The 72089-nt window shown below is 38.8% G+C and overlaps 1 protein-coding gene across 1 annotated transcript; it reads right to left on the bottom strand.

Annotated features, from left to right (window-relative positions):
* Positions 1-16704: 16704 nt before the first annotated feature.
* On the bottom strand, positions 16705-70491 carry TES (testin LIM domain protein). Its single transcript, XM_028104863.2, has 7 exons — positions 70278-70491; positions 38942-39027; positions 26675-26927; positions 25441-25776; positions 23777-23992; positions 23199-23357; positions 16705-17920 (listed from the first exon to the last, which is right to left on the bottom strand). The coding sequence occupies exons 1-7, from the start codon at positions 70302-70304 to the stop codon at positions 17732-17734; spliced, it is 1266 nt and encodes a 421-aa protein (XP_027960664.1). The 5' UTR covers positions 70305-70491; the 3' UTR covers positions 16705-17731.
* Between the last annotated feature and the right edge of the window lie 1598 nt (positions 70492-72089).

The raw sequence follows: 72089 nt of genomic DNA, 5'->3' as shown, positions 1-72089 counted from the left end.
TTGAACATAAACCAAAAGATCCTGAAGAGGTGGTAGATGGTGGAGGAAACCCTTCTATATTTGGGTGTAGAATTATCCTAAATTCATGTGTTAGCCTGTTTGAACTTCATTTTTATTAACTCTCTGACACATTACTTTTTGAGGCATAACAAAAGTTTTGAGAAATTTTCTTCAGCCCACTTCACATCACAGTTTGCTCTTTGCAGTTCCTTTGTACTCGCCTTTGTCTCTGCCTCCCCTGCCCCCCTGCCATGTGCTTCTCCTCAGGTAATACTCCTCCTGCCTCTCCTAGCCACCTTTGTGCCAACATTTCTGAACTTTGTACTGGGATAAAGATATTCCCCCAAGGTGGCCAATTGTTCCAACTTATTGAAGACTATTATAAAGAAAACACCAAAGTAGACCGCTTGGTAATTTAAAATCTGTGATTGGTTAGCTTTTGGGGTTCCTGCATTGCAGTGATCATCTTGTAGATTCCACAGTTCTTGGTACAGAGCGGTAGAGAGGAAAAGAGATTCCCTTCTTCTAGGCCAGAACATGGGAATGTTAAACAAACACAAGCAGAGCACGAGGAGTGGCTTCCTGGGGTGACAGAAGTGACAGCTGTCTCAGCAGCTCAGAGGGCATTCGTTTCTAAAATTACTGTGGTATGGACATTGCTGGTGGAGTCCTCTCGTCCCATAGAATACTGCCTGAATTGTAGTTGAGAAGTACTGGGACTGACCCTTTGGACATAAGTAAGCATTCTTGTAGTTTCTTGATAATATGAAGGATAAGTCCCTGGAGGAAGCTAGAACGTTTATTCACCCTGGCGAGGGTGATTCATTTTAGTTTGGCTAACTGATAAGACACATAGTATGACCAACAGCTCTAAGTACTGTCAGTGTTCCATTTTACAGATAGAAAAACAAGGCACAAAGAGATTTAACAACTTCTCCAAGGTCACAGTTAATAAGGCACAGTCAGAATCAAACCCAGGCAGTCTGGCTAGACAGTCTGAGAAGATTTGATTAGCATTTAAGTCCAGGAAATAGAGTGGAAGGGTTACTCTACTGTTACTCAAATAATTGCTCCAAGAAATGGAAAGACATTGTGCATAAGGTATTTACTTGTTAGTGTGAGTTGGGGTCACAGCGTGATGGGAGGGTATTTCTGGCATCTCACAACAGGCAAAAGTCATACAAGAATATCTTGCATTTGGTACTGGAAAGGTTGAAACTGCCTTATGTACACAAGATTGAGATAATATTTATTTCAGCAAAATATCTTGAGCCTGTTCATTTTTGTACCCTGAGGTCTGGAAAACCAGACATTCTCTTGCCCAGCTAGCGTAATCTATTTTAGCATCAGTGTTCCCCATTTTCTAATAAAATTAGAGTTTTAGGTTAAAGAGAAGTATTTATTAAAGCAAATGTTGTTTTTACTGTAATGTTGTTTAATTTTATCAGGCTGGTATCCAAGTTGCCCCTGAAACACAAGCTCTATAGATGGTGAAGTTTAGGAAGGTTGAAACATGGCTAATGGGTGTTCTTGAGGAATCTTAAATCTCAGCTAATATGTTAAATTTTCAGTTTTTGAGAACATATACAAAATGCTCTTCATTGCCATTAATGTCTAGGAAGCCAGGTTGTGGCTATTGATCCCTAATATAAAATTGAGAATCAATTATTGAAAGATTTATTTATTTATTTATTTGGGGGGTGGGGAAACAGAGAGAGAGAGAGCATGTGAGCCGGGGAGAAGGGGCAGAGGGAGAGGGGAGAGAGAATCCTCAAGCAGACTCTCCACTGAGGCTGCAGCCTGATGCAGGGCTTGATCCCCGGACCCCAAGATCATGACCTGAGCTGTAATCAGGAGTGAGATGCTTAACCTACTGAGCCACCCAGGCACTCTGAGAATCAATTATTTAATATAATATACCTGAATTTTTCTTCAAAACTTAATTGTAAGTAAGTGATTTATGTCCATACCCTTTTGGGGAGAGTCTAGCTCATCAAAAAGGTGGTAAGATTTCATACATTGTATTTAGAGATTAAAGATTAAGTCCAAGCTAAAATTGAGTTTGCTCTGGGTCAGCCAAAGTTACTGGAAGAGAGAAGCTGCCATTTAATTAAAAGCACAAGCAGGTGGAGACAGTCTTATGTAAAGATGTTCTCAAAATCTCAGACTCCAGTGTCCCCTCTTTTCAGAACTTTAGGCACATCTTACCGGGCATATCCCCCTGGATATGACATTGACATTTTAAAGAAACGTACCCCAAACAAAACACCATATTTGTCAACCCAGAAACTCCCCAAACCCTGTCATTTTGGGATTTTTATGGAGGCCTCACTACCTAGGTATGATTGACTAAATCATTGGCCATTCATGAATGATCTTAAATTCTAGCCTCTCTCCCCTTCCAGAGGGCTGAAAGTTCCAACCTTCTATCCATGTGGTTGGTTCCTCTGGCAAACTCAGGTGTGATTGAAAGGGGTTTCTTATGAATAACTGAAGACCCTTTATCTCTTTCATCACTTAGGAAATCTCACGGGTTTTAAGAGCTCTGTGCCATGAACTGGATGAAGACGAAATATGTATTTCTTACCATAAATCACAGTATGACAATGTCCCACCACTTTTCCTTCTGGATCACTTACACTCCTGTTAATGACCCAGTTCCAGTGTTGCCTTCCCCCCTGAAATCTGCTCTGCTCTCATCTTGACTCCCTTCATGCATCCCCTCTATTGAGGGCTTAACACACTACATGATAATTACTTGTTCGCATGTCTGCCTCTCTCCCCATCTGGTGAGTACGAGCTCATTGGCTCCTTGTACACCTTGTAAACATCAGAGTCTTTTTGTAAATGCTGAGCGATTGATTATTGAATAAATGAATGAACACAAGTTTTGATGTTTTCTACATATTCACGAGACTGTTTTCTGGTGAATTTGCTGACATCAGCTCTACTTGGTGACCATATCAGATCATTGATAGTGAGAGGACTTTTGTATCAAGCCACAACTATAAATATCTAACATAGTTTATTATTAATTTTCCTTTTCTCACATCACTCACTTATATTTGGAAATAAATATTACAAGGTGTGTGAGCAAAATAGCTGTCATTTCTTTTAATATTAACCAAAATCACGGTATCAGACTTATTTCCATTTATAAGATTCATGAAGTAAGAAGGTATAATCATTTTATTGCCTTGTAACCAGAGAAAACTTTGGGGCATATGTACATTCTACATTTCTGAAACATGATTTATTCTCTATAGTTTGTGAGTTTGATACATTTAGCTTTTAGGGCAAATTTTAAGCTTATAGCCACAAATTTTCCAGTTTTCTAGTCATTCAAAATGCCTTCACCAGTCTTTTTTTTTTTTTCATTTAAGATTATTTGGGTATTTTATGAGATTAAGAAGAAAAAAAAAGATTTGGTTAGCATATCTAGTTTCTTTGAAGTGAAATGACACTTAGAATTTGATAGTTGGTCTTAATTCATGTTGCCAGATAAGTGTATGTTGCTGATAAGTAAGCCTATTTTCTTCAACTGAATGTAAACAAGTGAAGAAATATGGTGGAAAATAGTGTTCTCACATCTATTCTGACTTTTAAAAACACACCTCTCTTGTAATATTCTTTAGTCTTCTTCTTGCCTTTAAAGATGTGACCCATCAGACTTTACATTTGTTCAACAGAATTGATGGAAGTCTTTGAGGCAACTGTGTATCTCAACCACGTGTCTTTCCACTTTAGCTCACCAAAGGACGGACTACTTTTATTACCTGAACAGGAAAACTGAGTCATCTAAAAGGGCCAAAAACCAGATTCTTTCCTAATCAGAGACCTCGGAGCCCAAATGTGTGCAATTTGGGTCCTGGCCTTTTGGAGACAAACTTATGGGAATAAACTTTTCCATAGCAGAAGAGACATCATGATTTTTCCGTATTGCACACAATTTCTTGAGAATGTGCTTGAAGAAGGATGCTGAACTAAACTCTAGATTTCTGTCTTCTATTTCAGATACATTCCATGCAGATTATGGCACAGTGTAGGGTATACCACTCAGCCTCCCACACACAGTGATTCATACGGAAACCCCTTTTACTGGCTGCCAACAAATCAAGAGCTTGGGCTAGCAGGGTTTGAGAGGGCACGGATTCAGCCTCAACTGGGGCTGGGCAGGAACACAGTGTGCATTCCAGGTTGGAAGAAGTGCATGGTTTACAATTGCAAGGGAAGGCAGAGCTGCTGATGCTAAAAAACAGTCCAGGAGGCTAATAAATGGTAAATGAGTCCCCAAAAGCACACAATCTCTCTCTTCCTGTCTGTCTCTCCACCTTCCTTTTTTTTCTCCTCTCTCATTTCCCTAATATGTTATCAAAGCTGAGACGTTAACTGTAAAATTTCTGAAGTCCCTTATTCATTGTGTAATGGGCAAGCCACTGTGTTGTCCTTAGCTATGTCTGCAACTTCATACTGATCCACCCTGAAACTTGTAATGCCGGAGCGTGTGCTGGTTTGAATCGGCATTACCATACAAGGCAGCTTTGAATTCCTCGTGGTAACCTTTTATTACTCTTTCTAAGTTTCCCAAGTACTGCCAAACATCTTGAACTTTGTGGAATGATTATAAATTTTATAAACATAAACCTCTGATTTCACTTTGAAATTGTGAAAGAATGCCAAAATTATAGTCACAATGCACATTTCAAAATCAAAGACCTGGAACACCATTTTGATTACTTCAAGCCTAGAAAACATTTGTTGGTATCATCGGACAATTGATAAATGGGCCTTGCAGCAGCTATGCTGGTTTTCAGGAAGATTATACAACCCAGAAACAAAGACTGGGCTGCAAAGCTAGCCTTGGTGTCTGGGTTGTTTGTACATGCCTGAGATATTTAGAAAGCTGCCCCTTTAAAATCTCCAAAACATTTATTAGAAAACTTCATAATATAAGTATGTTTCCCTTGGCACCTCAGCAAGGCAGTTCTTGTTTTCGGCTCAAAATATGAGGGATTTGGTTCAGAAACAGAAAGGGTTTTGTCTTTAACAGGCTGACATGGGGCTGCTGCTGGTTGCGTGACCCAGAATTAATGCAATGCGGAGCAACTCTGTAACGAGAGAACTTTCTCTACAAAGATGGGCTAAAGCAAATGTGCATGGAAGAAATCTCTGGAAGGGCAAACAAGCAAAAGAAAACTATTTTTATGTGGTCCTGGTATAGTTTATATGAAAGGGAAAAGACATGGAGTGTGTATGCAATACGGGGAGGCTGGATTGACAAAGCTCAAATGCCAGTTCTTCCCCTTCCTAGTTTTGTGGCCTTGGTCAAATTACACAATCTCATTGTCCTCAGTTTCCTTATCTGTAAAATGTAAAACCTACCTCCGAGGGAGTGAGTGCATATGTATAAAGCATTTAGAACAGTGGCTAGCTCTGCTGTTCAAAAGAATGATAAGGCAACTTTAAAAAAGAGAGTGACCAAGAATGAACTTTGTTTAAAACAATGTTTTGGCCAAAATTTGCTCTCACATAATAATGCGTGCCCCAACACACACACACACCTAGAAAATGTCATTCTAAAGCTATTAACTCTTCCTTTGGTAAAATGCAGATTAAGTACTCTGAAAAAGCCTCTATGATCGTCCCCCCAAAAACCTCTTGGCTAGAGATAAGTAATAGAAATTCCTATGTTCGTTCTATAAGAAGCAAGAATTATCCTCAGCCTTCAGTAAGGATACTGAACCCTCTCTCCGGGATGCAACCCCTTGCAGCAGGGGCTTAGCTGGATGTGCTTGCTCTGTCTTACGCCACCATAGGGCAGAGGGAATCCTTAATAAATATTAAATGGTGATGATGATTTCACAATAGTGCTTTACAGTTACCTCGAAGATTTTGCAAAACTGTACAGGGAATTTCCCGATATTGAAAAATACTGGGTATAGTGCCATTTGGTAGAAAACGAGGTGGGGTGTGGAAAATCAATTCAGAATGAAAGTACTTTAAGTCACTGTGGTCCTATATGGTCCTCCAGCTTCTCTTCCCAGCCCCTATGTTAAGTTCATGAGCAGAACTTTGTTTGGAACAAGGAAAGAAAGAGAAAATGTGTGGGGGAAAAAAAATAATGTACTATATGCCTTTGTTAAGCAGGACTGCCAAAACTCTCACATACCCTGAGTCACTCTTTTTTTTTTTTCTTTTTATAATTTTATTTGTTTATTTGAGAGACAGAAATCACAAGCATTGAGGTGGGGGAGGGACAAAGGGAGAGGGAGAAGCAGACCCCACTGAGCAAGAAGCCTGACATGGGGCTCCATCCCAGGACCCTGGGATCATGACCTGAGCCGAAGGCAGACGCTTAAAACAGACTGAGCCAACCAGGCACCCCACAATTCAGTCTTATATATGCTTAATTACATTGAAGTTAAGATCCCTAAATTGTATATAAATTGCAATTCAAAGGAAGTAACTCATTTTTAAATGTGAGAAAAAATTGTAGGAAATTGGGTAAATAACTAATTATGACTCACATACCACTGTTCTTTTTCTTTTCTTTTTTTTGATGTAGTGTTTCATGATTCATTGTTTGCGTATAACACCCAGTGCTCCATTCAATATGTGCCCTCTTTAATACCCATCACCAGGCTAACCCATCCCCCCACCCCCCTCCCCTCTAGAACCCTCAGTTTGTTTCTCAGAGTCCATAGTCTCTCATGGTTCATCTCCCCCTCCGATTCCCCCCCCTTCATTTTTCCCTTTCTACTATCTTCTTCTTCTTTTTTTTAACATATAATGTATTATTTGTCAGAGGTACAGGTCTGTGATTCAACAATTCACATCGCTCACCCTAGCACATACCCTCCCCAGTGTCTATCACCCAGCAACCCCATCCCTCCCACCCCCACCACTCCAGCAACCCTCAGTTTGTTTCCTGAGATTAAGAATTCCTCATATCAGTGAGATCATATGATACATGTCTTTCTGATTGACTTATTTCACTCAGCATAACACCCTCCAGTTCTATCCACGTCGTTGCAAATGGCAAGATCTCATTCCTTTTGATGGCTGCATAATATTCCATTGTGTATATATATATATATATATATATATATATATATATATATACACACCACATCTTCTTTATCCATCTGTCGATGGACATCTTGGCTCTTTCCACAGTTTGTGAACATTGCTGCTATAAACATTGGGGTACACGTACCCCTTTGGGTCCCTACATTTGTATCTTTGGGGTAAATACCCAGTAGTGCAATTGCTGGGTCGTATGGTAGCTCTATTTTCAACTTTTTGAGGAACCTCCATACTGTTTTCCAGAGTGGCTGCACCAGCTTGCTTTCCCACTGTTCGTTGATAAACTATAAGTATTGACAAACTTCCAGGCTAATCTCCAGATTTTATCTCTACATTTATCACAATGGATTGAACACCTATCTCCTTTATAAGATATGAGATTATGAACTTCTTGAGGGCAAGGCTTATGTTGTACATGGTTTTACACCCATAGTACTTGGGACCTTGTGGACCCCTCTCAATCTTCCTTAAATGAATGATTTTTATTTCATAAAACTTGGAGAAAGAACAAGCCCTTGTGTTCTAAATTCTTTCCCACTGAATCCTTAGCAAGACTAAAGGTGTTTCTCATCTTGGCAACTGGAATGCTGAGGATTCCATTTATCCAGTATAGGAATTCAAGAACTTCCAGTAGGAATATAGGCCTTCCATTTTCTCCAGGCCTGTGATCCTAACCTCCAGAATGTGCTGTCTTGAAAACAGTACTCACCAGGTTTTCTGAGTCAGGATTATTATGAATGTTCCTTATGTTTATAAACTCTACAGATAGAGCTTATGGACTTATGTTTATTAAGACTGCACATTTGTATAAATCTTTGAGCCAAGGGAGAGGAAGGGCAGCTAGAAGGATTAGTTAATATCTTAAGTACGGTATTTGTATAAATAACATTTTGTAGTAAATTTACATGTTTTGCAGGATTTCTCCTTTATGAGTCAACTAATTCTGTTCAACAGGTCTTACAGATACCAGGGCTGCATAACGAACTACCCCCAAATTTTGTGGCACAAAACACCCATTCATTATGTTCATGGCATCTGTGGTTGGGAATATGGACAGGACACAGTGGGTTCAGCTTGTCTCTGCTGACATTGGGGGCTTTTGCTAGAAGACTTGAGGCTGGGGAATGGAATCATTTGAAGATTCATTCACTTGTGTCTGGAAGTTGATGCTGGCCTTGGGCAGGGAGCCTCACTTCCTCTCCATATGGACCTCCCCACATGGAATCTCCAAGTGGGCTACTTGGGGCCTCCTCACAGTATAATGACTGGGCCCCATCCCTTGAGATAGGCTAGAGAGGTCATACTTGTGAGCTAGCCTAGGAAGGCATGCTTGCTACATTCTGTTCATCCTGGTAGTCACAAAGTCCCCCTCAGGCTCAAGGGGAGGGAAGATAGATTCCAGATGGTGAGTGGCAAGGTCCTGGGAGAGCATGTGAGACCACAAATATTACTAGGGTTATTTTTGAAAATGTAATCTGCCACATAGGGATTGGTACTCTCATTTTATAGAGGAGATATTGAGACACAAACAGGTTAAGTGGTTGTTCAGAACTTTCAACGTCTATTGTACCAAACAAAAGTACCAAAACTACTAGTATAAATTTAATTCTTCAGTAAAGAGAAAATGTACTAAACTTGTCTTAATTTTACCCTGGAAAAATAGAAAGTAACATGAAAATCACTTCAAAAGTATCACTGACATATTGTCATGTTTCATAAGGAGACTAAGACTTTTGTTGTAAGTTAATATGAGATGCCAACATAACTTTTATTTATTGACTTCTTTATCTACATCTCTAGCTAGTTTTTCCTGAGATTCAGATTTCAGGTTCCAAACTATCCCCCTACACCTGTCTCAAACTCAATGTGTTCCAAAGGAGATTCATTTTTCTCTCAATTTAGCTCCTCCATAAGGAGATTTTTCCATTTCTGTCACTGCCATTCTTCCAATTGGCAGGAATGGGGTTTCGGGGTTGTCCTTGATTCCCCCTGTCCTTCAATCCCAATGCGACCAGGTATTTCACACTCTGTTTTTGCAATGCTTCTATTTATCTCTCCACTACTCTAGGAAAATAATGAAAATAACCTCTGTTATTGGAGAAGATATTTCAATATCTCAGTCACTTTAGGATCTCACTTTAGGATCATTTCTTTTGTCTCCTTTCAGGAACAGGTGGTCGTTACTTTAGTCTTCCGTTTACCTGTTTGTCTCCTCCATGAGACTATGAAGAATTGAGAGCACAAGTCTTACCTTATTCACCTCTAGTTTCCCAGTACCCCAGTATAACACCTGACCTAGTCAAGGTATGTTTGTAGAATTAGCAAACCATCTGCTTTATTTATCTGTACTAGTTAGGAAAGGCTAACTCCCATGAAAAATAACCCTAATCTCAGTGGCTTAAAACAATAAATCTTACTTCTTGCTCACATCGTGTTCCAGTGTGCAACAGTGTGGAGAAGAGAGCCTCCTTTATCTCCTGTATCTCTTGGCTCCTCCATCTTCTAAGGAAACTTGAGTTTTAATGGCCAAGCCTAGAAGGCTCTTGCTGGGAAGTATAGTCCCATTGGAGATAAGTTTGGTTATCATCTAGCCAATGTCACACTAGCCTTTCAACTATATACTTATTTATAATAGTCATCTTGTAGATCTGCTGGTCCTACCCACATTTATTTCCATTCTGTTCTCTGCCCCCCAAAACCTCACTTGGGGAGATATTTGACTTTTTTGTAGAGGTTGCATGACTCTGACCTCTAGGCATAAACTGGTTTGCCCCCGTGTGAAACAACTGGGGTTGGACTTTCTTTTTGGGGAATTTGGAATCAGAAACTGGTAGCACTGTTAGGGAGAAAAAAAGTTTACTTTACCCTTCTGTGTTCTTTGGCTAACAAATTGGTATAAGACAGATTAACAGGGGAAAAACAAACTTAATTACAGATATGCTGGAGCCCCATAAGAATATGAGACCCCACAGGCAGTTAAGCAGTTGAGGTTTATATACCATCCAGAACTAAGAGGGGGTAGGGAGTCTGAGACTCCAAAGAGAAGGAAGACAAATTACAGGAAGATGGGAAGAACAAATGTTTTCATAAACAAATGTTTGCCATACCATTCAGAGACAATGAGACACAGAGAGGAATTTAATCTCCAGACCATGCTGAGCTTAGCCCCAGTTTACCACACCTGGCCCATATTCTAAATTCTTTTAGGCAGATAAGGGGAAGGTAAAGCTTTTCCCAAGTCTTTGGGCCTTGATTAACTTCAGCTCAAAGTAATCCACATGCCAAAGTGGCATTTGAGGGGAGGCTTATTCTGAGCCCCTTCAGGACTAAGCTCTAATAGTAATTTCTTTGGCAGTGGGGTATAAATGATTCATGTGGGAGAGTTCACAGCCTTCCCTCAACCCACTCAGTCTATTGAAGAGGATCCCAATTTTCATATGTTATGATAAAGGCCAATGTTTAGAATCTTAGAACAATTAGAACCTCATTATAGCGATTATGCAGGCCCTTATCATCTAATATTTTTAATGGCTTTGACCTCTTGCTATTTGTTTATTCTCTGATCTTGAATCTTATTTTCCCCATTTGGCCACATTTAATTTTATGTGTTAGAATTCTTCTATTCTCTCTAGAACATAAAGCACCACGAGAGCAAGCATTTTGTCTTGTTCACTACTTCGTTCCCAGTGCCTGCAGCCATGCCAGGCAGAAAGCAGATGTTCAATAATTATTGATTGACTGTGAGTGAGTACATGAATGCATGAATGAAGCAATGGAGAGAAGTGGACATGACAGAGTGCAAGAGAAGAGAGATTGGTAAGACTGAGGCTTGGGGGTCTTGTGGAGAGAGAGCAGGTGGAGGTGTAAAGAAAGCAGGCAGAAGAGGAGAGGGAATTTTCGTAAGTATTGCTGAGGGCAGTGCTATGTACTATGATCCTTGTAACCACTTTTTAAAAATTTGAGTAAATTTTTTTCTTAACTTACTGAGCTATATTTCTTCTACTGATCCATTTTTTAAAAAATTGGCCAAAGGAATTCCATATCAACTAGTGAAACTCTTACCTGGTTTTCATGACTTATTCATATGTTACTTAATTCATTTTGTTATTCACCATTTTGGAGGCATGTATCATGTGTTAAGTGCTCTATTGGGTTCCAGGGAAAAAACATGAATATTATATTCCTGAACTCAATTAGGGCAATGATATAAGTAAACTAGTAGTATAGATCAAAACCTCTATGGGAGCACAGAGGATGGGTCACGAACTTAGTAGGGTGTGAAAGTGTCGTGGATCAGCTTCTTAGTGGTAGCTACCTTTGCAGTTATGGATGTATGAAAGAAGTTGCTTTTGGCTGTGGCTAGATAACAACGTATATGTATGGACAGTTAGAAAAAGAGGCTGGATTGCTGTTAGAGTTTTTAAGTAGGAGAATAGAAATTCCATCTTTGTATTACACTCTGGGAGAAGAATAGAGAATGAATCAGAACAATGTTTCTCAAAGTGTGGACCCAGATATCAGCATCAGCATCACCTGGGAACTTTTTAGGAATGCAGATAATCAGGCCCCACCCAAGACCTACTGTTTCAGAAAGTCTGGGGAGTGGGGTCCAGTAATCTATCGAACAAGTCTTCCAGGTGATTTTGCTGCATACTAAAGTTTGAGAACCACTGAGTGAGCATGAGGGTGAGAGGGTGAGACTATAGGCAGGAAGGCCTGATAGGAACTTACAATATCCCTGGCGAGAAACAGTGAGGTCATCAACTACAGTGTTGGTTATGGTATTAGAGAGGCAGGCATAGACAGATTCAAATAAATGTTTCAGATGGTCAGATAAGTCAGCATGGTAGGGGAACCAAGGAATAAGATATAAGGGAGAGAGAGAGAGAGAGCGAGAGTGAGAGAGACTTTGATAGAGGAGGTAACGATGACCTGTGACTTGAAATGGATCGGATAGATAGAATGAGATGGAGTGGGGAGAAAGCCAAGCAAAAATTTAGTAACCAGTCACTGCAAGAACTTCACAGTATCTCTTGCTGTAACTCCACATCATCTCTGGCCATTCTCTGGCATTCTGCCTAAGAAGGATACCCCAAATGATGCCCCTGTCTCATCTCACAAGCCAACAGAAACCCCAAACCTTCAGAACTAAATAGCTGCCCAGCAGCCCTATACCCTATAACTAAAGAATCTGAACTCTAATTATTCATCATAGTGGTCCATAGATTCTGAACTCTAAATAATTATTCACCATAGTGTTGAGTTGTTTGCCAGTTCAATAGCCATTACCCCTCTTCCTATTATCAGCAAATTAATTTTGTTCTGGGTGACCATGTGCCCAGCCCTTAGGGTATGAATTATGATGGGATAAGTCAACCATACCTATAGCTTTCCTTTTTCTCTGAGCAGGTGACCTAGTTCTAGCCAAGAAATGGAAGGGTAGGTAAGTCTGCTGGGGGCTCCTGGGAAAGATGTTTCTCTTTGTTAAGAGAGTAAAATACCCTTTTGTCCCACCTCTGCTTTACACTTTGGGTGCTGTTATGTGAAGGATTGGCACTTGAGCGAGAGGACAAACTTGAGAATGGAAGGCAATGAGTATGGGATGGCAGAGCAGAGATTAAAAAGAGCTTGTTCTGAGCCAAATTTGGACTAGCGTATGTCTTGTCTTTAAACCACTCCTGTTTTTAGTTACTTACAGCCAAACGCATTCCTAATTGATTACTCAATTCTTCTCTAGCAAACTACCGGAACTAACCTCAGTATGTCTCTCAGCTCTGTTTACTCCAGGCATCTAGATTTTTTGGCCTCATTTGGAAATCTGACATCCATTCTGCTTTGTAAATCCCTTAATCTGGCCCTATCCCTTCCCACACTCCCTAACTTTACGTCTGTGTCCTATGAATTCCAACTTCTGTGAACTGCAAACTCCCTGTACTCTCAACTGCTTCATCTCCTTGTTCCAACTGATAGTTATTCCTCAAGCTCTGTTTCTTCTGTAGTATTCTCTAGTAGAGGCCAGTTATTTTTGCTCTCATACGGGCATTCCAGAGTGCCTGTGGTGTCAGTGTCTTCCTTGTCCTCTGTTGGCATTTCCACTAATTCCTTTTTTTTCCCCTAACAAAATCACAGCTCTTTGAAGTATGTATAGTAGATGGGCTCAGACTTTACCACCTATTTCTACCCTTAGTTGTCATCTTGAATCAAATTCTAGGATACCCCTTCACATTTTTTGATAACTTTTGCCTCTGGCTCATTCTTCTCTCAACCATTTTCCCTAATGTTATTCTTGGTGACTTCAACAATTTCTAGATGTCTATCCTACACTTGGGCCCATTATTTCTTAGACTCCTCAAATCCAGTGATCTTGTCCCCCATCCTACTCAGCTATAACTGTAAGAAGAGAAACAATCAATGGGACTTGGCCAGAAGATCTCTAGATTCCTAAATCCAGCCCTCGTTTAAACTATATCATGATGCCTTCACAGTCAGTACTTATGGGGGCATCAACTCTAATGTCTCTGCATTCAATAATGGTAGACTCTAGTAAAGATAACTGGGTACAAGTTGTTTTGTTATTGTCTGAAGGTCAAGATATTCTGGGGTGAAGTATCATTGAAGAAAAATCAATAGCAGCCTTCATAAATGTCAGCATAAAATGCCATTCAAAACAAGTATAAAAGGCTAATGATATTTTGTTTTGAGTGTTTCAAAATACATTATCAGACTAAATAGAAGCTACAGTGACATGTTGTTCCCCATGAAGAGACAAAATAATTAGCTAAAGCTATTTAAATATCTGATAAATATATGAAAAAAAGATTCAATTAATGAAGAAAGCATGTTTTCCAGGTTATGTGCTCAAAGCACACCCATATACCCCAGCAGAGTAGGTCCTTTTCACATCTGTGAGTATTCAGTGCAATCATCAAAGTTGTCATTGAGCATTTAAATCAGGAGAGGTCAGGAAGGGGCAGAGCATATCTAGTAAGAATCTGTGGTAAAATGCTATTTTATGGAGACATTGACGGAGTCGTAAGTTTTCTGAGGAGTTAAGCGAATGCCCAGAAGACAAGTTCAGATATGCCAGGGCATCTTGAGACAAAGGCTTAATACTGATCTTGGGTTATGGTGTCTCTTTGGTAACCATGGTGAGGCTGGATGAGCTTAAACACTGCATGTTGGAAATTCCTTAAGAATAAGTCAATAATGAATCTCTTTCCGGTAAAATCGGGCTGAAATACTTCAAAATCAGATTTGGAAATCTATGCTTTAAGATTTCAGAGTTACAGAAGTTTCAGCTAGAGTTGATTAAAGAAAAAAACCTCACAGGCCTTCATTTCAGAAAAAAAAAAATTCTACAACAAATAGAAAGGCTAGTGTGTCTCTTAAGCAACTTGTATTTCTTAATGGGATCAAATAACTGAAATCCACTGATTTCTCAAAATTATTATTGTATCCAAAGGTTACAAGCAAAATTCTGCTTAGAGATGAACAGGATATGTCCAGTTTCTGTGAATGAGATCATGATTAATCATTCTAACATGTCACATTCTTCTAATAAGGATGATAAATGTATTACCTCACCTCAGTATTCTTCAACAACTGATGTGTCAAAATCTTTTGAACTTCCTGGGTCAGGAAAGAAACCTCTCTGTTCTCAAGTACCCACTGCAGAGTAGAGAATAAGAGAATCAGAAGTCCCCACGATACCTTTTAATATCCAAGATGGTGGCTTCTGCAGAAGGGAAAAAGACATCCCTTATGCTCTGTGGTGCCTTTATCATGGTTCATATTCTGCTATTCTCTTCCTCCAAGTCTAGTCCTTCCAGAGTAGCTCTCCACTGCTAACTGCACAGACTATGGTAGTTAATGACTTCTATATTGACTATAGAAAGGATAAGCTATATCTCTGAAAATTAGAACTTAAATGGGATTTGGATGATACAGATTTCTATTTATTACTTCCCTATCTTTTCTTATTTCAAGGAGAGGATTTAACTTTGGTCCCTGTACCAAGTAAACCATTATTTAGAACTGAGGACAATGAAGAATATAAAATGATAGTGGAGAGTGAGGGGGTGAGCATATCCTAAATGCTAGAGGAAAAATAAATCTTAGAGAATCTAGTAACTATCTTATTCTCTTGTTATAGGACAAAGTATTTAAAAGACATTTAAAAAAAAACCTGATTAACACTTAAAAATAGCACTCATTCTGTTCTATTACATACATTTCATTACAGTTCATTTTCTTGTATTTTAAGACCCAACTGAAGATAAGTCAGGGTAAAGGGTAAAACCCAGTGGCTGTGTATTTCCCAGGCAAAGTACTTTATTCTTTTAGGAAATGCCTAACATACATGCAATCAATATCTTTGGTAGTGAATGATGGATTTGGTCAGTTTTCTTAGGCGTCTAACATCCCCCAAACAGCTTGATTCTACCTCAGCCCCAGGAATGTAGGTTGTGCAGGGAGACATGTGACGAGTGGCCATGTTAATATAGAGGGAAATTGGTTCAATTTATTCCCACTTAGCCATGCCTGGGAAAGTTAACTTGTTCAACTTTGTGGAAAAAATGCTACAGAAAATATATTTGTTGCCATTTGAGATAAAGGTAAAAAGAACAAGCATAAAGTGGTATTTATAGACAATGATGGACATTTGTGATATAAGCATTTAAAACTGTATGCAGGATTAGATTACTTCTTTAGATAAAGTGACATGTTCAAGATACTTTCATGGCTGAGGAAGGCATAATGCAGAAGGAATAAATGTGTCTATCTGTATGTTAGTGATAGTATGTGAGTGGTGGGATGGGATATGGAATTTAGGAAAAGCACTATCAGCCAAACAATCATGAGCTGGGGAAAAAAAAAATCCAAAGCAAATTATTCTGAGTATGTGTCATAGAAAACCACTACACCCACTATGACAGGAATACTTCAGACTGAAAAAAAAAAAAAAGAAATCTCATGATCTGCTAAACTAGGAAGAATTAATCTACTACTATTCCACATTTGCTTCCTTTTTCACAATAAGTAGCCATGGAAAAAATTGTTAGAAAGCCAAAAAACAATTTAAGTAAAAGAGTATTTGTTAGATTCACCTCAAAAGGATATAGCTTACCCAAACTTCAGTTTAAATGACACTTTTCAAAAAAAAAAAAAAGAAAAAAAAAATAAATGACACTTTTCTGAAAGACAAAACTCCTGCATGAATTGAAAAACCAGCAACTTAAATTTGTTGTTTGCTTGATTTATTTAAAAGTGTCATAAAAGGGGCAACTGGATGGCTCAGTTAGTTAAGCATCTGACTCTTGATTTCAGCTCAGGTCATGATCTTAGGGTCTTGAGATAGAGCCCTACATGGGGCTCTGCATTGAGTGTGGAGCCTGCTTGAGATTCTCTCTCTCCCCTCTCTCTCTCCAAAAAAAAAAAAAAAGTTTCATAAAATGCATTCCTTCATCATAACAAAAAGCTGTCCTGTCAAAACAGCTTTTATTATTGTTTGAGGCTTTATCTGTGGAGACAACGCCCCCTGCTGTGACAAATGCTCAACTGCAGATGGATTTTTTTGTTCTCTAAGGGAAAGGCTATGAAGAATAAAGGTACAATTGCTGAGGTGAAAGAGACTTTATTTTGAATATACGTATCATTCATTCAGCTTCATTTTTATAGTGCATAGCTATATATGGAAGTATATAGGGAAAAATAAACATTAGAAATATCTAAGAATGGAAGTATACAGGCAAAGAAGACATTCGATATATACCCTTGAACAGGTTTAGAAGCACCATACGACAGTATCCATTAGAAAATAAGTTCATGCAAAAAAAAAAATCTATCCAAACCACAGTAGGCAAGTGCAATCAGTACAAGTTATAGTTTCTTGGGTACAAAAAGTATACATGTTCTTTGGATTGAAAACATAAATGAATGGCTTGACTTTTATGTCCAAGCCAGAAATCATCTACAGAAGTAAAAAGTAGATGCCACATCTGACAATAAAGTATTTAAGGCCACAGATAGAGGTCAACAGCTTACAAAGAGAATGCAGTGAGGTAGGGCAAGTTAAAAAAAAAAAAAAGAGAAATGCAATAAAGCTACCTGTGCCTAAATGAGAAAAGAGCAGAGGCATCAGAATGGTAACAGCTCTCTGCACTCTGCTGCACTCTGTCAGAAGAATTCACTGAGCATCACTACAAAGTTCAGTGAATAAGATAAGGCAATAAACGCAGAGCCTTGGCATTAGGGCAAGTTTAATTTCCTTTCATTTTACATAAGAGCAGAAAAAGAATACAGAACTAGCAATGTGCATCTTTCCATTTCGGCACACTAATTTTTAAGTGTTTATATATATACTTTTTGTTTGGCACAGGGGGATGGGCATATGAAGATTAAACCCAAGCTTCCACCTCCAAGATTTTACATGCAGAAAGCTAAGGAAAGCTTAAAGCAGGTTTTAAAAATTGAGATGAAAAAAATTGATAAGGAAAAACAGCAAAGAAAGATACTGAACAAAATCTCCTGGTTTCCTTTGCAGTTTCTTTTTTTCCTTTCCATTTATTTTTCCAAGTTGCATTTTACAGTAGAAATGCAGACCATTTAGGATAGCTATGGCTCAATATTGCTCGGTACTTTCCTCTTAAGACATCATCTTCTTACACTCCACTGAACAGAAAACCATCCCTTCTACTGGCATGAACTTCTGCCCAATGAGACACTTGCTGCAGCACGAACACAAAAAGCACTCTGTGGACGCATGCCAGCTGAAATTGTTGTAGGTCACCCGCTGCACTTCAGGGTCAATGGCATTGTGGCATCCTTGACATACCTGTTAAGTCGATTACATAAATAAGAGAAGAGGATGAGAGATCAAACTGTGATGGTAACATTTTCATGTTAGAACAAATAATACCTTTCTTTCAGATGGTAAATTAAACTGAGATGACCACCTCAAAAATATGTAACTGAGAGTGACCTTCTAGTTAATCCTTTTAGGCAACCACTGTCAATGGGCATCTATAAGCTGAGCACTATGAGAAATAACAGGTGAAGACTGAACAGGTGATTTGGTGCTTACAGGATATCCCCATGGTGTTTGAGGCAGAAAGTCTTGATGGCAAGTTTCAAAGCAGTTTCATTCCAGTGTATTCTATTTTAGTAATTATAAAGAAGTTCTATGATTTTTCCTATAATACCAAATGCTGGTGAAGATGTGGAACAATAGGAACTCTCTTTCATTATTGGTGGGAATGCCATATGTATAGCCACTTTGGGAGACCGTTTAGCAGTTTCTTAGAAAACTAAACATACTTTCATCATACAATCCAAATTTGTGCTCCTTGGTATTTACCTAAAGGAGCTGAAAACTTAATGCCCACAAAAACTTGCACATTGTTATTTAGAGAATCCTTATTCATAACTGCCAAAATTTGGAAGCAAACAAGATATGTCAGCTAGTAAAGGGATACATACACTGTGGTACATCCAGACAATGGAATATTAACCAATGCTAAAAAAACGATAGGAGCCTTCAAACCATGAAAAGACATGGAGGAACTTTAAATGCACATTGCTAAGAGAAAGAAGCCAATCTAAAAAAGCAACATACTGTATGATTCCAACTATATGACATTCTGGCAAAGGCAAAACTATGGAGAAAATAAAGATTAGTGGTTGCCAGTGGTGGGGTAGGGAGGTGGGAGAGAGGAATGGGTAGAGAACAGAGGACATTTAGGGCAGTGAAAATATTCTCTAAAATATTATAATGATGGGTATATGTCATTTGCCCATTCTATACCTTTGTCCAAACCCACAGAATGTACAACACCAAGAATGAACCCTGAGGTGAACTATGTACTTTGGGTGATTATGATATGTGGATGTAGATTAATCCTTGGTAAAAAATGTAGCATTCAGGTGAGTGATGTTACAGTGAGTGAGGTTATGTATGTGTAAGTGTAGGGGTTATATGGGAAATTGCTGTGTTTTCCTCTCAATTTTGTTGTAAACCTAATACTGCTCTTAAAAAAATAGTCTTAAAAAAAAGATTTTTCCTCACTCATTAAAGCTTTGAAGTAGTAATTTTACTAGTCTTACCTCTGACACATGAGATTATTAACATCACTAATTTCTAGACAGTATGAAATGAAAATCATGTTCAAAATAATTAAGGACTCAATTAAAAATACTGAAAGTGTTTGAGAATAATTAGTTTGCACTAAAAATATAACTTGTAGTTAATTGGCTTCTGTTCTAAGTCATAATTTATGTATAATCTAATATTATAAAACATTAATATTTATATTCTCTGTGGAATTCAGTGTATGTTATGTACAAATAAGCATATGGCACACACACACATCCACAAACACACATGATTTTCTTCTTTAGCTGAACAGGTATATAAAGAAAATAAATGAATAATCCTCAGTATTTTAGCAAAAAACAAAACTACCCTATCAAGACTTCTAAAACACTAGATAGTCCACAGGTCTTCTTGTTTGTGCATATTCTGAATGAATGTGACTATCTAAAGTTTTTAAGTATTTTATAACAAGTAGATAAAGCAACAAATTGACCTGGATAGGTCATTCAGCCTGAGCATCCTTACTTGAAAAGACCTTAAAACGTGGCTGCTATTCAGTGGGGAAACTGGTTTAGGATGTGAAGTGTGAAGTGAAGCCTTGTTACAAATATCTACTTCAAACGTGCAACATACTTTCCATGCTTTTTTTTTTTAAGATTTTATTTATGTTTGAGAGAGAGAGAGGGAGCGGGAGAGAGAGAGAGAAAATTGAGTAGGCTCCATGCCCAGCGCGGAGCAGAGGCCGAGGTGGGCTCAATCTCATGACCCTGAGATCATGACCTGAGCCGAAATCAAGAGTTGGACACTTAACCTACCGAGCCACCCAGGTACCCCAACTTTCCATACTTTTTAGAGCTACATGGCTTCTAATTACAGATTATTACTGTTTAATTCCCATTTTATGTCTACCTAGTGTTTCCCGGGAAGCAAGGGAGATATTCTCTTTCCATGATGAATACGCCGCTATTCCTGAATACAACAAAAAATGGGTGTTTTAATTACAAATGTGCTCTTAATTTGTAGCTGTATCATGCAAGCAGTTGCTTTTGCATATATTCATATTTTGTAGATTTATATTTAGAATGTTGTCCTTTGCAGTTTTGTTTCATATTAATTTTTCAATGTTTTAAACTTTTTTGTATAAAATAGAAGCATTTCACAATTTTTTTTAGAAAAAATTGCTTTTAGATCATGCTTTTCGACCATGACCTATCTTCTTTATCTTGGCCCTCTAACAATACTTGTGGATCTTTTTATATCTTTTGAAACTCATATTTTTGTGATTTTAAAAAAGAGATAATTACTATTCAATTATATGTAAAATTAAAGAAATTGCTTAGGTTAAAAAAAAGAAACTTATGAACACCCTGAATGGTATAAGAATTTAGGGTTTGTGGTTTCATATAATTTAGTTTTGCTAATAATTTGTCATTCATCCTAAAGTCTGACATATAGTCCCAGCTAAAATTTACTGCCCCTAATTCTTTATAAATCTGAAAGTTGCCTAGGCCTCATTGAGGGTCTGGAACATGATGTGCTTTACCACTTTCTGCCTGGCATTTGATTTTTTCTGGGTTCTTAAATTTCTAATATTTCAGTTCATTCTGATTTCCTTCAATTTCTCCTACTTCTTTTAGTTTATTTGTATACACAGTGTGAAAAAACTAACAACATTTATTGTAATGAGCTCTCTGGCAGGAGGTTCCTGTGAAGTCTTAGAGATGTGAACTCAGGAGGGTGGGCATTTGAGACCAGAATTCCAGAGACCATTCAGAGACAAACTAAGTGTATTTCCCACTATCCTCTTTCTAAGTTATTTTTTTCCCCCACAGACATTTCCTGTTTTGAGTTCTTGCCTTCAGGTCTACAAACAACTTTGAAGATTAAAAGATCTAAGCAGATTGATACCCTGAACTAGACAATCTTCAAAATTTTACATCATTTAGTATGTGGCATGGGTAGCTCTTTCTGCCATTAGCTGGTTTGTGCAGGCAATGGAGAGAGTTGTTCATTTTAATTTTATACAAAGGGCAACAGTACACCTTACTGGGAAAGTAAACTTTCTAAAAGAAATCATGCCACATTATAAAGCTAAATAATTTACAAATTTCTGTGTTTTAATAATATCTCTGGTTATTCCTCTCTATTGGTTAGTTACAATGTAATGAAGAGAAGCTTGTAACAGTTACCTAAAGCAGCTTCATCTGTTTTAAAGCTTTATTCAGTATTGAGTATCTCCTGTGCTGTTCTAGTGTTGGAAATAGAAAACAAAATAGACAAAATTTCCTGCCTGTGTGGAATCTGCATCCCAGTCCTTGAGACCAAGGTCACACAACCCTACGATAAAATACACATTATGATAACCATCTACCTTTAAAGAAACTGTAGCAATAATATTTAGAGAAGCGGTTTTTAGCTAAATTATGTTCTAGGTCACATGGTGATTCTTTATCCTTTTCCTAGGCATAAGGAGGCCCATGTTGATCCCCAAGCAAATGAGAAATATTAGAAGACAAAGAAGTCACTTGAACATTTCCTAAGGGCAGACATTGAGGGCATGGAAATAAAAAGGCAAGCTTTACCCACCAGCTGCTTATAGTCTAGGGGAGGAGACAGAGGGGTGGTATTAATTACACACAGATGTGCCCCATGGGAGCACAGAGAGGCATCCTAGCCAGAGAAAAAGGGGTGGAACTTGGGGAAAAAAAAAATCAAGAAAGATATTCTAAAAAAGCTTGCCTCCAACTGAGTCTGGGGGAACATACAGTCTGGGGGAACATACACGGTCAGGGGAAATGGGGAATGGGTGCATAACAAAGGAGTTAGTGTGAGTAGAAGACCAAGAATGGTGCGTAAACTAGAAAATGGGTAACCTGTTGAATGTGATTTGGGTTGGGTAACTGGTAGAACAGGCAAGAAGGGGCTGGATCTGTTAAGCAAAGGCTTAATGATTAGGTTTGCATTTCAGAAAGATTTATCTTCCATCATTATGGAAGGTGGCTTTGGACAAGATGAAGAATGGAAGTGGGGAGACCAAATTTGAGGGCACTACAATAATCCAAATGATAAAAAATAAAGGTCTGAGGTAGAGTATAGTTGTAACTGTGAGGATCTGCGATTTATGGATGAGGCAGAATTGAGAGAAAATGACGAATTATACTCAGGGAATGGATAAAGGTTGAAAACTGGCACTGGCATCAAAACTCGTTACCTTATTCGCGTAGTACCACACTCCTAGAACGATATAAACACGTCACTGTATTCCTTAGCCAGGAGCCTGCTTTATGTGATAGCTCTGGGGAACTTTAGTACATATTTTCCTGCTTATAAAGAAGTAAATGTCTATCATTTTAATATCCCTTGGATTAAGAACTTTACTATATATGGTTAACTTTCTTTATCTACCATTTATCTAAACTGCTTATCTCTTAGCCATTATGCAATAGCAGCTCTGTGTAAGCAGGGTAGAGCCAATAAAAAAATATACTCTCACATTAAATATTTGAATGTTTGGCTGATACAAATAAATCTAAATACACAGGTCAAATTTTGTTATAATCAATTCAATGAGGGTTTAAGAAACAGGCATTGTACAATCTCCAGGTTTTAAAAAAAAAAATGAAGCCACAGTGGGGGGCTCTAGGAACATCAACAGAAACCATAAACACTCAAACAGCTAAAGAATGCAAATAGCTCCCAAAAATTGTTAATGTAAATGGACCGTGATCTGTACGATGAGAACCAATCAATCTCATTCCCATTAAAGAACTTTTTTAGTGGGGATCTGATGACTAAGTAGCACTTCTAATCTATAGTGTAAACTGTACAGATAGAAATCTTGAGGTGGCTCACAGTCAATGCATGTTACTGTTTTTGAGTTACCTGGATTTTAACACCCTATGGCAGGAATCGCAGGTTTCCTACTTAAGGGTAGTCCTTTTTGTTTCTCATTGGCTTAAGTAAAGACAGAGTATCAAGTCCTGCAGCAGGTCAAGCAACCATACCCCAGGATGCTTCTTACCACAGCATGATTCTTCACATAGCAGGGCTTGCACACGGGCTTGTCATTGACCATCACGTATATTTCCCCAGCTAGGATGTTGTCACAGTCAAAGCAGCAGAAGTGTTTCAAATGCCAATTTTGGTTTTCTGCCTGGGTATACTCGTTGCTGAATATCAACTGAGAAGAGGGCAAAAATAAGAGGAATCATGTATTTTCCTTTTTGCTATAAATGACAAAGCCAGGTTCTGTAGACCAATAAGGGATTTAGATCCATAAGTAAAATCAACCCACTTTCCTGGGCTCAAAGTCTGAAAAGAGCCTAACGTTTAAACTCAGGTTATTATTTAGTTTAGTCCAAATCACTTTTCTGTGTTCCTGGACAGTCCTGCGTTGTCAACACAGTTAACACGGACACTCTCCGAATGACTGAAGTTAAAAGTTGTTTTCCCACTCAACTCCTCTATGTAAAGAAAGAGACTGATGCCTGGTGAATTCATGTGGGCTTTCTGCCAGGACGGCCTGGTGAGGATGGTCAGGGGATGGACTCTATGGGGACACCAGAAGGAGCCTGCCTGCAGGAGCCACAGACAACATACCTCATCGCAGCCAGCACATCGTGGTTTCTCACTGTCACAGTAATGTCTGCCACAGTACAGCTTCCCATTCTTCCAGAAATAAATCATGTCGACCAGGAGTTCGTGGCAGGTACTGCAGACGAAACAAGCTGGGTGCCACAGTTTATCATAGCCGGCCCTTTCAGCGTAGATGGCTGGGTCACCCTCTTTCATACTCTGTTTGCAGCAGTAGCAGGACTGAAAGGGAAGCCGACCAAAACAACGTCATCGTTAAGACTGGCATTTCTCATCATTAGTGTCGTAGGAATTCAGAGAAACAACTTTCAAAAGAAAGAATTCCTACTAAAATTAGTAATTCGTCCATGGAGACGATAAGATGTCAGTACCTCCGGGAAATGGAATTTCTAGGCTTTCTCCAGGCTCTTCAAACCTAATTTTTGTGCCCTGCTGGTAACGGAGCACTGTTTCCTGAATCAAGTCTCTTACAGAAAAAGGGCAACAATAATTTTCACCATAATTTTTAAGTGGTTCTCTCAAAATGATTACCTTAGAGCTTATTAGTACCTTTTCTCTCTTTTTTTAAACAGGACTAAGCCTTATTGGTTAACGTGCTAATTGTATCTACGAGAAATATATTACACTAAGTTTAGCTCTTATGTTTTGTTCATCTGTATCACAATTCTCTTTTACTTTCAAAAGACTTCAATTTCCCTCTCTAAGGGAGATTTTTTTAAAAATAAGATTGACTATATAGTTGACCCCTGAACAACAACACAGGGGTTAGGGGTGCTGACCCCACACGCAATCAAAAATCTACATATTAACTTTTGACCTTCTCAAAACTTAACTAATTGTCTACTATTGATCTGAAGCCTTACTAATAACAGTTGATTCACACATATTTTGTATGTTATATACTGAATTCTTAGAATAAAGTAAGCTAGAAAAAAGAAATTAAAATCATATGGGGGGGGCGCCTGGGTGGCTCAGTCGTTACGCATCTGCCTTCAGCTCAGGTCATGATCCCAGGGTCCTGGGATCGAGCCCCAGATCGGGCTCCCTGCTCAGCGGGAAGCCTGCTTCTCCCTCTCCCACTCCCCCTGCTTGTGTTCCTGCTCCACTATCTCTCTGTCAAATAAATAAAATCTTTAAAAAAAAATCATATGAAAGAGAGAATACATTTACAGTACTATACTGTATTGATAAAAAAAAAAATACCTGTGTATAAGTGGACCCGCACAGTTCAAACCCATGTTTTTCAGGGTCAACTGTATATCCACATAAATTTGAATTATGAATTTTAGGCATGTTCTCACAAGCAAAACTGAATTAACCTAAGCATATGTTATTCTTGTTTATGGGAAGAAATAAACAACACCAAAATTATGTTTAGAAGCAGATTCTAGAGGAGCATGTTGTATTCCAGCATGACACCCATGCTAACTACCATGTATACATAAAACTCACAATTATCCTTGGCAACAGATAATCAGAAAGCTCAGCTTTAGACAGAGGTCTCAAACATGATGATTCGCTAAAATAAACCTCGACTGAATTTTAATTTATTTCCTTTACTTACTCCTTTTGGAAACATAGGAATGCCCCCCCCCCAAAAATGTTCAAAGAACGGGAAAGAACCTGTAAAAATAGACCAACTGGGCCAATGCCAGGAGCTCTGTACTTACATACGGAGTTCTTCTGTGCTCGGCCAAATTGTCCTCTGTGGCCCCCACGGCTGCTGTGGTGCTTCTATCCCCACTAGGGCTGTACATCCGGTTGGGGCCTTGAGCATCTATCTCACGGGGAAGTCTGACATCTCCTACTCCCAGAGCTTCGCTCTTGTATTTCTTCACAAACTGTTCCATCTCCTTCACCTCCTTGGGGGACAACTCATGGCACTTGCAAGGGTCCTGGTCGTGTGCGGGGAGCTGCTTTGCCAACTGTTTCTTTCGGTACTGCGCCCCCTCCGAGCCTGCCACCGGCTGCTTCTCCGTGGGCAGCATCTGCATGTAACGCCTGGCCTGGGCCCCAGGGAGACCAGTGTTAACCGGGAGATGCCTTGGCCATCAGACAAGCAATATTTCATAACACACACTGGAAGCAAATTACTTAAGAAAGAAGGGGGTTTTATCCATTTGTAACAGTCTTTAAAATATATCTTCAGATGTTAACACAATCACAAAAGGTACTGTAAATAGATTTAGTTCAGTAAAAATAAATACATTTTTCTCCATGAAATTAAACCTTTGTTTTCAGTTTATAAGAAGATTTTGGTTACTAATGTTTACCTGTGCTATATACACAGATGTGTAATTGCAAGAGAACACAAATTTTTAGAAGGCATGTTTAAATGTTTAGAATGGCCTATGGATCAGCAGCATTTTTGTCATTATAAAAAAAAGATATTATCATAAGATTCACTTGAATGACTTAACTCATCTTCTTAAAAGACTTCCAAATGTCATATTTGGCTGTTATAACAGTAAAAGGAGTTTGACACAAAATTACTGGGTTTGTTTTTCTGTTTTTTGCCTTACACAGTAAAGTATACTGTTGAACATTTTTTGAGTTTTGAAAAAATGACAGAAATTCTATTCTTTCAGATATTCTTTGCTATCTTAGGAGATATCTTCTCAAGAGTAAGCTAGAAGTTACTAGATATATACAAAACATGTGTTTTTCATCTAAGTATTAAGAATCTCAGACCATTCCCTCAAAAAGATTAACATACCTGAGTAGTCAGGAAAATTCTATGAGGTATCTAATTTTACTTTCAAAAACGAATAGAAGTTAAAAGTCAGAGCAATAGGAACCCCAGAAAAATAATAAACTTGAGGTTGATTAGGTCACTGAAGGGACTGCCCTAAATAAGTAGCCCCGAACTTTAATAAAGAGACTGCCCTTCCCCTTATTATTTACCAATGCCTGATTCTGGACAGGAGGAGCCCATTCATAGGTAACTGTATTGATGGAGACATTCTTCTTGGCAGCAACTGGATTGGTCAGTATCATAACATTACGTTTATACATGGGAATTCCATCTGATTTTAGCTTTGCAATCAGGGTGGTATATTTGGTGTCTTCAAAAAGTTTTCCCACTTTTCGATCCTCTTCATTGCTCAAGAGGACATCATGCTCTTCTTGGCCACACTTGCAGTTACGACATATTTTTCTATAATTTTGGAAATAAGTTGGCAATAACTAATTATACCTATTAAATAAGTAAGCATACTCATACATTTATAGTTTATAAAATACTTTTATACACATTATTCCATATAATGGTATAGAAAGGCAAGCTATTGGGTGGGGGAATTCCAAGTAGCTATCCATAAATTTAAGCAAGGAAACATAAAAATGTACCTTCATATTATAAGACTTCAAAAGCTTAGGTCTTAATAAAAACTGTATGCTCAAGGGAGCATATCTGAGCAAAACCTCATCTGGTATTCCTCATTTTCTTAAATCAGTAAGTAAATAAAATCACCAAAATACTATTACAGCAAGAGGTTTCATATTTTATTGCATGGTAACATTTCATAGCCATTACCTAAGTTTTTTGTTTTTGGGTTTTTTCTAAGTGAGACAGAGGTTGATATTACTTTTCTGATCAAGGACTATAATCCTAGATGCAGCTTCAGCTTTCCTCATTTCCTTTCCTGTCCCGTTGCTAATTTCCTTTCCTTTCCTTTCTCATTTCCTGTTTCCTTTCTCTTCCTTTCCTTTCCCTTTATTTCTTCAAACACTTAGTGACCACTTACTATGTGCTTTCATATGTATAAAAAACCAGATAGATGAAAGTCTTTGGACTTTCAGAGCAATGAAACAAAAGATACCACTAAATGAAATGTCCCCCTTCCCCAATCTGGCCTAGCAGGTAATCATTCTTTCATGCAACATACACAAACGTCCATGTGTTTAGCAATGTACTTAGCTTATATATAGTACTTGGCTTAGCTTATAGCAATGTACTTAGACTGATACACCCTATAATTGCATTTGTGATAGGAAAGAAAAGTACAGGATATGTCATTTGACAGGGCCTAATTTTGACTTGGAACTGGTGAGGAAAGGACTCCATAAAAATATTACTCCGTAAGAAACTAACATTTAGGTTGAGATCTGAAGGATAATGAAACAAGTATGAAGTGTGTGTGTGTGTGTGTGTGTGTGTGTGTGTGTGTGTGTGTGTGTGTGTGTGTACTTGAGATGGGGTAAAGAAAGAGAAGAAAAACCTCCAAACACTGGGTAGAAAGAGTATGTGTGGTGGTCCTGACTTAGGAAAGAGCTTGTGCCCTTAGGTCCCATGATCAGAGAGGGCTGGCGGGACTGCAGTGAGGTAAATAAATGCGGAGTGACAAGGTTGGAGAGGGAGGCAGGCATAAGATCATGCAGGGACTTGTAGGACACATTAAATGATTTGGCTTTTACTGTAAGAATAAGCAGGAGGCACTGAAGGCTTTTAGGTAATGGACTAACATGATTAGATCTATCATTCTCAAAACTGTACCACCTATTATATGAGAATGGATTGGGGTAGACATAATTGGAAGGAGGGAGACCGATTAACATGTCAATGGCGCATCCAGTTTGCAAAGTAACAGGGATCCCAGTACTACTTCACAAGTGGAATTTATATTTTGGATGGTTATTTTTGTGGTCTAGGTAAGATGTGTTATAGCTTGAACTACAGTATTTAACAGTGGAGATGGAAAAACAAGAACAGATTTAAGATCTCCTTGAAGGTAAAACTGACTAAATTTTGTGGTTGCTGTGGACGTAGTGATGGTAAAAGGGAAGGCCCAATCTGCCAGAAAATGAACCCAGGTTTTCAGGATGAGTAAGCTGGTAGAAGGAATGTAACTTATTAAGAGAGTAAATATAAAAGAAGAACAGATTTAAGGTAGTTGGGGGGAAGGCTGATCAAAGTTCTCCAAAATTCAACTACTGAAAAGTTTGAAATGCCTACAAAACAGGGTAAAGATATCAAGTAGATTGTAGGATATGTAGATCTGGTAGAAAATATAAATTTGGGTGTCAGGGAATGACATATTTAATATAAATTGAACAGATCACTTTCACCTCCTGGGCAAGAGTACAGGGAAAAGGTGAGGACTCAGGAAGGAGTCTGGCAGAGAAGCAGAAGCTGGAAGAGGTGACCAAGGAAAACAGAGAAGTAGAGAGATTTTGTGGTGTTAAAAACATAAGCTGGAAGTAAATATAGGGCAATGATAGCATATAAATTAGAGGGAGGAGTCTGAGAATTTTAAAAAAACATTGTAATATCCTTACATTGTTCAGGAAGATATTGAAGATCTAGATTAACATTAGATATTGTTAAGCATGCATATTAAACTAACTAGATAACTAAAGAAGGAAATATTACATATAATTTCTAAACTTAGAGAAAATGGAATGATGATATAAAATGCAAGTAATTAAATAGAAGGCAGTAAGAGGAGAATAAAGAAACTTAGATTAGGACATGTAGAAAGCACAAATTAAGATGGTTAACATAATCCAAATATACCAACAGTCACAATAAATGGACTCAGTGCTCCAGTTAAAAGACAAAGAATTTCACACTGAATTATACAACAAAATTGAACTATATGCTACTTGGAAGAGACACTTAAAATTTAAGGACAAAGAAAGGATGAAAGCATAAGGATGCAAAAAGATACATCAGGCAAAGTCCAACAAAAAGTAAGTTAGATACTTATATTAATATCATACACTTTAGACTTTAATGCTTTTTCCTTTAATGAGTATTAAAGAGAATCACTACATAGTGACAGAAGTTTAAAATCACCTCTATGATGTAACAGGTTTAAAATTAATATAGCTTAATAAGCTATTCAAAATATATAAGCAAAAATAACAGAATTTTAAGAAATAGACAAACTCATTATAGTAACAATAAAAAATTTGAAATAAAGATTTGAAAAACACAATAATCCTGATCAAGCAGACACATAAAAAATACCTTATCCAGTGACTGGAGAATACTTCTTTTTGTGAACATTTGAAACACTTCAGGAAACTGAACGCATACTGGTATTTCTCAAGAAATGCCCAAGGAATCACCATCAACCACATTATTTGAACAGAATATAATTATGTTAGAAATCAACAGCAAAAAAGGAAGAAATCAGGGAGGCAGACAAACCATGAGAGACTATGGACTCCGGGAACCAAACTGAGGGTTACAGAAGGGAGGATGGTGGGGGGATGGGGTAGCCGGGTGATGGGTATTAAGGAGGGCACGTGTTGTGATGAGCACTGGGTGTTATATGCAACTAATGAATCATTGAAAACTACATCAAAAACTAATAATGTACTATATGTTGGCTAACTGAACATAATTTTAATAAAAGTAACTAGAAAGTACTTTTGAAAGACTCCTAAAAAATTCAATATTGAAACAATCACAATAGAAATTAAACCAAACAACATTTTAAGGAAAAAAAGAAAACAAAACTATTACTTCTTGAAATGCAGAACACAACTGAGGGGGTGCTTAGGAGAAAAGGCATAGCTAACCTGCTCAAGTTAGACGGAAAAGAGAATAATATGAGTAAGTTCAACTCAGGAAGTTATGAAAAATGGAGAATAAGACTAAAGAACATGGAAGGAAAATAAAAATAGCAGAAACTAATAAAACAAATGTTTGCTTCTTATAAGATGCAGGGGAAAAATGCATTCAATATATTTCAATACATTTTAACATCTCTTCTGACTACATTTTGCTTAGTAGTTTTAGCTCCAGAAGGAAAATAGACAGAATTTTAGGGAGGGTTTCTGGGAAAAAAAACCCACACTCAAATATATCATACTCAGTGCATTCATTTTAGCAAGAAAGCAACCTTGCCATCACTTCACTCATACAGTCCTGTGGGTACTAATCAGAGCAGTAAGAAAAATCAAAGAAATTGAAGTTAAAAGGATTCATCAGAAAGGGAGAAACTAAACTGCTGTTAATCACAGACGCTATGACTGATCATATAAAAATGTATTAACATCAGTGAGAGTTTAATAAGTTTTCTGGATTTAAAATAAATTGGATTTCTCTACATTACTAAATTAGGAAAAAACAACTAAAAATTCTTAAATGAATCTCTTTGCCAAATAACAAATTATTAAATAATTATAGATTTTTGTGTTTTGTTTTAAGGTGAGGTATGCAACCTAAAAATACAAGATTTGACTCGTGCAGTCCCAGAGAGAGAGAGAGAGAGAGACAGAGTTAGAGATATAGGGGGTGGGGAGGCAAACTAATTTCCTTGTGCACACATTGTTTAGAAATCTTTATTTGGTAAGAATGTGCTGAAGAGTTTGCATATTCTAGTTCAGCTATAAAAGACTCTTACATCTGGTTATCTCATACTCCCACCCCGTGGAAAGGAGCATATTATTCTACTACAGTATGTTCTTCGTTCTTGTTCTTCAGTTAACAAAAACAATATAATTATCCATAAAACTATCACACTGCTTTTGGTTCAAGTTTAAAATCAGACCTTCCTGAGACTTCAGTTCTTTAGGGCTGGGAAGTTAGTTCTTAATATAGATAAATAGATCCTTATATGGCTGTGAACTATGGCATGCATCCGAATAGTCAGCAAAGTGATTAACTAAAGAAGGGAGTAATAAAGTTACAAGGATATGTGATGAAGGATATGGACTTCCTTTGGAAATGTTTATTATCCAGTTCAACACCAGAAAACATGTGCACCATAAAATAAGGGGAGTTAGATTTTAGAATTTGAAAGACAAAAAAAAGCATGTGAAAGAAAGTCTGCTGGTTTCTAAAGCATTAACTGTGACAAGCTGTAGAATAAATAAGTTCTATTTACTATGAAAGTATTATATATAAAAAGGTATATTAACCAATGATATAAGAGCCATCTCTCTACTTTTTCTTATTATGTGTCCTGGCTATTCTTGGAAGATTTATATTCTGAGAATATCTAATTTCCCCATCCACCCCTTCCCCCACCCAACATACCTTTATTAAGTAGGTAAAATCAGGTTAAAACAATACACCAATAGCAGCAGTTGATGAGGGAAAAAGAAGTTTTCAGTTTTCTAAGTGGGGAAAATCCATGAACTGATTCATGATAGCCTTTGAAATCACAGATACATTATAAACCTCATCTGTATCCTCACTCCAGCATGGTGGCAAAGCAGTAACAGAGCACTTGGCAAGAATGTGACTCAAGAGGGTGGAATGGTTCTTTCAGTTCAAGTTGTCATCACTAAGCAGCTGGAGTGACCACATCCCTTAGAGACCGTTTACCCTAGAGCTCCATTTCTAAAATAAAAAGGGATAGCTATAAACCACCGTTCAAGAAAGAAACCTATAAATCTGGGCCAGGTGCCAAGAGCTATCCATTATAGAAATCTATGGTATTTACTAGATCAAAAAAAATTTTTTTTAATTTTTTAAAAATAATATGGGGGGTTAGTCTACAGTGTTTTACATTTGATTCACACATATTTAAATTGGAAAATTTTATTTTTACAAATATCTTTTAAGAACTTTTATTTTTTTTATTTTTTTAAGTATTTATTTATTTGAGAGAGAGAGAGAACACATGTCAGCAGGGGAGGGACAGAGGGAGAGGGAATCTCCAGCAGACTGCGCGGAGCGTGGAGCCCAGTGTGGGGCTTGATCTCACGACCCCGAGATCATGACCTGAGCCGAAATCAAGAGTCTGACACTTAACTGACTAAGCCACCCAGGCACCCTCTTTTAAGAACTTTTAAAGTCATTAGGAAGATAGCCAATAAGTTTATTGCAAGGAAAATTTTGTTGAGGAATCAGGGGAGAAAAGGATATTATCTTGGTAGCCAAGGCATGAGAATGAGTAGGACATTTATTACATAATTAATTTCAACCTAAAATAACCTAGATTCTATTCTTCTTAAGAAAATGAAGAACTTTAAAAAAACTGATTTTATGCCAACCTAAAACAAAACGAAAATGGCATGGGTGAGCACAGTACCCACGTGCTGGGGCTACATTTGTAAGGTTTGTTTTATATCTTTCCTCAGATGCTTCACCAGTAACTTTTGATGATAGATGCAGACAAACAGCTTGTTTACTACATTTATATGAGCTATACCAATTTGATAGCAGTTTTTGAGGGAGTTATAAGTCAGTTACCATACTTAGCACAGTTGCCAAATCTCTAAATCTTCTAACCTGTCCTTCCTATAGAGCACTTCTCAAATTCTCCATTGGATGTTAATAAAAGTTAACAAAATTGTTAATGTTAATAAAAATTGGGGAAGAAAGAAGTGAATTCAGAATTAAGTTTATTTAAAAGGGTCTTTTTTATGACTTCTAAAAAAAGATGCAAATGTAATCTGATAGGCTGGGAAGCTCTAAGTAATGGGGGAGTAGGGTTATTTGTATTAAGAAGTTCTTTGTACAAAAAGTTTAGGGTGTTAGCACATACACATGTAAAGGTTAATGTGCATGACAAATCGGAACTGTATACTCACATTTTTACATTTCAACTTTGGATTTCTTGAGTTAAATCCAGGAGATGGTGTACCAAAATTTAGCAAAAGCACTGTCTCAGAAAAATACACAGATTTACAGTTTCAAGCTGAAAGCAGTCAAGAAACTATCTTTCATCTCCACCCGAAGGGAAATTATTTTTGTATCACTTCATAAAAAATATTATTTTTACAAGGCAAGTGGTAGCAACTGGAGTGCTTTGACATACTGCCCATATTCACAGTGATTTAAAGGTATGGTCATGGCACTGCTACAAATCATATTTTAAAAGGGTTGGAAGCTGCGGTTTTATAACAGGGATATACTTATATGGACTTAAGCGTGGGCCTCTGTTACAGGATTCCACACAAGGATTAATCCATTTATGGTGGGAAATTTTTAGTTTTCAGCCAGCCCTAAACCAATCAGAAATTCTCTGGATATATGCTATATTCAAGTAACACTTTTCTTACAAAATGCTACTATCTTTTTTTTCCTTAACATATATTGCATTATTTGTTTCAGAAGTACAGATCTGTGATTCATCAGTCTCGTACAATTCACAGCGCTCACCATAGCACGTACCCTCCCCAATGTCTATCACCCAGCCACTCAATCCCTCCCACCCCCCACCACTCCAGCAGCCCTCAGTTTGTTTCCTGAGATTAAGAATTCCTCGTATCAGTGAGGTCATATGATACATGTCTTTCTCTGATTGACTTATTTCACTCACAAAATGCTACTATCTTATTAGAAGGATTTATCAAAGATAAAAGACTAATTCTATTACTTATATGATGAATAACTATTATCCTAATGATATTACTTTCAGAATGAAATGACTGACTATAAACTCAAAATCCTGGGTGTGTGTCTTAATATCTCATAAATATTTGTTAGCTCTAGATATTACTTGGAAGTGTGTCCAGAAGACAACAGCTCTTATTTAGTAAGCATCAGGCATCCTCAACCTTTTATTTTTCTCTAGTCTTGTCATTACTGATGCAGTGAAGAAAGAGCTCACAGTTAAAGCATCATTGTCCACAAAGACGTATATGTCATAAAAGCACCACGCTGTAGAGAAGACAGCCTGATGCAGCCCGCAAAGTTCACTGATCATGATGAGCATGTGAACATGGGTTCTAGTTTCTGTTCTGCCATGTAGAAGATGGTGATGAGGAAGGTTTTGGCAAGCTTTGGGTCCAAATTTGAGCTCTGCCATCTATAAGCCATGCCTCTGGTAAGTCATTTAATTTCCCTAAACCTTTGATTTTTCATATATAAAATGGAATACTATCACTTACCTCAAAGGGTATTATGAAGATTAGTTACAATCAGGGACATAAAGTGTTGTGGTAAGCAGAATTCTAAGACGGCCCCTTTGACCTGCACCCTCTGGTGTTACCCTCATGATTATGTTACTACATATGACAAAGGGAGATTATCCAGGTGTGCCAAATCTAATCACATGAGCCCTTTAAAAACATAAATTTTCTCTGGCTGGGCGCAGAAGAGGAAGCCGGAGAGAGTTAAGTCATAGAAAGGATTCTAAGCACTGTTAGTGACTTTGAAGACAGAGGTGGCCCTGTGCCAAGGAATGTGGGTGGCTTCTAGAAGCTGGGAACAGTCCCTGACTGACAGCTGGCAAAGAAACAGGGACAACCTACAACCATAGGAAATGAAGGAAATGAATTCTACCAACATCACAAATGAGTCCAGAAGCAAATTCTAACCCCAGTTTTCAGATTAGAGCCCAACCTGGCCAAAACCTGACTTCAGCCTTTTGAAATTCTAAGCAGAGAATCCAGCTAAGCCTGCCTTGATTTCTGGCCTAAAGCATAAATGGAATCTATTACTAAGTGTTGTTTTAACCTGCTAAATTTGTAGTAATTTTGTTATGCAGCAATAGAAAATCATTATAAGTGCTTATTAGTGTGCGACACAGGAAATTTCATAAATTATATTTCTTATTAATATCTAATAGGCTCAAACAAGTCATTTTAACTTCCCTTGGTTTTAGGTCTTTGATCTAAAAAATGAGGTCTGACTAGCTAAGTTCCAAGTTCCACTCTAAACTTCCATAAGTCTAAGAATTCATTTTTAGTTTTTTCACAACTGTTGTAACACACCTTGAACAGGCAGTCATGCCTGCTGGATCTCTTTCATTCACTCTCCAGATCCATTCTGCACCCTTCTGCATAGTACCCTGAGCCATGCTCTAGGAGGCTGACCTGTAAGGACTGCAGCATTGGGCTACCTTGTCCCTAGCAATGGAAGGTGCCAGCAGGAAATTCGAGTGATGAAGAATAGTGAGGTCTGAGGATTTATTTCCTGGCTTCCTACAAGTGTACAAGGTGCTCAGGCCAAAAATGACCCCTTACTCTCCTTGGGGGTGTGTAGAAGCAGGGAAGAGGGTGCCAAGGACTGAATTGTGCCCCCCCCCCCCCAATTCGTATGTTGAAGCCCTAACCCGTAGTGTGACTGTATTTGTAGATAGAGCTTTTGGGAGGTAAAGTTAAATGAGGGCATAAGAGTAAGGCCCTAATCTGACAGGATTGGTGGCTTTATAAGAAGAGTAAGAGAGAGATCTCTCTCTCCATATACATGCACTGAGAACATGTGAGGACAAAGAGAGAAGATGGCCGTCTGCAGAGCAGGAAGAGGTTTCTCACCAGAACCCAACCATGCTCTGATACCTAACTTCTTGCATTTCCAGCCTCCAGAACTAGAAGACAATACGTCTCTGTTGTTTCAGCCATCCAGTCTATGGGATTTTGCTATGGGAGCCTGAGCTAAGACAGGGAGTTCTCAGAGGTAATGCTTGAACTGAGATTTCAAGAATAGGAAGGACTTTTTGTTTCATGATGGTAAGATGTAGGGTCTTTCCAGCTAAAGGAAACATACAAAAACAAAACAAACAAACAAAAAAAAAACTACAGGTTATTTCAGGGAACAGTATGTACCTACCTCAGCAGCTGAGGCACAGGGTACTTGGAGGGGAAGTGGGAGAGGAGACTAGACAAGCAAGCAGGAGTAGATGTTGAGGTTTGAGGCCAAACATTTTGCCTAAAGGATCAAGCCAAGTGGGAAAGCAATGAAGGTTCTTAAGCTCTTGGGAAGTACATAACAGTATCCATTTTCAAGACCATTCTATGGCTGCATGGAAGTCAGATCGCTGAAAAGTGGGGAATAATTAACTTAGCTCTGATGTTCACAATGTGCCCCATGAAGCCCTACGTGTCCTAGAAGTCAAGGGTTACCATGAAGATGGAAGAGGAAGCTCAGTGGACAGGATCCTGGGACTCTATGTCCACTTTAATCACAGCAGCTCTATGGCCCTAGACCAGACCTGGAATCTTCATTATACTGAGTACAACCGGCCTAGCATATTTTACTTCAATGACTGTACTAAAAATGGCTCATCTGGAGGTCAAAGACACCTGCCCTCTAGCCTTCTAGTTATGGTGAAAAAGTCAAGGAATAATCAAGAATTCTGAGAGAGAAATGTGTCCAAATTCATGCCAGAAGACAGAACTACTAAGCAACCTTCTGGACGATCTGTACAAATCCAAGCGAGGCTGGAGCCTGTGGCAAAACCCTAGTCTTTTATGGCTCCTAACAAATTCTCAGAGTATACCAAGGTAAGTAAATGGAAAAATGAAAACAAAAAAGTGATTTTCAGGCCACAGAAGTCAGCTCTTCTCTGACATTTTTATCTGAAAGTCTCAGATTATAGTGATCTGCAATAGAAAAATAATATAGCACAAATAAGAATTACTCTAAACTAACCTTCTGCTTTAGAGAAAAGATGCTATCACTTAGGAATAAGCTTTAAAAATGTCATTAGCTGTTTTGGCAACTGTAGTCAACCTAAAAAGATTATTTTGATTGCACGGTAAGAACCATGCCCAGCAGAGGGCAGTGCAACTCTCTACACAGCCCACTGAGAGCACAATTAAGTGGTGTGCGCGGTAGGAGCTGAAATATTCTAATCCATGAAATCTATTTTGTGTCTAGTGACTTTACCTTTCAAAACCATGACAGACATGCTGCCTAACTGCTATGTCCCTTGAAAAGGGGGCACAGGGAAGAGCCATGAAAGTCTTGTAATTAAAAACCTCCCTGGAAAATTTTAGCTCCCTACAAATAAAGAACTGTACCGTCATTTCTTGGTGAGCGGAGGTTTCTGTTGCCCTACTTATTATTTATTTATTTATTATTTATTTATTTATTCATGAGAGACAGAGGAGGGGAGAAAGAGAGAGAGAGAGAAGCAGAGGGAGAAGCAGGCTCCCAAGGAGCAGGGAGCCCGATGCGGGACTCGATCCCAGGACTCTGGGATCATGACCTGAGCCGAAGGCAGACGCTTAACCATCTGAGCCACCCAGGCGCCCACCCTCACTATTTAAAACAACTGTCTTTGTTTCCTAAAACTTGCTAAAGAAACCTTTAAAAGAGCTTTATATCTCAAATTTTATTTGTTTACATTCTCCTTTAACTTACATTGTACACAGTCCCAAGAGCAGATGAAATTTTTTATTCTAGAGAGTTTTCTATGGAAATATGCAGTACAGAAGTGAGGTTCTCAAGTGAGGTTTATTCTAACAAGGCATCTGCCGTCCTAATAATGTATAGTTGATGACTAACTTTTTCTCCTTGTCCTAATGACGTACAGTTGATGACTTTTTTCTTCTAACAATAACATGCTGATTCTAACTTTGAACAGATTTATAAACTACCATCACAGTCCTTGACAGCCACTGATGAACAACATTTATTCTTATACGAACAGGTTTAAAATAGCGATTTTTAGATGTATAGGACATACTATCACTTTAAAATATGTAAATCAGAGCACCTGGGTGGCTCAGTCGGTTAAGCGACTGCCTTCAGCTCAGGTCATGATCCTGGAGTCCCAGGATCAAGTCCCACATCGGGCTCCCTGCTCAGCAGGGAGTCTGCTTCTCTCTCTGACCCTCTTCCCTCTCATGCTATCTCTCATTCTCTCTCTCTCAAATAAATAAATAAAATCTTAATAAAAAAATAAATAAAATATGTAAATCAGATCTATATAAAATTCACATTGTTTTCAAAATTCATATTTTTGATCCACTAACAGTTGTCTGTCATGTATGTGCACTTGATTCAAGCCAAGACAATAGAAATGAATTATTATTTTTTTAATTTAAGTGTTTCAAAGTTTCTCAGTAGTAAATTTATAGCTGAAAATTTTGAAGAGTCCTTAGGTTCAAGTCTATGTCCTGACAACTAGCATATGAATGCTTAATTAGCCATATTTATAATTTATTGTAAATATACAGATAAGATGTGCAAAGTTACCAATTTTTAAGAAAAGAATAATTATAATAAATAGTGACAGATTACCATAAACTTATTTGCTGCTCAGAAAAGAGACATATTCAGTATTCTAGACTCATAGGAAATATGAAGGACAGCAAATAAACAATTCCAGATATAGTTATATGGTCCAGTTAGCTCAGTCACACTTAATGATAGGAAGACAGAATAGATTTATTTTTTATTTATTTCTTAGAAGAGAATATGGCAGATCTACAACTTAGCAACCATGCTAGAGAATTTGCAAGAGGTTCTCCACTGCCTGAGGAGGCACTGTCAAAGAGCAGAAATTATTTATGTGGTTGTAGTTTTTAAAACATTACCTCCAAAAATGTAGTTCGAATCCTTCACATTTTTCTTTGCATTTTAAACAGGGGGCTCCAAATCCTTGCTCATGACCTAAGCCCATCTGTTAAGGAGAAAACAATTTGTATTATAACAGTTTTAAAAAATCTTAAAAATTCAATAAATTCCACTTCTAATTCCACTTACCATTCCTGTTGATATAATTTCAAACAACTCTTTTATGAGTATCAGGTTGTTTGGTTAATGATGACACTTAGATAGAGATATGGGGACTGGAAGTACCTATACAACATACCTTTAATTCTTACTGCTTTTTTCATGAAAAGCACCAGAATACAACTGTGTAGAAGACTATAAATACCGTAAGTTGCAGAAAGTCATAAATTGATCTCTTCGGCCACTATACGCCCTGTATACAATAGCAACAGGGGGCAGAGAGCCAGAGCTTGGAGGGCAAGTCTGCCCCTATTAACATATTTTACAGCAAACAAGGAATATGAAGATTTTAGGATTATGATTAAAATAGTATTATTTCATTTTATTATTTACTATTCATTTATTTTATTAATTTATGATCCATTTTATTATTTATATCATATTTATTATATTCAAAATATTATTTAAGTATAATAATAATAGCAACAATAAGCATATATTGAATGCCAGGGATAGATAATAAGCACTTATCGAAATCTTATAAAATCTCACAAAATGCTTATAAAGTAGGCAATATTATTCTCTATTTTAGAGAGGACAACTGAAATTTAGAGAGGTTACAGAACTTGTTTAAGTTCAAAGTGTAAATAAATGGTAGAGAAGTGATCTGGGTTCAGGTCTTCCTGACTCTGAAGCCTGTGCTTTTATGCCTAGGGTGAGCAGAGAGGGGATGTACTATTGCCCTTATTATAGCAAACTATTGCTTTTAATCATATTAAACAATAATCCTTGGGAACTTGCTGAGACATGACTTAGTAAACAGAAAAGGGGGTGGTGCAGATGAGGGAAGGACACAAGAAGGCAATGTAAGCTCTTTCACCCAACTATTGATATTAGAATAAAAAAGATCAGCCCACCTTATATCAGCACATGGGCAAATCACCAGTGACCAGGCTACTCTGTATTTTAAATATCACATCCGTGATTGCTAACAAATTCGTTACCGCCTAGTGCCTGGAGTTAAAAGAGTTCAAGCTGGACAAATAATAGATTTTCTACCAGGGCACCCTTTTGTAATTTTACCAAGTTGTGTTTTTGCTATGCAATCTAAACCACACTGTTACTTCTTCCTTGAAAGATCAGTCTGACCATGCCCTGAAGTGTAGATGAAGCCCGCCCTTTTTTTTCTGAAGAAAATAACCACATCCTCTTACCATAACTAAGGTCTACCCAGCTGCTCAGGGGAACCCACATTATTTTTAAGTCAGACCATCTCAAGCATACTCTCTAAAAGTGATAAAAATCTGTCTAGTATTAACTAAACTTCATCACTTTTGCCATGTCCCCAGGACCAATTTTTTTTTAAAGATTATTTATTTATTTGAGAGAGAGAATGAGATAGAGAGAGAGCATGAGAGGGGAGAGGGTCAGAGGGAGAAGCAGACTCCCTGCTGAGCAGGGAGCCCGATGTGGGACTCGATCCCGGGACTCCAGGATCATGACCTGAGCTGAAGGCAGTCGCTTAACCAACTGAGCCACCCAGGTGCCCTCCCCAGTACCAATTTTAAAAAGATTTTGAAGTTGTATATTTTAATACTAGGTGACACTTTTTTTGTTTGCTTGCTTTCTTGTTTTTTTGCTTTTTTTTTTAAGGAATCAAATTGTTTCCTTGTCACTGATGATCACAGCTCACAGTACAGAAATAAAGTGGGTTAAGCAAAAGAGAGAAAAACTGGTTATTTGAGGTTTTTTTAAAAAAGATTTTATTTATTTGAGAGAGAGAGAACATGAGGGGGGTGGTGAGGGAGGCAGAGGGAGAAGCAGGCTCCCCGATGGGCAGGGCGCCTGACGTGGGGCTCGATCCCAGGACCCCAGGATCATGACCCCAGGATCATGACCTGAGCTGAAGGCAGACACTTAACTGACTGAGCCACCCAGGCACCCCTGGGTTTTCTGGTCTTTTGTAAGGAATGTAATTAAAGAGTTTTCTCTTATCAGTACGATATCCAGACTAAAAAGAATGGCAAATCTAAAAAAGGGTATTCTTTTTTAAGCTCTTTCTAATTTTCCATTACAGGAGAGTTAACAATCCTGAACTCACCTGGTATATGGATTTCCTTCATAGGTGGTTTCATGCATTCCTACCAAACTCTGATCCCAAATGAAAATTAAGATGACATTAAGGCTTAATCACATAGTTTAGCTTAAATCAGCTGCTTCTAAACTCTCTTGTATTTAATTCACAGTAAGAAATACATTTTATCTCATGACAGAGATATGCACACACACATTAAATGTCCACAAATTTTTACCTGCTTTCAAATCTGAATCACCTGGACTGAGCAGCACCGGCCTTAGTAAAATACTGCAAGCATACTGGAAAAATTGCATCTCATTCTCTAATTCTGAATGGAACCTGGAAGCTTAGCTAATATAACTAGAACCCCAATTAGTCAGCAGAGGTTTTACACTAAGGCCCAGTGCAGTTCATCGCCAATTTATTATTTTTTTTTATTAAAAGATTTTATTTATTTATTTATTTGACAGAGATAGAGACAACGAGAGAGGGAATACAAGCAGAGGGATTGGGAGAGGGAGAAGCAGGCTTCCCACTGAGCAGGGAGCCCAATGCGGAGCTCGATCCCAGGACCCTAGGATCATGACCTGAGCCAAAGGCAGACGCTTAACAACTGAGCCACCCAGGAACCCCTCATTGCAAATTTATAAAGTCAGCATTGGAAAGGGGCAAATTGTTTCTTTCCTACCTGCTTTTTATCTTCTTAAAATAGTGATCAGTTTACCTACTAGAATTATTAAAACTGGTGATGTTTCCTGAACGTGTCTTCTAAAGTGGCCCACATATTCTTATTGCTGGACAGGCCTAGGCATCCCCCTGGTGTAAGAGACCAGGAAATTAAAATCAAGAGGAGGGCCGTTCTGCTCCTGATCACACAGCCAGTCAAGAGCTTGCTAACCTACCACTGTGCTACGGAGCAGACCTCCACAGAGCATCGGATGCAAGCCCTTCAGTCTTCCAAAGATTCCCGGGCCCATTTCTGCCTCAAGGGAAAGGACTACAAGCCTTTAAATGTAATGACTGACACGTTTAGAATGGGAAGATACAAATCTGTCAGGAAGGCTGGGGAGGCTCTTTTGAAATGATGCTTGAACTGAGCTGAAAGGTTGAGCAGCACCTGACTCAGCAGAGAGAGGGAAAAGCACATTTAAGGCAGAGGGCACAACTGATGTAAGGTTTGTGGCAGAAGAGGGCACTGTTAGAGCTGGGACACCTTAGAGCACTTGAGAGGTGATCAGATCAGGCTTGCAACAGGCTGAGGGAGCTTTTTTGTCTTTCTCCTTTTCTTTTCCTTTTCCCAAGGAAGAAATAATCTTCTGAGGATGAGACTGGGAAGGAAGAAGCACTCGAGAAAAGCCATGCAGGCAATGGAGGGGATGGACAGGGAATGGGGGAGCAAGAGCACCCCTCAAGCTCTGGCAGCCACGCCACAGAGCCCCCTCTGGGGAGATAGGAACTTGACTCTGAAAAAAAGCAGTCATTTGAGGGAAACAGCTCTGCAGCCTACCCCAGAAAGCTCGGAAAGCACTGCTCCAGTGTTCTTCCATCCTCCCCGCCTGCCCCACTGGCGTGCCTTAGAAGGCCAATGAAATCTCCATCTAGGTTCCTTCAGTACAGTTTATGACTACCTGAAGAAAGTATCCCTCCCACCTTTCCAAACACACACACTTTCATTTTCCCCAAATGCTCAGACACAAGGAGTGAAGGGACTCTCAAAATATCAGAGAGAGGGAACGAGTAAATGAAAGAGAGTGGAATGAGATCATGGCAATATGATACACTCTCCTGCTGTAATTCACTGAAAGCAGTTCTAATTAAAAATAAACATACAAACAAAAAAGACACCTAGCTTTCAAAACCACTGTTCGTAGCTAAAGTGATTAGAGAGTTTCAGACTGGGAATAAACTTGTTTTCCTAGAGAAATTTCATTAAAAGAAACTATTTTATAGCTATAAGTGTATAGCTATAAAACTTGAACTTCCTTGAAACCCAGCAATGAAGATCTCTAACCTATGCCACTTCACTTTCAGAGAACTGAAAATGCAAAAAGAGCACTGAAGGGAGTCAGGAAAACTGTGATCTGGTCCCAAGGTGTCACTGCCAAGTCCAGTGATTTCAGAAGTCATTTTTATTCTTTGAGCTTCTTCGTGTAGATAATGAAGGAATTGAGTTAGATCAATTCTAACAAACCTTTTAATTCTAAAATTATGACTGCAGGGATGCCTGGGTGGCTCAGTCGGTTAAGCAGCTGCTTTCGGCTCAGGTCATGATCCTGGAGTCCTGGGATCGAGTCCCACATCGGGCTCCCTGCTCTGCGGGGAGCCTGCTTCTCCCTCTGCCTGCTGCTCTCCTGCTTGTGCTCTCTCTCTGACAAATAAATAAATAAAATCTTAAAAAAAATAAAATAAAATAAAATTATGACTGCAAATCAGGTTTCAGATTAACTTGATCTGAGTTTGTTATTCGGCATGGTCTTCTGCTCAGCATTTAAACACTAAATAGACAATAGTCATTTGAAAAAGCTAATAGATTACTGGCTCATATAGGTTAGAATCATTTGGAGTTCAGTTTGGAGGAGGAGTTTATAAAGGAAACAAAAAATTTAAGTTCTGAGGGATAAGACACAGTTCTGTTGCACGTAATTATTTTAGCAGCAAATGTGATATGGTATTCCCTGCAGAGTCAACACTTGGTGCCTTAAAAACACATGTTTTTCATAAGTGCACAGGTCCCAAAACTCTCTACTTACTTCATATAATTTTAGTAACACATTCTGGCCAGCATCAATACAAGGATATGACAGATTAATTTTTCTTCTTCAGTGTCCAAAAAACAGATCCTTTGGATTGACTATATTTGGAAAAACTACAGCCAGGCTTTAGGAATACCTATCAAAGTCCTTTGAAAAAATAAAAATGACTCTATAGTATGTTTCCTGAAATACTAGTCCTAGACAAATAAAATTTTTAAAGTATCCTTAACTATAGGTTCCAGATACTGAACTTACATTACCATGATCTATGCCCCAAAACACCCCTTGTCCCCTGCTTATTCTAGGGTAAGAAATGGGAATGGAATCAATTTCTCCATATTCATAATTTCAGGTAACCAGATAGGTTGGCAACATTTCAAGTGACCCTGCTGATCCAGGAAAGGGTATTGCATGTCAGATACTTTAAAGAAAAAGGAAAGAAGGATAGGAAACATCTGGTATTTCAACATGGTCTGAGTTGATTTGGAGATAATTTGAGTCTGGAAGATATTACGCAGTATTCAGGGTGAGATCATCAGATTCATGCTGTTTTCATAACCAAATTTCCCTCTGGAGCAAAGAATCATATGTGGTTACTAAACAAGCAAGTGTTACTAAGACTTCTTTAATCATTTTGGAATGAAGCGGACCAAGGTAGATTATAGGAAATATACATATCTTCTCTTTCTCTCTGTACATGTGCATGTTATTTACCTATTTATCACACATGCAGACATACATATATTCATATTATACTCTTAAAGAAGCATTTTAGACCTTGTTCATACAAATGAATATTCTGAACAAAGGAATGACATTTCCAAAAAAAATTAGTTCCTCTCAACACATGGCTCTTTTAGAAACTTGGTGTGATCTGGGAAGTTCCCCTACCTGAATCAATATATTTGATTCATCAGTGACACAAAAATTTAAATTATTTTACATTTTTTGTTCATTGCCTGCTTCCTAATCTCTACCAAGATTTGCAGTACCCACTCCCACCCCCCAGAAAAAGGTTAGGCTACACAGAAAACCAGACTTAAATATAAAAACAGAGGAATCCTTCAACTTTTATATAGTTTGGCAAATTTCTTAGATGAGAATACAAAGAAATGATTTATTATGATTAAGAGCTACTATTAATCATTTCTAGCAAAACTGCTATATCTTTTTTTTTTTCGCTTATAAGAACAAAAACTTTCCATCTCTTATTTAAGTTCGAAATACATAAGAGGAAGAATGAAGAAAAAGTTGTCACCACCCACCTGGTTGCACAAACTGGGGCCCAGAGTCCTCCCTGTCCCGGTCTAGCATGCTTACTATGCTCCAAGTCTGGCTGGTCTCTCCTCTAAAAACTCCACGGTTTATTTCCCTCACCTCCACTCCACTGCTCAATGTTCACACTTCTGTCATGTCAACCTGGGATCACTCTCCTCGATGATCGCTCTCTTTGATGGCGTCCTATTGCCACTCTCAAAATTACTTTAATAAAACCTAAAGATGATCACAACATTCTCCTTGTTAGATGCTTTTACTGAGTTCAATGAATTCCACAAGTCTTAACATGCAGAGAAGGTCATTTTCAATCCTCACCACCCTTCTTCCTTCCACTCCGTTCCTCACAAAACTCTGCTTCCCAGGGGAGCTTCTCCCCTTTGTTGGATCTCATTCCCCTTCTCCTCCATCTGGCAAAATCCTACTTTGTACAGACCCAACTCAAACATCAGTTACTATGCGATGCCCTTCTTGGACTATTCTCAATCAAGTGCTAAATCCCCATCAGTCTATTATTTACTCCCTTTTTATTTTGCTATGACGGTTTAACCTCAGTTTACCCCATTAGACTACAAGTTTCTTGTTCATATTTGAATCCTGATGCTTGCCACAGAGCCCGAGCTTGACAGAAATGCCAGAAAGTTTTATTTATTTAATGCTTGTCTTAATTATCTAATGACCTTTAACATACTACTTTTATCCCACAAGTTCACATAGTACTTTTACCCCAGGAACTTCCATTGCATTTCAAAAAGGGGGAAAAAAAAAAAGCTCTGGTAGGGCTGGTTATTACCAGCATGGTTCTAAGATGGATCATCTCATTTTATCCTCACAACACCCCTATGTAAGTCTATGAGATACTATTAATTATCATCTGCATTTTCATCCCGATGAAGAAACTGGAGCAGAGAATTTTTAACTTGCCCCAGGTCGTCTGCATTGCAGAATGCCCATTTTTTTAAAAAAATTTTTTATTGTTATGTTAATCACCATACATCATTAGTTTTTGATGTAGTGTTCCATGATTCATTGTTTGTGCATAACACCCAGTGCTCCACGCAGAACGTGCCCTCTTTAATACCCATCACCAGGCTAACCCATCCCCTCAACCCCCTCCCCTCTAGAAACCTCAGTTTGTTTTTCGGAGTCCATCGTCTCTCATGGTTCGTCTCCCCCTCCGACTTACTGCCCTTCATTCTTCCCCTCCTCCTATCTTCTTCTTTTTTTTTTCTTAACATATATTGCATTATTTGTTTCAGAAGTACCGATCTGTGATTCAACAGTCTTGCACGATTCACAGTGCTCACCATAGCACATACCCTCCCCAATGTCTGTCACCCAGCCACCCCATCCTTCCCACCCCCCACCACTCCAGCAACCCTCAGTTTGTTTCCTGAGGTTAAAAATTCCTCATATCAGTGAGGTCATATGATACATGTCTTTCTCTGATTGACTTATTTCACTCAACATTAACACCCTCCAGTTCCATTCATGTCCTTGCAAATGGCAAGATCTCATTCCTTTTTATGGCTGCATAATATTCCATTGTGTATATATACCACAACTTCTTCATCCATTCATCTGTCGATGGACATCTTGGCTCTTTCCACAGTTTGGCTATTGTGGACATTGCTGCTATAAACATTGGGGTGCACGTACCCCTTCGGATCCCTACATTTGTATCTTGGGGGTAAATACCCAGTAGTGCAATTGCTGGATCATATGGTAGCTCTATTTTCAACTGTTTGAGGAACCTCCATACTGTTTTCCAGAGTGGTTGCACCAGCTTGCATTCCCACCAACAGTGTAGGAGGGTTCCCCTTTCTCCACATCCCTGCCAACATCTGTTGTTTCCTGACTTGTTAATTCTAGCCATTCTGACTGGTGTGAGGTGGTATCTCACTGAGGTTTTGATTTGGATTTCCCTGATGCCGAGCGATGTTGAGCACTTTTTCATGTGTCTGTTGGCCATTTGGATGTCTTCTTTGGAAAAATGTCTGTTCATGTCTTCTGCCCATTTCTTGATTGGATTATTTGTTCTCTGGGTGTTGAGTTTGATAAGTTCTTTATAGATTTTGGATACTAGCCCTTTATCTGATATGTCATTTGCAAATATTTTCTCCCATTCTGTTGGTTGTCTTTTGGTTTTGTGGACTGTTTCTTTTGCTGTGCAAAAGCTTTTTATCTTGATGAAATCCCAATAGTTCATTTTTGCCCTTGCTTCCCTTGCCTTTGGCGATGTTTCTAGGAAGAAGTTGCTGCGGCTGAGCTCGAAGAGGTTGCTACCTGTGTTCTCCTTTAGGATTTTGATGGACTCCTGTCTCACGTTTAGGTCTTTCAACCATTTGGAGTCTATTTTTGTGTGTGGTGTAAGGAAATGGTCCAGTTTCATTCTTCTGCATGTGGCTGTCCAATTTTCCCAACACCATTTGTTGAAGAGACTGTCTTTATTCCATTGGACATTCTTTCCTGCTTTGTCAAAGATGAGTTGACCATAGAGTTGAGGGTCCATTTCTGGGCTCTCGATTCTGTTCCATTCATCTATGTGTCTGTTTTTGTGCCAGTACCATACTGTCTTGATGATGACAGCTTTGTAATAGAGCTGGAAGTCTGGAATTGTGATGCCGCCAGCTTTGCTTTTCTTTTTCAATATTCCTCCAGCTATTTGGGGTCTCTTCTGGTTCCATACAAATTTTAGGATTATTTGTTCCATTTCTTTGAAAAAAGTGGATGGTATTTTGATGGGGATTGCATTGAATGTGTAGATTGCTCTAGGTAGCATTGACATCTTCACAATGTTGGTTCTCCCAATCCATGAGCATGGAACGTTTTTCCATTTCTTTGTGTCTTCTTCAATTTCTTTCATGAGTATTTTATAGTTTTCTGAGTACAGATCCTTTGCCTCTTTGGTTAAATTTATTCCCAGGTATCTTATGGTTTTGGGTGCAATTGTAAATGGGATCGACTCCTTGATTTGTCTCTCTTCTGTCTTGTTGTTGGTGTATAGGAATGCCATTGATTTCTGTGCATTGATTTTATATCCTGCTACTTTACTGAATTCCTGTATGAGTTCTAGCAGTTTTGGGGTGGAGTCTTTTGGGTTTTCCACGTACAGTATCATATCATCTGCAAAGAGTGAGAGTTTGACTTCCTCTTTGCCGATTTGGATGCCTTTGATTTCTTTTTGTTGTCTGATTGCTGTGGCTAGGACTTCTATGTTGAATAGCAGTGGTGATAGTGGACATCCCTGCCGCGTTCCTGACCTTAGGGGAAAAGCTGAGAGCTTTTCCCCATTGAGAATGATATTTGCTGTAGGTTTTTCATGGATGGCTTTTATGATATTGAGGTATGTACCCTCTATCCCTATACTCTGAAGTTTTGATCAAGAAAGGATGCTGTACTTTGTCAAATGCTTTTTCTGCATCTATTGAGAGGATCATATGACTCTTGTTCTTTCTTTTGTTAATGTATTGTATCACGTGGATTGATTTGCGGATGTTGAACCAACCTTGCAGCCCAGGGATAAATCCCACTTGATCATGGTGAATAATCCTTTTAATGTACTGTTGGATCCTATTGGCTAGTATTTTGGTGAGAATTTTTGCATCCATGTTCATCAAGGATATTGGTCTGTAATTCTCCTTTTAATGAGGTCTTTGTCTAGTTTTGGGATCAAGGTAACGGTGACCTCATAAAATGAGTTTGGAAGTTTTCCTTCCATTTCTATTTTTTGGAACAGTTTCAGGAGAATAGGTATTAATTCTTCTTTAAATGTTTGATAGAATTCCCCTGGGAAGCCATCTGGGCCTGGGCTTTTGTTTGTTGGGAGATTTTTGATGACTGCTTCAATTTCCTTAGTGGTTATAGGTCTGTTCAGGTTTTCTATTTCTTCCTGGTTCAGTTTTGGTAGTTGATACATCTCTAGGAATGCACCCATTTCTTCCAGGTTATCTAATTTGCTGGCATAGAGTTGCTCATAATATGTTGTTATAATTGTTTGTATTTCTTTGGTGTTGGTTGTGATCTCTTCTCTTTCATTCATGATTTTGTTGATGTGGGTCATTTCTCTTTTCTTTTTGATAAGTCTGGCCAGCGGTTTATCAATCTTGTTAATTCTTTCAAAGAACCAACTCCTAGTTTCGTTGATCTGTTCTACTGTTCTTTTGGTTTCTATTTCATTGATTTCTGCTCTGATCTTTATTATTTCTCTTCTCCTGCTGGGTTTAGGCTTTATTTGCTGTTCTTTCTCTAGCTCCTTTAGGTGTAGGGTTAGGTTGTGTATTTGAGACCTTTCTTGTTTCTTGAGAAAGGCTTGTATTGCTATATACTTTCCTCTCAGGACTGCCTTTGCTGTATCCCAAAGATTTTGAACAGTTGTGTTTTCATTTTCATTGGTTTCCATGAATTTTTTTAATTCTTCTTTAATTTCCTGGTTGACCCATTCATTCTTTAGTAGGATGCTTTTTAGCCTCCATGTATTTGAGTTCTTTCCGACTTTCCTCTTGTGATTGAGTTCTAGTTTCAAAGCACTGTGGTCTGAAAATATGCAGGGAATAATCCCAATCTTTTGGTATCGGTTGAGACCTGATTTGTGACCTAGGATGTGATCAATTCTGGAGAATGTTCCATGGGCACTAGAGAAGAATGTGTATTCTGTTGCTTTGGGATGGAACGTTCTGAATATGTCTGTGAAGTCCATTTGGTCCAGTGTGTCATTTAAAGTCTTTATTTCCTTGTTGATTTTTTGCTTAGATGATCTGTCCATTTCAGTCAGGGGGGTGTTAAAGTCCCCCACTATTATTGTATTGTTGTCAATGTGTTTCTTTGCTTTTGTTATTAATTGCCTTATAAAAGTGGCATGTTAGGGGCATAGATATTTACAATTGTTAAATCTTCTTGTTGGATAGACCCTTTAAGTAAGATATAGTGTCCTTCTTCATCTCTTATTACAGTCTTTGTTTTAAAATCTAATTTGTCTGATATAAGAATTGCCACCCCAGCTTTCTTTTGGTGTCCATTAGCATGGTAAATGGTTTTCCACCCCCTCACTTTCAATGTGGGGGTGTCTTTGGGTCTAAAATGAGTCTCTTGCAGACAGCATATTGATGGGTCTTGTTTTTTAATCCAATCTGATAGCCTGTGTCTTTTGATTGGGGCATTTAGCCCATTTACATTCAGGGTAACTATTGAAAGATAGGAATTTAGTGCCATTGTATTGCCTGTAAGGTGACTGTGACTGTATATTGCCTGTGTTCCTTTCTGATCTATGCTGCTTTTAGGCTCTCTCTTTGCTTAGAGGACCCCTTTCAATATTTCTTGTAGGGCTGGTTTTGTGTTTGCAAATTCCTTTAGTTTTTGTTTGTCCTGGAAGCTTTTTATCTCTCCTTCCATTTTCAATGACAGCCTTGCTGGATATAGTATTCTTGGCTGCATATTTTTCTTGTTTAGTGCTCTGAAGATATCATGCCAGTCCTTTCTGGCCTGCCAGGTCTCTGTGGATAGGTCTGTTGCCAATCTAATGTTTCTACCATTGTAGGTTACATATCTCTTCTCCCGAGCTGCTTTCAGGATTTTCTCTTTGTCTCTGAGACTCTTAAGTTTTACTATTAGATGTCGGGGTGTTGACCTATTTTTATTGATTTTGAGAGGGGTTCTCTGTGCCTCCTGGATTTTAATGCCTGTTTCCTTCCCCACATTAGGGAAGTTCTCTGCTATAATTTGCTCCAACATACCTTCTGCCCCTCTCTCTCTTTTTTCTTCTTCTGGGATCCCAATTATTCTAATGTTGTTTCCTCTTATCGTATCACTTATCTCTCAAATTCTGCCCTCGTGATCCTGTAGTTGTTTCTCTCTCTTTTTCTCAGCGTCTTTATTTTCCATCATTTGGTCTTCTATATTGCTGATTTTCTCTTCTGCCTCATTTATCTTAGCTGTTAGTGTCCCCATTTTTGATTGCACCTCATTAATAGCCTTTTTGATTTCGACTTGGTTAGATTTTAATTCTTTTATTTCTCCAGAAAGGGTTTCTCTAATAACTTCCACGCTTTTTTCAAGCCCAGCTAGTATCTTTAAAGTCATGATTCTGAACTCTAGGTCTGACATCGTACTAATGTCCCTATTGAGTAGGTCCCTGGCAGACGGTACTACCTCTTGTTCTTTTTGCTGAGGTGATTTTTTTCATTTTGTCATTTTGTCCAGAGGAGAACAGATAAATGAGAGAACAAAATGCTAACAGGTTAACAACGTCCCCAGCAAATATACTCTATACAAATCAGAAAAGACCTGAAACCAGGGGAAAAGAAAAGGAAAGAAAGAAAAAAGAAAGAGAAAAAAAAAAAGAAAAAGAAAAAGATAAAAACAAACAAAAACAGAAAACAACAACAAAAAAACCAGAATATGATCAAATATGATCAGGCTAGTGCATAGATCAGTGCCACACACTAGATTTTGGGTGTATTTTGGTCTGTTAGAAGAAAGTGCCTCCTAAAATTTTAAAGGAAGAAAGACTTATATATGTACAAAATAAGGATTGATACAATGAAGGGATGGAAGATGACTGTAAAGATGAAACTTATAAAAGGTTTTATAAACGGAATTGATAAGAAGTTGTTTGAAAGAAGAAAGAAGATTTAAAAAAAAGAAAAAAAAATGGGAGAGACTGTGATCAGGCAGACTAGAACAAAGCCATACACTAGTGATTTAGGGTGTATTTTGATCTGTTAGAAGAAACTGTATATCAAAATTTTAAAGAGAGAAGAACTTATATATATATATATATATATATATATATATATATATTATATGCCAAAAATAAGGGTAACTACTATGAAGGAATAAAATATGACTCTAAAAATGAAAAATAAAAAATGTTTTTTTAAAAAAGGGATTGATAAGATGTTGGTTGAAAAAGGGAAAAAGAAAAATTCAAAAAAAAAAACAGTTAAAAAAATTAACTTTGAAAAACTAATGAATCATGGTAAAAAGCCATGAATTCTATGTGCAGTATTCCCCTAGCGCTGGAGTTCTCCCGTTCTCCTTGATCGGAAAACTTGGTTTGGCTTGCTGGCTGTTCGTGCTGATCTTCTGGGGGAGGGGCCTGTTGCCGGTTCCCAAATGTCTTTGCCGGAGGCAGAATTGCCCCGCCCTTGTCGTCCGGGCTAAGCAAGCTGCTTGGGTTTGCTCTCAGGAGCTTTTGTTCCCTGCAAGCTCTCGTACAGCTTTGGAGGACCAGGGTGAAAATGGTGGCCTCCCACTCTCTGCCCGGAGGAGCTGAGAACTCGGGGCCCCGCTCCTCAGTGTGCCCCCAGAGAAAAGCAGTCAGTCACTTCCGTCTCCCCGGTCTCCCGCCGCACTCCATGCTCACCCGGCCTGTGACCAAGCGTTTCTATCTCTGGCACCCGACCCCATGTGGAGTCTCCAAACCCAGCAGATCCCTGCGTGCACTCCCACGCCGCTCCTCCTGGGGGAGGGAGGGGAGTCTCCCCAGCTCTGCTGCTTGTTGGGTCCCTGCTGGAGGTGCAGTGGCCCAACTGGGCCGTGGATCACAGTTTATGGCCACCCCAAGCTGCGAGCCCGCGCCTCGGCTCTGTCTCTGCAGCTGGCTTCTGCGCTCCGATACCTGGGAGCTCTGCCGCACTCAGGCACCCCCGGTCTTTCTGTGACCCCGAGGGTCCTGAGTCCACACTGTCCCGCGAGGGTTCCACTCCCCTCCCCCCCGGCTTAGCCACTGGTGTGACGTCCCTCAGTGGAACCGACTTCTAAAAATTCTGATTTTGTGCTCCGCGGCTCTATCACTTGCCAGAAGCGGCTGACGGAGGCCCCCTCCCCCGCCGTCTATCCTCCCAAATATCGCCTCGGATTCACTTCTCTGCACGTCCTACCTTCTAGCAAGTCGTCGCTTCTCCGTTCAGAGAGTTGTTGCTACTCTTTTCTTCGATCTCCTGTTGAGTTCGTAGGTGTTCAGAATGGTTTGATCCCTATTCAGCTGAATTCCTGAGGCCAGACGAAATCCAGGTCTCCTACTCCTCCGCCATCTTGCTCCGCCCCCCCAGAATGCCCATTCTTAACCATTAGTGCCTAAATGTAGGCCATGAACATGGAAAGATCCTGGGTTAACTACTTAGTTTTTTAAAAATAGAAAGAAATAGAATATTTAACTTGAGACCAAGGATTATAGCTCAAGAAGAGAATAATCAATTAAAGGTCTTTGGTTATAAGATACCACTTATACAGAAGCAAATGGGAATAAAACTCTTCATTGTAGATTCTAGGATTCATTTCCACATTCCTTCAGTTTTTTAGTGCCTAAGTACAAAGCCAGAGCCCTACATGAATCTGTATCATAAAATTCACTGTGAGCCAAAAGGACGAACATTCTTTTTGTTCACACACAGTAGTAAACCATCACATAGATTACTGTGTTAGGAAAGAAAAGGAAACAAGTGATCTTTCAACCTAAATAGTTTATAATAAATTCTATTCTGGAGGTACTGGGTCACTCTTCCTGGAGCTTTAACAAATTAAGTAGATAACTCCCATTCAATCTGTCCCTACATTTCTTAAGGCAGTACCAGTATCAGGTAAGCAACACACTGACTGTCACCAAGGCAATTTGTCTACTTCAGTCTGAGAAGTAATCAGGTGACAGCTATATTTCCTAAGACATCTATACGATGTCAATAAATTTGGTAAATTTTTGACAAAGATCAGAAGTAGATCCTGCTGCTTTTTTCTAGGAAACAAGAATGAATTTTAGTTCTGGTAGGATACCCTAAAACATTTCTAATTATGCTTTTTCTTAATGAGCACTGGTGATTGTGATGGTGGAGATGGAGGTAAGAGTACCTCAACCACCATTTGTTAAGATGTTATCACTGCCAGGCACAATACATACACCATCCCATTATTTCTCCAGACAACCTACAGCAAAGTGTTATCTTCCCTATCTCACAAGTAAGGGAACTATGACTTGGACAGATTGAGTAATTTGTCCAAGACTGCCCAGCTAGCAAGTGGCAGAACTGAGATTTGAATCTTAGCAATTATAACTCCAAATCCTAAGCTCTTTACTCCAAAGTCATCATTTTTCTTGTCCAAAATGAGAGTTTGAAGATAAAAATTTAAATAAGTAATATTCCTCATCTGTAACTTCTCTGGAACAATAGGTTTTGAACTGAACGACTGCCAATTCCTCACTAGCCAAGAGCTCCTCCTTCCTGGACAAATGTGAGAATGATTATAAGGAACCTGAATGTCTGTACACCAGCTGCACTAACACCGAAGGCCCTGAGGTGATTATTCACACATGCAAGAGGGCCCAGAGAAAAATGGGGTGTGAGTCAAGGAAAATCTCCCAAGGTCCTGAGGCAAAATAGGTCTCTTTCAATGTTATATCAAGAGAAAAAAATGTTTTAAGAGAAACAATGAATCCAAAATATATTTATATCACCTCCTGGAAAAAATAAAATAAACAAAACAATGAAATACAGATGAACAAATTAAATCTCAAAGTTGGAAGATTCTTATTCAAAATATGTAGACTTAACATTAGTACTGAAAATTATGTGCTATGTTATATATCTATACATTATATAGAAGATACCATATAGTGGCCAGGGATAATATAATGAGGCAAAAATTGAAATAATACTTTTCATTTTTTTCAAATCACGAAATTTCTAGATTTATAATGGAAAATGTCTGTATTGGTTACAAATTACCCCCAAAACTTAGGGGCTGAAATAAACATTTATGATCTCACAGTTTCTGTGGGTCAGGCCAGCTGGGAGTGGCTTAACGAGGTGAACTGGCTCAGGGCCTCTTGCCACATTGCAATCAGGAGTCAGCTAGGGATGCAGTCATATCACAAGGCCCAACTGGGGCCAAGACCCACTTTTAAGCACTCCCATAAGGGTGCCTCATGATATGGCAGCTGATTTTTCTCAGGGCAAGTGATCCCAGAGAGAATGAGAGCACCCAAGACAGAAGCTGTGGCCTTTATTTTTTTTTTTTTTTAGATTTTATTTATTTATTTGAGAGAAAGAGAGAATGAGAGATAGAGAGCATGAGAGGGAAGAGGGTCAGAGGGAGAAGCAGACTCCCTGCTGAGCAGGGAGCCTGATGTGGGACTTGATCCCAGGACTCCAGGATCATGACCTGAGCCGAAGGCAGTCGCTTAACCAACTGAGCCACCCAGGCGCCCAGAAGCTGTGGCCTTTAATCTTAGAAGGGACATACCATCATTTCTGCCATGTTAAACTCTTTGGCAGCAATTGACCAAGTCCAACTGATACTCAAGGGGAGGGAAATACACAAGGGTGTGAATTCTAGGAGTTGTGAATCAATGGGGGCATCTTAGAAGATGCCTTGGAGCACCTGGGTGGCTCAGTTGTGTCAGTTAAGCACCTGACTCTTGGTTTTGGCTCAGGTCATGATCTCAGGGTCATGAGATTGAACCCCATGTTGGGCTCTGTGCTCAATGTGGAGTCTGCTTGAGGTTCTCTCTCTCCCCACTGCCACTCCCCCTGCTCCTTCTGCCCCTCCCCCTGCTCTCTCTCAAATAAACAAATCTTAAAAAAAAAAAATAAGCTGTCTTCCACAACCTCTTTTCTGTTTTGATTTTAAATCCAAAGACTAAGTGATTTGTGATAAGAGACATATTACAAAGGGTGTGCTTATCTACCACTCGTCTTTATTTTTTTTTCATTTCAAATGTTTAAATGTCTCTTCACCCAAATGGGCATAGTGAACAGAACTTTGCTCCTTCCTTATAAATATTCTTATTCCTCTCGATTTGTTAGCTGTTCACTCAGTCAGGTGCAGGGAACAGTCTTCCAGAAGACAGGGTAGAATATGATTTTTAGTCTCTAAGTCTTATTTTCCATTGATCTCAGCATATAGACATACTTTTGGTAATATACACATACACATACATACTGCTTGTGTTTTGGAACACAATCATAAATTAGAATGCAGAATGTCAAGTTTGATTAGCAAGAAATTTTCAGAAATCTATTTAAGAGAAAAATTTCATTATTTTTATATGCCATAGTCCTTCTTAATAAGCACATTAAAAATGGAAAAAAGATTTGTATAAACTTTATTACATAAATCTATCTGATGATGGAATTAAGTAAAATAAAAAAAATTATAGCACTTCTTTGTGATGTCAGAATGCAAATTACTTGATTCCAATTAGGCAGTATTTATAGTCAGCAGTTCTAACTACTTTTCCTGTACTGCTTACCTATTCAAAGCCTAATGTATCCTCCTCAAAGTATTATTAGGGAAAAAATAACTTAGATTTTTTTAAAAATCTACACTTATTTTAGGTAAGCAAATGATTAAAAATGTATTGTGTGTTCAGTTTATCCTAGTTCCTTATAAACATTTTTCAAACTGACTACTATCAAATTATTTTTATACTGTTGCTTAAAGGAAGTTGCTTGAAATGTTCACCAATAGAATACCTCCTCTGCAGACTCTCAAAAAAAGGCATTATCCTCAATCTGCTACTTTGAGAAAGACAATCCAGGCTATAAAAATGTCACAATTAACCAGTTATGATTGCTGCTGAAATGATTTCTTAATTAGGATTGGCTGAGCTCTGGCTCCATGGAAGGACTCAGCAGTGGCATGTGCTTTTATACACAGCCCTCAAAGCCTCCCGATTATTAGCTATAAAAGGAATCTTAAAAACCTGATTCCAAAAGGCATCTGCAGTAGTCCCTTAAAAGAATTTAGATCATAACAAGCAATCCTAATTTGGTCTTGTGTCACTACCTCAACAAGAGTGTTTCCCACACATGGCTGTATCTTGAGAGACTCTTATTAAGACTCTGAATATCCTAAAAGTGTTGCCATCATTTTTGCCAGGGCTAAGGGCTATAATATTATTTCTCTAGGACTAACTTGTAAGTTATAACAAATGAGTGAGGGCGTGGGGAGGGTGATTATATACTTGTGTTATTTATTGCCATTAACTGCTTATCTAATCAGAACACATGCAGGAAGAGAGCCACACAGGTGTGTTTTCACAGAGCAGAGAATGAAGGGAAAAGCTTGCCGCACTGGCTGAGAGAACCACCGAAGAGGCTGCCCAGGGGAGCGAGAGGATCCAAGGGAACCTGGAGAGTCACGCCCAATGAAGAGAAGGCATAGAAAAGGAGAGGGGTGGGGAGGATAAAAAGTACAAAAAGATAGTCTTCTCATTTTCTACTTTTGCCCAGGATTGGCGTTCAGGGGCATTTAGAACAAAAAGTCTAATAGCACAGACAGGGGTCTTAGAAATTGGGAAAGGCAGGAAGAGATGCAAGAAACCCTAATTCCAGATGCTGTATGCTTATTTACTTACTGTCTAGTCTTTTCACACCATCCCTTAATCTGGAAAAAAAAATAATTATGTTTACATGGTGTGCTGTGTAAACATAAGAGCCTTAACTAATTTTTGATCCGGTTTTTGATGTCTCATCTATTACAGAAGTGGTTTGTATTTATGTTTTATGTTCTATATTTAGACTACAGTCCAAAGATTTCTGCACTACAAAAGGTACACAGACATCATTTTAAATTTGTCTAGGGTTCAGGGGAAAAACACATGCATATATCACCACTTTTTTACAACTAGGATCAAATGTCAGGTACAGATAAACTTGTTTCCTTAATCTTGATAGAACAACAAGTAAATAAATCAAAATTAGATTTGACTAGATTAGAAACAGGGCCCATTCTCAAGTGACCAGTGATGTCAGGGAAGCTACAGTGTCCTGATTCTTTATTTTTTCACATGGACAGAGGGCTATGAAGGTAATTCAAGTGAGAAAAACTTTCTCTAAGACCCTCTCCTCCCCCCAGCTTTCAGTGTGGGAGGCTGAGAAGACTTACATTCTAGCAATAGAGGGGGTGTAAATTATGATTGTAAATTATAATTTTTAAAGAGTAAAAAATTACTCTTTAATTTTAATGTAAATTAAAGAGTAATTTACAAACTACTCTTAAATAGACTGGCTTAAAAGTAGTTTATGATCATGATACTCTGCTCATGGCTTTTCAGTTTGGTACCTTGGGCTGGGTTCAGCTGGATGGTTTTTCTAGTCTGAACTAGGCTCACTACATCTGCAGTCACTTTTCAAGTCAACTCGGGACAGCTGGTCTAGGGGAGCCTCAGCTGAGATATTTCATCTGTTCCATGTGGTCTCTCATCCTCCAGCTGGTGGGGCTAGGCTAGTTCCATGGTAGCAACAAGGTTCTGAGAAAGTAGTTAGAAGTGAACAAGGCCTCTTGAGGTCCACACACACATCACTTCTACCACACTCTATTGGCAGCCCAGAGTCAAAGGGCAGGGAAAAAGATTCCATTTCTTAAAGGAAGGTGTTGCAAAGAATTGTGGCCATTTTTGCAATTTACCACAAAATCTTTGAGGATTCTGTTTAGGAAAGCATACCCATTCTATTGGGCCAGAATACCTAGTAATGTTAAATCAAGTGCCCCCTCTAGAAAACCTAGTTAATATAGCTTTGAATCCTTCCCATAGTGACTAGCACATGGTACCTACTCAAACAAGTACTGGAAACGATAACTTAAAAATTTTTACTTTTATCATAAAAAATTAAGATCAAAACAATTGGAAAATTAAAAAAAGAAACCAATTAAATGCAGTAATTTAATACATCCCAATTATTGAACTTCAAGTATTTCTTGTGTTCAACAAAGCACCAGTAGCAATAATATCCTGAAAGCATGTTGTCACAAAATTCTTGATGATATATTCAGGTGCCTGTTAAAGGGTTTGAAGTTCTATGCAGAATTTTCTTCCTTCTAGGTTGGATTTCTTGATAACGATCATGATACATCTACTTATTGTCTACGTGCAGGCACCATACTTTGTGCTTTAAAATGTTTATCTCAATTATCCTTACAGCCCTGTGAGACAGTTATAACCCATTTTCTGATCAAGATCCCAAGGTTTAGAGTGTTAAGTAACTTTGCCAGATTCACCCAGCTTGTAAGTGCCAGGGTGAAGAAATGAACCCAGGATTCTAAAGCTGATAACTGCTGCAATTCAGCTTCTCCAAACATTTACTTATTGATGTCAAAGTCTAGTTAACTAAACAAAACTGATCAGGGAACATTCACAGCATTAATAATTAACACTGATTAAGCACTTGCTAACTATGCTAAGCGTTTACATGCATTGCTTTATTTAATGACACAATAACTCAATAAGGAAGTATTATCCATGTTTTATAGATAAGCTCCCTGAAGCTAAGAAAGCTAAGAAACTTGTCCAAATGTCTAGGGGAGTATCAAACTGGGATTCAAACCTCTGTCTGGAGCCATCAAAGTCTGTTCTGTGGCCTCTAAAGTCCCTAACTGTGCTCCACCAGAGTGGGCAACAGTGGGCCACAGGATGATCCTATTCTGTGGCTTGACTTCCATCTGGTCCATGAGAAGGTACCAACAAATAACATCTCTATTGTTTTTACCTGTGACATCTTAAAAGCAATATGGATATTAAGCCATCAAAATCTGTCTTGCCTTCTCTACCTTTAATTTCTCTTGGGTTAATTTTCTATTCTGCTATCACTGGCACAGTCTAACACACAGCAATATTTGAATATTTGTGAAACCTATTTTCAATTTGTTGCAGTAATTAAAAGGTCAAAATCTGTAACTCCTCTTAGAATCCTTTGGCAACTTGCCATTTTCCAAAAAAATGAGTCCTACATTTCTTCACCTGGAGATCACATGACTTAGGTAGAGTGAAGTGGAAGAGGTCTGAGTCTAAAGCTAACAGAAGAATGAGTAGAATGAGAAAAGGATCCTCTAAAAATCAAGTAAGGGATACTGCAAGGTTAATTTTCCTTTACAATTTTTCTAAAGAGCCTTTGAAATATCAGTAGTCTGTGATACTGTGTAGAGTATCTTCTCAGAATAGACTCTGATACATGAGAGATCTTCAGAAAAGTATACTTCAGCCCACAAAATTCAACAGTCCTACTTTGGCATGTGTGCTAGACTGAAGTAATGATCCCAGTTGTTCATTGTCTGGTAGCAGGATTAAACATTCACAACCCTCTCCATAAGCTCGCAGTCACCAGAATGGACTTCTCTCTTTGACTTGAGTTTGGACACATGGCTGCTGTGGCATAAGCAGAGGCATAAAATGTGATCCTACAGGTGGGCATGCCCTCTCCTGCTCTAGCCTTTGCTTAAGGGATCCCATGATCTAAAGAGGATGAAAGATATATGGAGTTAAAGTAGTTCCAATCCACAACCTGGAGCCAAACCCAGCCTACACAAACTAGACCCCAGTGTGAAATTTCCTCCTCTACTTCAAGAGATGATATCGTGTAATAAATAAGAATCAGGGTTAGGATAGAGAAACAGATCCTTAACAGCAGGCTCAGTGACACACTTCCTCAATTTAAACCTGTAACAGGTACTGCAGATCATGTACCTTGGCTTTATTTTAGAAGAGTCAAACTGAAAATGTTAATGGTGTGGATAACAAATGTTTACCGACTTTTCCCTTTTCACCGACTTTTCCCTTTGTTCATGCTATTTATTCTTCCTGTAGTGCCCTCTTTGCCTAATGAAATCTTATTCATCCTATAGGAGTTAGTTTGAATGCTGTTTCCTCCATAAAACACTCCCAAATCCACCCAAGTTAATTACTTCTGCTTCGGAGACTTCATAATAGTTGTCTGTATTCCTGTGATTGCAGTGCTGCTCAAAAATGTGGCAATTTGTGAACTACTGGTTATTAGTCTGTGGTGAGACATATAAAGAAACTGAGAAAAAGCTATGAGGAATTATCAGCAGTAATTTTATGGCTGATGCAGTTAATAATTTTTTAATTGGCCTTGTCTTTGTCTTTTTTTCTTTTAATAATTCATTTTTATTATTTTTTTAAAATATTGGCCCATGACAGACTCAGAGTTTAAAAAAACATGGTTCCTCATCACAGCTATTTTGAGCAATCCAGTGTTACCACACTTCATTCTACCCAACACTGCAGTTAACTTACATATCTGCCCTACACATCTGTTCAGTTTGCTTGCCTGCCTTCTTTTATCGACCAAAGCTGACATCAGAGTGTTTTGGGGATACAAACTCAACAGGTGACATTGATAGAAATGGAGTTTTTGTAATCTTACATTTAAATTGCCCTTTTAAAATTCTCTATGAAAAACAGAGGGTAACTTTGTTTAACTCCCAATTACTTTTATTGTAGGCTCTTACCTCATCAAGGAAAAAATATTCTTTACCTTTACTTTGTGACTCACTCTATCAAGACTTTCAGAGGTTATATTTATAGAAACAAAAATCCACCTAACATATGCAAGATCATTTTGCAATGAAACATGCTATCACTTTATATTCAAACAAAGCAAGGGCAAGTTCACTGCAGCTACAGACTTATGAATGGACTCAGCACCAAGGCATTTGTGCTGGGCTTTCGGCCTCCTTTTTGCTAGGCTTGCTGCTTAGATAAGAAGCTGTGCAACAGACCACCTGAAACCTCTTTTATAGTTTTGCACGGTGGCCAGAATGTCACAGTAATAAACACAGGCTGAGTCATTTGTGATTTGAGGATGATCCAGCATTTCAGAGATTAAATATATTTGTTAGCAGCAGACTCTCCGTCATGTGGCAGATGAGATCTCAGCAGTCCTCAATGCCTGGCTTCGCACACAGCTTCCCCTTCATGCCTTGGTCAAACCCGAGAAGTCCTGCATTCTTAGGAGACTACATAAGGACCAGACAAACTGGGAATCTTAAACTATGCTCTTCTCCTTTTTAGAATATGACCAAAATAAAAGCAGCAATACCTGGAATCAACTAATTTTTATAGCTATGTACTACTCAGTGTGACAGAAACGAAGTACTTCCATAGCATGTTCTCAAAATATACCTCATGAATTTCTTGTGGTTCTTTTTTCTATCACCTTCTGTTCTTTCCTAATATTTTTGTCATAGGCAATGAGTAGTGATTATAGTGGTTGATTGAGAAGGAAGGAAGAGAAAAGCAATTAAGAAGTCATTTTAGGGACACAGCATGAACTTGCATTAGAAAATTATAATCATGCATACTCTTATCTCTCTAATTCCCTATTATTTAAGTAGGGGGTTGAGTAGATTGGATACTTAGGAAAAAAAAGTGAGACAATTCTAAATATGATGAGCTCTTTTATAGGAAAGTCAAAGACTGGAGCTGGACAGCTGAAAAGCATAATCTCTACACTTAATCCTCTAATAACAATACTTAAGGCAAATTTTAATACATGGATATTTACTCAAAGAGCAGGGGTGAACTTATCAAGTTATTTTTCCTTAAAATCTTGAAAATCTATGACGTTCTGAAACCTGTTTTCTATTTGGTTAGTTTTCCTCCCTCAAAAAAGTTGATTTCATAATTCATAATTTATATAATGTTCCCTGAATCTCACTACCTCGTAAAGAGCAAAATAATTTCCCGTAGGTACTGTATATCAATGATCTAATGAGCAGATTTTAAAAAATCATAGTTTGATGGCAGTAGTTAGTTACCAAACAAAGACTAGTAATGACTGCAAACAGAAAACACAATCCAGGGATGCCTGGGTGGCTCAGTCGGTGAAGTATCTGCCTTTGGCTCAGGTAGTGGTCCCAGGGTCCTGGGATGGAGCCCTCATGGGGCTCTTTGCTCAGCAGGGAGCCTGCTTCTCCCTTGCCTGCCACTTCCCCTGCTTGTGCGCTCTCTCTCTCTGACAAATAAATAAATAAAATCTGTAAAAAAAGAAAGAAAGAAAACAATCCAGGAATGACTCTTGTAGGGCATTTGTAAACAGGAAGAAGACTTAGTTGTGTAACTTTGTAAGTGTAATGTAACTAATTATAGCCTTATCCATTTATGAGCTTTTTCACATTCTGATACATAAAAGCTGCTTTCTCATTCCTTTTACATTTGCCAGTAACATAAATAAGTACAAATTCCTAATTGCAAAGTTTGCAAAACCAGGAGCCAATACTATGAATTACCACTAAAAATGCCTCTTCTCTATGTTAGAATTCTAGTGTACTGCTGACCTGTAAGCAGTTTTATATATTTTATTATATTAATGGGTATAATCCCAGTTGTGCTTTTGATCATTTATTTTGATATTTACTATTTTGCTCTATCATTCCTTTTAAGAGTGTAAATTCTATGACACAACGTACCATACCTTTTCTGCTCATACTATACTCACAAAGTCTAGAACAGTGCTTGGCACATGAAGTACCATAATTTTTATTTATTTATTTATTTTTATTTTTTTTTAAGATTTTATTTATTTACTTGAGAGAGAAATGAGAGAGAGAGAGAGCATGAGAGGGGGGAGGGTCAGGGGGGGAAGCAGACTCCCCGCTGAGCAGGGAGTCCAATGTGGGACTCGATCCCGGGACTCCAGGATCATGACCTGAGCCGAAGGCAGTCACTTAACCAACTGAGCCACCCAGGCGCCCTGAAGTACCATAATTTTTAAATAAATCATCTTATTTTGGGAGCGATAACTTTTAAAGACAACAAAAACTCCATTATTTTTTCATTTTCCTGTAATTATTGAGGAAAGTGACATATCACATCTAGGATTATCTCACCTATGCTAATGGAGCAGTTTATTATGCATTTGAAACTTCATACTACACATTTAAAATAATTAAACTTAATGTCTTCAAATATTTCACAAATCTTATAAAGGTAAATTAAGTAAAAACAAGTTGAAAATAGCTAAGATTTATTAAAAAATTGTTTAACTTCTAGGTTTCCTCATGGAATTCACAGAACTGCATAACATTATACATCATACTATTATTAAAATCACACATATTGACATATTCTTGGTTTGTGTGATTTTTAAGCACTGTGGAACATTATTATACTTGTAGACTACTACTAATATTTATCAAAGTCACAAAGAGTCACAGGGTTTGAAGAAATCTTAGAAATCACTTGGTTCCCCTATTGATTTTAATAGATATGGAAATTGAGAACCAAAGTGGCCAACATCACAAAAACTAGAGTGGACCAAATCTACTAACTCAGTTGAGAGTGATGCCATCAACATCATACTGATAAATGGAAGTGAGAAAGCTGATATACTACAGATCTCTTCATATACAACAGGTCTTTACATATACTGGGTACTTAACTGAATTTTTCTATTTTCTGAACACACTGTGGTATATGGTTTGTAAAAAAAACATATTCAAGTTAACGTGGGGCCAAATTGTATTCCTACTTATAGTTCTCAGAACAAAGAACATCGTAAGTAGTCCTCTTGAGCCAATTTATCATTCTCTCCCTACTAAGTAGGCCTCTCAGAGTAACGCTTGTTGCTCTCTGATGGTCCATGAGGTTAATTCTATGCTCACTATGCTGGTATAATCCCAGAGCTCATGGAGAACCTCGTGAAACAGTTGATCATTTTGGTGTTTCCCATTGCTTCTTTTATTTATTTAATTTTTTTATTAACATATAATGTATTATTTGTTTCAGGGGTACAGGTCTGTGATTCATCAGTCTTACACAACTCACTGTGCTCACCATGGCATCCCACTGCTTCTCAATAGATCTTCTTGTATCAAGAATGGGAAATTTAAAACAATAATGATAACGACAACAACAACAACAACAAACAGTTCTCCTCCCAGCAGTGATTAATTTCTTTTTTAAACTGAGCTATTCTTAGCTATCTGGTCTGCTGGTCCAGTGGCACTCTGAGCACTCTGCTACTGGGGGAAAGAAAGGTTTAGCCTATCATGCGATGTATGAGGCTTTCTATCAACTCAGCTTCAGCAGATAGACAATTCTACAGCCCAACCCATGAGTGCCTCGATACAATTCCAGATGTCACTAATATCTGCAAGCACAGAGCCAAATGCTGGGTCACTATTATTCAAGGACGATATTAAGTAGCTAGGAGGCAGCATTACCATTGCTCCCAACAAAAGTTGGAAAGTTGGAAGAATCCTAGAGGCTATGGTCCAGGATATTATTGGAGCTTATAAAATTTCTTTGCCGGTAAAAGTCTCTGAGAAGTCCCTTTTCACAATACGTTTACTTTATTTAGACTTTGTGTCTGTCCAAAGAATGTCTATGGCAACTTACACGAAAGGGCAAATATACAACATGGATAAAGTATAAATAAAATATAGAAAACCAGTAGGGTGGTAATTTTATTGGAATAGAAACCACTTCCTCCAAATAATTCCTTAAAACAAAAATTTTGAAATGCACTTTATTTCTCTTTTTATATTAGGGTAATTCATTTAACGTATATTTAGCAAACAAGGCAATGATATAAGAGGACTTAGGGGCTAGATGATGGAGAAGCATGGTTCTGAAGACTATGGTTCAAGATCATAGGTTAATCTGAAACTGCCAGAACCTATCTAAACCTGCTTCTGTTGTCCTTAAAATGAAGCTAAGGTCTACTTCATAAGATTGCTTTGGACAGCAAACAAAACTATACAAGTATAAATAGGATAGGAATTCACTGCTCAAGAAGCTTGCAATCTAGGTAAAAAGAAAATCATAATCTAGAGGGAGAAAGGAATGAATGTCCTAAGAGTTAGAGATAACACGCTTTGGGAATTCAGAAGAGATATTGCACCTAGCTAGGAACAAGAAGAAAGATTTCCTGGGGGACAGGGCATGGTGGGGAGGAGGGGAGTGTCTTGAAGGATGAGTAATATTTAGTATTGTAGATGAGAAAGCGAAGTCAAGGGGTGAGGTGATGGTACCCAGTAACAGCCAGCAGAGATAAATCCCCAATTCTACTTCATAGGAGAGGATAAAGGAACAAAATCAATAGAAAACCTACTACAGTTCTATTCAAACCAATATTCAGGGCAAGTTAGAGAAAGTGACTTTTCATAACCAATTAATGTAATGAATCACCCCATGTGTTAGCAGAGATAAAAGCCCAGTCGAGGACCACTTCACTTTCTTCTGTACTTGTTCTGAGAGACTGAGTGAGTGCCTCTAAGGCAGAGCCCTGGCAGTACCCTGCCCTCCCATTACCCCCAGCTTTGCCAATGATTCTCGCAGCAAGAATGGCTTCAAGCCGAGAATCCAACTGTAGATTTGAACATCCAGGTCACCATTTACTTGCCTTTTCTGCTTCAATCAAGGGCCACCTAAGAGAAAAGTCTCGTTCTAATTCCTAATGGAAATCATCTTTGTGGTTCAGTACTCTTGCCAACTGCAACCACGTGGTTTCACTGTGTTTCTCTGGCTAATGACAGCAGCTTTCAAAACAAGTTTGGATGCTGAGAAAGGGGATTTTTTCGTGACCTATGATTGTAAAAGTGCATCTCATCTTTTTAAAATAAAATTAAAGAAACAAGGAAGAAAGTCCTAGGAAAAATATGTAAGGCGTTAGGAAGGATCAAAAGACAAAGGTTAGAAAGGAGGCGAGAAATGAATAAGGAGTAAAATGAAAAGCTCTGCAGCAATTCCAGGCAGCCTAAGGGAAATTATGGGACTTCTCCTTCTCTCTGGTATGTTTTTAAAGGAAAAAAAAAGTGATTCTCATGGGAGAGTAACACAGAAAGGAAAGAGGAAAAGAGCTGGCTGTGGGCCATGATTTACCATTCACCCCAAAGTGAGACTCTGTTTCTGCTTCTCAGAGGCCATTGTTTTTTCCAAGCAGACACGGGCTCTATTACACAAAGTCAATTACAATGAAGAGACATAAAACTTAAGGAAGAGATCTAGACAAGTAACTCAGAAGACAGGGCACAGACATAAAAGTCAAATTCCACTCTAAAATATTATTAAAACAAAAACTCTGTATAACCAAACTAGCTTCACATCCTAGCAACAGCTCGCTTGCTTCAAACAAAACAAAATATAGTAAAATCTAATTATAAAAATCCCTTGTTTTTGTGATGGTGGGTTTTAACTGGTAATTACTCTAAATTTGTGCAAATGATGTGGACACCCAAGTTCTCCTTTTATAAACCAAGAATCCTATAGTAGTATCATCTGCCTAAGTTGTTAAGGACAACCCTCTTTAAATCTTTTTACACAAAATGTTAATGGGAAAAAAAGGTAACATTTTTCATCTGCCTGGGGAAAATCTGTCATGAAATCAAGAGTGTAAGAGTTTTAGAAGGAAAAAAATGCCACATATCTTAAAATTGACGTCAAAACAGTTTTATTTAAATGGTTGTGTCTCTGTTCCAGCTTCCAACCTGGCTTTTTTAAAGGTACGTTCAAACGATTACTTTACTTGTATACCCAAGCCAAAAAGAAGGGAGACTTGAAAACTAGCTACCAAAATAAGGTGAGAAGGCTCTGCTAGTAGATCAGAGATAAAATCTTATGTTTCCTTCTTCCAGTGTGTTGGAAAACAATTTCCAAAAGGAATGCAAGTTTCTGAGATTCTGGCTAAACCTATAAAATCTATTCCTGGAATCTCCAAACTTTTTGTACTGGGAAACTTTTTGTTAAACCCATAGAACGTCAAGCCTGTCAAGGGTCCTACAAAGGCACAGAGAGAGGGTTATGGTTGGCAGTAAAATTGGACATTTTCGGGGTCCTTTAGTAGTTTCCAATTTACTGGTTGAGGACTCTGCCCTGAGGATCAGCAGCGATGACAAGGTAGTGAAACAAAGATTTGTCAATGTCATGGGATTGCAAGAGCTTTAAATTCATAGAATCCTTTTTCTCTGGGGTGGAGGAAGGACAGGAGGAGGATTAGAGAAACGGGTGAGATTCTTGGATGAAAAGATAGCCTTTTAGACTAAAGGGGAGATGAAGGAGAAAAATTATACCATATATCAAGGGCTTTTTTAAAATCATAATCCACATTTTAAAACTAAGGAAATTGTTTATAACTAATGTCTGATTTTTTCCCTTGTAAGGACACTGATTCTTAACTTTGGACTGACTTTCTTTCTCAGAATTACCTTTTCTTTATCTCAAATAATTTCAAAATCACTTTTAAATGTTGACCCCCCCCCACCTTTTAAGTACATTTCCTTTTTCAGACCAGTTTTATGTTCACAGCAAAATTGAGCACAAGGTACGGAGTTTCCATATAACTCCCTGCCCCCCTATCTCCCACATATCTTCCCACAGTATCAATCTCCCACACCAAAGTGGTACCTTTGTTACAACTGATGAGCTTACACTGACACGTCACTATCCCCCAAAGTCCAGAGTTTATTTTAGGACTCATTCTTGGTGTTGTTCATTCTATGCATTTTTACGCATATATACTGACACGTAGCTACCATCGTAGGTAGCATACAGAATAGTTTCACTGCCCTAAAAAATCCTGTGCTTCACCTATTGATCCTTTCCTCCCCCAAAGGGTGCTGACTCTTAAAAAGTAGTTTTTGCATCAATATTTATAAGCACAGTCAAGACCTCCCAAATTTTAGACAGGCATTAAATTAAGTAGCGCTTACCCACTTGAAAAAATAAGCAGTGTTCAGCAACAGAAGGCTAACTAAGCAGCAAACAAAATGCTTTCCTAGTGGCAAGCAAGATTAACAAAAAATGTGTCATTTAAAAGCACAAGAATAAGAAACCAAAAGGGAAGAGATTAGAATGCAATCACATTACTCTCATAAATTACATGTTTTCCTGTCATTAGATTCCCTTTAGAGTACTGGTTCTAGTCATAAGTGATAAACTGTTTTTCTACTGCAAGTTTTTATGTTTCAACAGCTTTCTAACCTAATATTTTGCATTCGCCTACATTTTCTTTCTTTTTTTTTTTAAAGATTTTATTTATTTATTCATGAGAGACAGAGAGAGGGAGAGGGAGAGAGAGAGAGAGAGAGAGAGAGAGAGAGAGAGAGAGGCAGAGGGAGAAGCAGGCTCCCAAGGAGCAGGAAGCCTGACGCAGGACTCGATCCCAGGACTCCGGGATCATGACCTGAGCCGAAGGCAGACGCTCAACCATCTGAGCCACCCAGGCGCCCTCGCCTACATTTTCAAAAATCCAATCCTGGGCATGAAACAGAATTAATGCTCAAGTTAAGAACTCTGTCTTTTAGAAGATGAAATAATAGCAATACTGGCAATCATAGTGGACAAGAGAAGAAAATTAGGTTCTATTTTTCTCTCCTTTCTCTCTCCCCACAAAACTTCCTTCCCTATCTGATAAGGGACAGCTAGCTTAAATTTACCGCAAAGTAAACAGGAGCAATTCCCTGGAATGAGACCTTTCACAAAGAATGTTACACTGGAATGTGACATCAGCATTCCTTCTGAGTCACAGTCTGGTGCCCACCTCTTTCTCCCAGGAGACGTGAGGCTCCCATAACCAGGGAGCAGCTCAGGTAGGGCTGTGGGTCCTGAAGCCCCCGGGGTGGGACGGCACAGAGGGCGTAGGGGGTGGGGGGACAGCCGGGCGGGAAACGTCTCCTGACGCTAAACCACTAGTGACAATAACCCCTTTGGGGCTAGCTGCCGAAGAGGAAGAACGTTTTCTTTGAGAGATAAAGCACTAAGAGGAAGACAGTGCATGGGAAGTCAATAATGAATGACCAAAAAAAGAAAAAAAAAATCACTTCTCAACGCTATCACCAGCCGCGAGTGCGAAGGAAGTGCATTAAATCAGCACTCACTTTTGAGAGCCGTGGGCGGCCAGGGTGGGAGGGGAGGAGGTCTGAGCTGTCAAAGTCACATCAGTGCTCCTAAACCACAAAGGCTTAATAAAGTTGAACTTCCTGAGACAGGAAGAAGTGTCACGATCTCGCCCGAACTCGCCCTGCCCTCATCCTTCTCTTTTGGGGAGGCACAGGCGCAGCTGAAACATACTAAGTAAAGTTTCAAACACCTCCAACCGTTGGACGTGGTTAGACAGGGAGAAATGTCCCGCGTCCGCTCCCGCTCTCGCGCCCGACTCTCCGTCGCTCCCGGATTTCAGGAGTTAGGGGTGCTGCTAGGTACCCCCTCTACCGGGAGAGGCGGGTACCGTGGCCAGCGGTACCGGAGACCCGGAGCCGGCTCGCGCCGGGCGTCCCGTGAGCCCCACCCGCCGCCCGCAGCCAGGGGGAGGCTCCCCGCGCAGGTGAAGCGGCTGCTGCCAGTCGCCCGCGCCCTCCTACCTTCTTCACTTTGGCCTCCAGGTCCATGTTTGTGTGTCAAAGGAGTTCTTCTGCCGTCCAGGATCTCACGCCGAGGATCGCCTGGCCTCCGGCTTCGCTGCGGGTACTGGGGAGGACCTGTGGGGGTTCCAGCGCCGCTGCCGGAGCCACTCGCCCGGCGCCGTCAAACTTCCGCCGCCCAGTCGGCCGCATTCAGCCTGCAGCGGGGATCCGGGAACAAAGAGGCCCAGGCAGCCAATGGCAGCGTGGCAGCCGGCCAGCCGCCAATCACCGAGCGCCGCACGCACCTTCGCGGCCCGAGCTGGTCGCAGGCAAGGTGAGGGGCGGAGTCGCGTTCTGGTAACGCAGGCCTGGGCTCCGTCCATGCACTGTGCGTGTGCAGATCCTCTCGAGAAGAAACTGAGGCCCACCCAGCCTCCAGCTGAAGATGAGGAAGACCCCTTTCCATTCTGGCAGCTGGTACCTGTGTTTGCCTGGGACCTTAGATATGTGTCCTGGGGAGTCCTTATCTCACTGCTTTAGCTTCTTGGTTTATTTTCAGAGCAAAGAGAAAGACATGAAGTTGTGGAGACCGTTAAGAATTTCTGTGATGGTCATTGCAGCCCCACTTTCACTATTGAGTTGTAGAGGTGGCCGTTTCTCAAATGCTTTGCTCCATAATCCCAAGCACTGGCAAAGAACCTCATCTCACAGATTTAATTTCTATAAACAAGTTTATACATGTTTTCTGAGCATTCAAATATTCAAAAACAGGGATGATGTGAATCACTTCCAAGACAGGTTGTGTCATTCCTTTGGAAGTAGAGGCTTGTCCTTTCTCCCTGCTACGTGAAATGGTGTGAGGCTGCTGCTCATGTTCTCGTGCCCTGATGAAGTTTGATAGGCGTAACAAGCAGCGCCAGAGCTAGGATCCATTTCATGGCCTCATTCCGGAGCGATTACAATGAATACCATCAGATTGGTGGGTCTGGAAGAGATCCTAGGGATTACTGAGTCTAGCTGTCTCATTTTTCTGGAAACTGAGGACCCCAGAGGTGTAGAGATCTGTCCGATTTCTTAGTGAGCTAGTGCTCATGAGTCTAGGCAATGCCTCCAGCATGTTTGGGAACATAGACACATTGTATTGATTAAGTAAAAGAGAAGAGAGAGAAGAGTCCATTTCTTTTTCAGTTTGTGGTAATGACAAAAAATTATAATGCACAGACAAGAGGTGACCTAATCTGGCATCTATTTTTAAAAAGAAATTCCCCACAAATGTAGATATCTGGGTACAGATGTCTTTTCCTTTACCTCTGAAAATTTAGTAACTGAAAGCCGCCAAAACTCATGTTGGTCAACACTTTCAACCCTTTGCTCACTTGGCTGATTGTTAGCATCATTCAACAGAGCAATGATTTATAATGTGCATATTTCCCTCATCCTATTAATAAACTAAGAATGGAGTGACCAAAATGGATTGTGAATTTTTCATTCTAACTCAGTTGAAGTAAAACTTTCCCATCCCATTTTCCCAAACCATCCTAAAATATTTGGGCCCCTACAATGTTTACTGGGCATAAGCTCCCTGAACAGGAAGCTTAGCTATGACAAGGGAATTTGGACTCTTTCAGGGAGCTCAAGAGATGGAAAATGTCCAATAAAACAGTTTAAATAAGGCATCAAACAAATGTCATGACATAGATTTTGGACTTATTTGGTGGGATTTCAGAGATAACACTAAGAAAAAGATCTGGAGACTGTTTTTTTTTGTTGTTGTTTGTTTTGTTTTTTTTAATCCATCAAATTCTGCCTTCTCCTTCTCTTTCTTCCCAG

Source organism: Eumetopias jubatus, unplaced genomic scaffold (assembly GCF_037043125.1).
Source record: "Eumetopias jubatus isolate StellerSeaLion01/CBP00866 unplaced genomic scaffold, mEumJub1_p1.0 scaffold_14, whole genome shotgun sequence".
Lineage (NCBI taxonomy): Eukaryota > Metazoa > Chordata > Mammalia > Carnivora > Otariidae > Eumetopias > Eumetopias jubatus.
The sequence above is the reverse complement of the archived record's forward strand: the minus strand, read 5'-3'. Positions and strand labels throughout refer to the sequence as shown.

Coding starts and splice junctions, on each gene's coding strand:
- TES (XM_028104863.2), bottom strand. CDS start 70,304: ATGGACCTGGAGGCCAAAGTGAAGAAG. Junction 23,993..25,440: donor AGCACAGAAGAACTCCGTAT/GTAAGTACAGAG, acceptor CTTCCCTTTCAG/TCCTGCTACTGCTGCAAACA. Junction 17,921..23,198: donor ATGTGAAGAATCATGCTGTG/GTAAGAAGCATC, acceptor TCGACTTAACAG/GTATGTCAAGGATGCCACAA.